This window comes from Oncorhynchus gorbuscha, linkage group LG02, assembly GCF_021184085.1.
Source record: "Oncorhynchus gorbuscha isolate QuinsamMale2020 ecotype Even-year linkage group LG02, OgorEven_v1.0, whole genome shotgun sequence".
In the NCBI taxonomy this organism is placed as follows: domain Eukaryota; kingdom Metazoa; phylum Chordata; class Actinopteri; order Salmoniformes; family Salmonidae; genus Oncorhynchus; species Oncorhynchus gorbuscha.
In genome coordinates this window covers 91,107,030-91,170,621 of record NC_060174.1, presented here as the reverse complement: position 1 = coordinate 91,170,621, position 63,592 = coordinate 91,107,030, and the positions used below count along the sequence as shown (strand labels likewise).

Genomic DNA, 63,592 nt, shown 5'->3' with positions numbered 1-63,592 from the left:
AATCCTTGAAACAAATTACAATCTAATTCCCCTTCATCTCAACACTATTCTCATCAAACATAAATTCCCCACAAATGACAGATTCAGATTCGTCCACTTCCTCTGTAGACATGCCTTCAGTCCTCCACGGGTCAGAACCTGGAATCGGCCCATAACGCCCCATCTGTAGTGTCATTGATCTCTCCAGAGTCCTGGAAACAAGGCCTCGCACACAGGGAATTAGACAACAGCCGTATAAAATTAAAACAGTCATGCAGGTGGATGCCGCCCATAACACAGTGATTATAACATTTTTCCATTTTCCAAACGTACTATCAAACCAATTAGTCAGGGAAGTATTCACCCCAGAGTTTTCTGCCAACCCGTGAGCCAGGGTGGTCAGACCAGCTGAGGCTTCGGGCACTGATTCGTCCGGAGCTGTGTTACCCCGGGATGTAAGACATGGTCCTGATTATCACGCCCACTTCCCCCTTTTATCTAATGCAATTCTATTCTGTCAGGTCTTCCAGCTGGTTGCTTCAGTCTGTTCTACAAAACCTTTAATAACACCTTTGGTATTCCTGCTAAAGCGCTGTTGATTATCATAACTATAATTAATCCAGTCCACGCTCTTGTGAGAGTAGAACCCCGGAAATGCTTAACTCTAATCCTGCTAGGATCTGATTTCTTGCTTTGACTCATCTGGCACCTCTCCTGGAACCCCAATGTTATCAATGTATACCTTGTCATCAAATGACCCAGATGGAGTGCTTCTCTTTTCCCTTTTAGATAACTTCATGTCCTGTTGTCTGTGCACATGACCCACACAACCACTAGGTGTCAACACTGGCCCATTTTATTTTATTGAAATCCCCAGAGTTCAACCAGCCTGTCAATTCAGACATGGTCTCGTCAGTGATCATATTCTCTGTCCTATTGCAAGTACTAACTTGGTTCCTGGGGATATAAATAGTGCAAATCAATACAACTGTCATTATCTGGCATTCCTGCTTTCATGAACAGCTTTACCATATCGACCCACACTCCTCTACCCAGAACCGTACTAGGGTGTCGACCAAGACCTGGTCATCTCCCTACCACAACCCTTGACCCTCCTTCATTTCTATTTAAAGAGTTAAGCATTTCCTTATGCCACTCCACTCTACCTTTTTCCATACTGCTTTTCTGCATTTAATTGTTAAAAAAATTAGGAATAATATTAGGAATAATATTAAGAACATTCCACCCATGAGGCCACTAGGTCATTTGACTGCAGGAAAGTGCATCGGACCTATGTATTTAATGTTTTTGTTAATCTACAATCTAACTACAAAGCTGGCCATCTTTTATCTTCTCTTTCTGGCTGCCCTCCCCTTCCCTTGTAAATTTAAGTTTGTTTATTTGTCATATACACATAATATACATGGAGTACACAGTGCAATGACATGCTCACTTGCAGGTGAACCACTCAACAATGCAACAACAATAGAAAAAGTAAGTAGCTGAGTGAATAAAAAGACTAACAAAGCAAACGCGCAATCAAATTATTTCACCAATTTAAAAATGGGCAGTTACATTTATATATATATATATTTCTACAAATAGTTACATAGCCTAAATGAAAATATCAGACATGAGCCAAACATGTTTACCTGTACAATGGAATAGGTAAGACCTCTATGATTAATTTAATTTAGTCAGTTCTACCACCTCATCATTGCTAATTTTAAACAGGGTTAAATATAATGGTGTAGTAAAGTTCAGCTTCTGTCCACAGGGGGGCACTGTGTCACTGTCAGAAGATGTGCTTCAGTCAGAAAAACGTTCTCATCTCTTCGGTCTCAGCGAGCTAGCCTGCCAGTAGATACCAAAGTGGCTAGCCAGCCAAGCTAGCTACAGAAATGAACCCCATCAAATACACTCGCTGGAAACACTTTTCCTAATATCATGACTTATATCAACATCTTTAGCTTGCCCATTCTCTCAATATACAGTTAAGTAACGCTCACTGACACCAAATAGATTAAGGGTGCTGATCGCTAACGCTCACTTATTAGAATTAGCCAACCCTTATGCTGAGGGAGGCTAACTACCACCAACCTTCCACAAACCTGCTGTTGCTGCACTTTGAGTTTCTGGCTGTTCTGCCCTCTCCACCTCATTCACTGCTTCCTCAACCTCCTTGCTTTTTTTGCCACTCTTTCGGAAGAAGTTCAAAATATTCATATTTTCTCTGTGCAGGCTCTGACTGAGGGGAAAGGCATTTTGCTGAGTGATGACGTTGACATCTAACCAGTACCGGAGGGATCAAGAAAAATGAGTGGTCCACTGCATTGTGAAATCTCGACCAATCACAGCAAGCCCTGCGTCTCTCCAGGAGCTTCTTGCAGTGCCTGCTGCTGCCTAGTGCAGTATAGTGTATAGTTGATTTTTGTCATAAAATTTTGTCTGTATCTGTTTAATACTGCATGATGTGTGGTTATGGAAGAAAACATTTACACCGAAAGATTCGGGGCTGGATCAGAAACATCTGGGGCTGCCCAGGTCTAACAACGCCACTGGGTTTTCAAATTAAAAGATACATTTCTGTTCTATTGTCATTGAGGACATTCATCTGTGGCATATAAAGGATAGGATAAGTAATCCCTCTCACCCCCCCCCCCCTTTAAGATTTAGATGCACTATTGTAAAGTGACTGTTCCACTGGATGTCATAAGGTGAATGCATCAATTTGTAAGTCGCTCTGGATAAGAGCGTCTGCTAAATGACTTAAATGTAAATGTAAACTTCATAATGATTTGAATTAATCCATGTTTCGATTGGCCAAGATCACATTTTTCCATTATACAAAAGGAACAAACTGCAGCATCTTATCGCTGTAACGGATCCTTTATGGTGACTATACTCTCACCAGAAGCTCTGCTGACATCAGGGTTTTTCATTCGTGCTCAGTGATCTCATCTTTCTACTTCGTGTCGCAGACTCGGAGGAGTCTATACAAATATACTTTTCCTCAGAGGAGACGAACAAGCATAGCAGGGGAGGGTTAGTCTGTCTACTCCCTGCCTCCCTCCCTCAGTTGCCCCCTCACCCCACACTCTTCAGAAGACAAGGCCTGAACCCAAGACCAGAAAGGTCTTGGAATGTGAATAGGCATGCATGTGCATACACACACACACACACGTTTTGTTTCTCCATCCTCAGATTACTGCCAGCTCACATTGGATCCCAACACAGCTTATAAATATCTGTTTCTGTCAGAGGGGAATAGGAAGTTGAGTAATAAGGCCCAGCCCTTTCTTGACCATCCAGACAGATTGACCTCATATTTGTTATTTAAAAAAATATATTGTTTAACACTTGTTTTACCAAGTTGACTGAGAACACATTCTCATTTACAGCAACGACCTGGGCAATAGTTACAGGGGAGAGAAGGGGGGATGAATGAGCCAATTGTAAGCTGCTACCAACATGCTTGAATTACTGAGAGGTAGAGTGGAGCCTGTTCAAGGCTTATAATACTGTGTCATATAAAGGGATCGGCAGGAGTGGACATGGTGATGAGTGTTGGTTTGGAGGTAATGATCAGTCCGGGAGTTTGGTTTGTTGTTCTATCTTTGTCTGTTCTTTCTACCACAATAACAAACCGACTGCTGTACAGAGTACTAGGAGTGTACCTCTACCACAGACCAGGAACTCTGTCATTCTACAACCTCTCTGGCACAATATCCCTCCTCCATGAGTCCAGACCACATTCACTCAGCCCTTCTATTCTGATTTCTGGATTGATGCTGGATTATCTGTGAAAATACTGAAACAATGATGAACATTGTTGAGAATACAGTCATGTTCACGTATCTATGTTGTTGTCACGCCCTGGTCAAAGTATTTTGTGTTTATCTTCATGTTTGGGTCAGGCCAGGATGTGGCATGGGGTTTTTGTATTGTGGTGTGTTTTGTCTTGGGGTTTTGGTATGTATTGGGATTGTAGCTAGTGGGGTGATCTAGCAAAGTCTATGGCTGTCTGGAGTGGTTCTCAATCAGAGGCAGGTGTTTATCGTTGTCTCTGATTGGGAACCATATTTAGGTAGCCATATTCTTTGGTTGGTTTGTGGATGATTGTCCTTAGTGTCCTTGTAACTGTCTAGTGTTAGTTTGCACCAGTTTAGGCTGTTTTGGTTTTCATTACGTTTATTGTTTTTTGTATTGATTCATGTTTACTTTGTTTGTTTGATTAAACATGGATCGCAATCTACACGCTGCGTTTTGGTCCGACTCTCCTTCACCACACCTAGAAAACCGTTACAGAATCACCCACCACAAACGAACCAAGCAGCGTGTTTACAGGCAGGAGCCACAGGAGAGGCAACAGAGGCAGCAGCAAAGAGTCAGCTGCAGTGGGAGAGGCTGCACCACCTGGAGAAATGGACATGGGAGGCAGAACTGGACGGTAAAGGACCCTGGGCTCAGCCTGGAGAATATCGCCGCCCCAAGGAAGAACTGGAGGTGGTGAGAGCGGAGAGGCGCTGGTATGAGGAGGCAGCACGGCAATGCGGATGGAAGCCTGAGAGTCAGCCCCAAAAATGTATAACACGGTGCCTGCCCGGTCTCTCTAGCCCACTGGTACGCACAGGGAGTTTGCGCAGGTCTCCTACCTGGCATAGCCATACTCCCTTTAAGCCCCCCCCCCCAATCATTTTTTGGGGCTGCTTTTCGGGCTTCCATCCGTGTCGCCGTGCTGCCTCCTCATACCAGCGCCTCTCTGCTTTAGCCGCCTCTAGTTCCTCCTTGGGGCGGCGATATTCTCCAGGCTGAGCCCAGGGTCCTTTTCCGTCTAATATCTCCTCCCAAGACCAGAAGTCCTTATATCGCTGCTCCTCACAATTAACAGGGAGAGTAGGCTCAGGTCTGACTCCTGACTCTGCTACTCTCTCCCTGAGACCTCCCCCAATAAATATTTGGGGGTGACTTTCGGGTTTCGCTCTGCGCCGCAGTGTCTTTCTTTTCGACTCCATTCGCCTATAGCCCTCTTCGCACTGCTCCAGCGAATCCGAGGCGGGCTCCGGCATTCTCTCTGGGTCGGCCGCCCACCTGTCTATTTCTTCCCACGACGTATACTCCAAGGCTCTGCTGTCCATAATGTCCTCCCTTCACGCTGCTCAGTCCGAGTGTGGTGGGTGATTCTGTAACATCGCTCTTTGTTTGTAGAAAGAGAGTCGGACCGAAATGCAGCGTGGTGGTTACTCATGACTTTAATGAAAAAGTGACACATGAAATAACTATACAAAATACAAAACAACAAACGGAACGTGAAACCTATTACAGCCTATCTGGTGAAACTACACAGAGACAGGAACAATCACCCACGAAATACACAGTGAAACCCAGGCTACCTAAATACGGTTCTCTATCAGAGACAACAAGAATCACCTGACTCTGATTGAGAACCGCCTCAGGCAGCCAAGCCTATACTAGACACACCCCTAATCAACCACAATCCCAATGCCTACAAAAAACCCAATAAGACAATACAATAACCCCATGTCACACCCTGGCCTGAACAAATAATTAAAGAAAACACAAAATACTAAGACCAAGGCATGACAGAAGTCCCACAGTTGACAGTACACGTCAGAGCAAAAACCAAGCCATGAGCTCGAAGGAATTGTCCGTAGATCTCCGAGACAGGATTCTGTCAAAGCACAGAAGGATACCAAAACATCTCACCACATTAAAGCTCCCCAAGAACACAGTGGCCTCCATCATTCTTAAATGAAAGAAGTTTGAAACCACGAAGACTCTTCCTAGAACTGGCCGCCCACCCAAACTGAGCAATTGGGGGAGAAGGGCTTTGGTCAGGGATGTGACCAAGAACCCAATGGTATGACAGAGCTCCAGAGTTCCTCTGGAGATGAGAGAACCTTCCAGAAAGACAACCATCTCTGCAGCACTCCACCAACCAGAACGTTATGGTAGAGTGGCCAGACAAAATCCACTCCTCAGTAAAAGGCACATGACAGCCCACTAGGAGTTTGCCAAAAGGTACCGAAGACTCTCAGACCATGAGAAACAAGATTCTCTGGTCTGATGAAACCAAGATTGAACTCCTTGGCATGAATTCCAAGCGTCACGTCTGGAGGATACCTGGCATCATCCCTACAGTGAAGCATGTTGGTGGCAGCATCAAACATGGGGATGATATTCAGCGGCAGGTACTAGGAGACTAGTCAGGATCGAGGGAAAGATGAACGGAGCAAAGTATAGAGAGTCCCTTGATGAAAACCTGCTCCAGAGCGGTCAGGACCTCAGACTGGGTGAAGGATCGCCTTTCAACAGGACAACGACCCTAAGCACAAAACTAAGACAATGCAGGAGTGGCTTCGGGACAAGTCTCTGAATGTCCTTGAGGGGCCCAGCCAGAGCCCGGACTTGAACCCGATCTAACATCTCTGGAGAGACCTGAAAATAGTGGCGCAGCGATGCTCCCCATCCAACCTGACAGAGCTTGAGAGAATCTGCAGAGAAGAATGGGAGAAACTCCCCAAATACAGGTGTGCCATGCTTGCAGCGTCATACCCAAGAAGACTGAAATGTTGTAATTGCTGCCAAATGGTGTTTAAACAAAGTACTGAGTAAAGGGTCTGAATACTTATGTAAATGTGATATTTCAGATTTTTTTTTAAATAAAATTGCCCCAAAAATTCAAAATGCCTGTTTTTGCTTTGTCATTATGGGGTATTGTGTGTAGATTGAAGAGGATTAAAAAAAAGATTTTAGAATAAGGCTGTAACGTAACAAAATGGGGGGGGGTCAAGGGGTATAAATACTTTCCATATGCACTACATATGCATAATGCTCTTCATCTTTTGTATTTATTTATTTATCCTTTCATTATTTTCAAAAATGAAAATAGGAAACCATTTATGCATGGCATATCTCAGTTGACCAGCATCACATTCTGTTCTATAGGTAGCGTTTCAGTATTTCCTGTGTTTCTTTTTAAACAGAAGAAAAACACAGAATTGTTTGTTTCCCTTCTAATGGGAGAAATTGCACTTTTTATATTTGGAAACAGAAGAAAACTTTGGGACATAAGAAATCAGGGCAAGCTGCAGGCAGTGATAAAGACTCACGTTTGACAGAGAGGAACGTTTTTATGGAATTCATGTGAGAGAAGATGGATTCACAGGTGTATGTTGATCCAAACATAGTTAGAAAAAAAACAGGCAATGCTCTTATGTTTGGGAATTTATCAGCGATAATATGCTCAGCGGAGAAGCATATCCCCACATCAATAGAGAACGAGTCCCTAACAAACTGCATCACCTCTGTCAAAATGAGCTTTCAGTTTATATAAAAACTCAGACATTTACATTTTTTATTTCACCTTAATTTAACCAGGTAGGCCAGTTGAGAACAAGTTCTCATTTACAACAGAGACCTGGCCAAGATAAAGCAAAGCAGTGCGACAAAAACAACAGAAAAATTGGTATACAGTGTGTGCAAATGAAGTAAGGAGGTAAGGCAATAAATAGGCCATAGTGGCGAAGTAATTATAATTTAGCACTGGAGTGATAGATGTGCAGATGAGCATGTGCAAGTAGAAATACTGGTTTGCAAAAGAGCAAAAAAACAAAAACAAATATGGGATGAGGTAGGTAGTTGATTGGATGGGCTATATACAGAGCAGTGATCGGTAAGCTGCTCTGACAGCTAATGCTTAAAGTTAGTGAGGGAGATATAAGTCTCCAACTTCAGAGATTTTTGCAATTCGTTTCAGTCATTGGCAGCAGAGAACTGTAAGGAAAGGCAGCTAAAGTAGGTGTTGGCTTTGGGAATGACCAGTGAAATAAACCTGCTGGAGCGTGTGCTACGGGTGGGTGTTGCTATGGTGACAAGTGAGCTGAGATAAGGCGGAGCTTTACCTAGCAAAGACTTATAGTTGACATGGAACCAGTGGGTTTGGCGATGAATATGTTGCAAGGACCAGCCAACGAGAGCATACAGGTTGCAGTGGTGGGTAGTATATGGGGCTTTGCTGACAAAACGGATGGCACTGTGATAGACTGCATCCAATTTGATAAGTAGAATGTTGGAGGTTACTTTGTAAACGACATCGCCGAAGTCAAGGATCGGTAGGATAGTCAGTTTAACAAGGGTATGTTTGGCAGCATGAGGGAAGGAGGCTTTGTTGCGAAATAGGAAGCCAAGTCTTCATTTAATTTTGGATTGGAGATGCTTAATATGATTCTGGAAGGAGAGTTTACAGTCTAGCCAGACACCTAGGTATATATAGTTGTCCACATATTCTGATGCTAGTCGGGCGGGCAGGTGCGGACAGCGATCAGTTGAAGAGCATGCATTTAGTTTTACTAGCATTTAAGAGCAGTTGGAGGCCACGGAAGGAGTGTTGTATGGCAATGAAGCTCGTTTGGAGGTTTGTTAACACAGTGTCCAAAGAAAGGCCAGATGTATACAGAATAGTGTCGTATGCGTAGAGATTGATCAAAGAATCACATGAGAAAGAGCGACATCGTTGATATATTACAGAGAAAAGAGTCGGCCCGAGAATTTAACCCTGCGACACCCCAATAGAAACTGCCAGAGGTCCGGACAACAGGCCCTCCGATTTGACTCACTGAACTCCATATGAGAAGTAGTTAGTGAACCAGGCGAGGCAGTCATTAGAGAAACCAAGGCTGTGGAGTCTGCCGATAAGAATGTGGTGATTGACAGAGTCGAAAGCCTTGGCCAGGTCGATGAAGACGGCTGCACAGTACTGTCTTTTATTGATGCCGGTTATGTTATCGTTTAGGACCTTAAGCATGGCTGAGGTGCACCCGTGACCAGCTCGGAAACCGGATTGCATAGCGGAGAAGGTATGGTGGGATTCAAAATGTTCGGTGATCTGTTTGTTCACTTGGCTTTCGGAGACTTTAGAAAGGCAGGGCAGGATGGATATAGGTCTGTACCAGTTTGGGACTAGAGTGTTGTCATAGTCATTTGTGCTGCTGATGATGACTGAATATAGTTGCACAGTGTATGTAGGGAAATAGAACATTTTGTTTGTGCTCAAATCAGAGGTTAAATAATCATTCATTTTTTCAGTCATGTCAATAACTGTTTTGTCCATTCCCAAGTCCATTTAAGTCACTCAAAAAAATTGACCTCTGCTCCGAACTCCTCATCAATAATTTTAGCTAGATAGGCCTGTGTTGGCTTTATTGTGGCAGTAATCATGGAGAAACTATAACTATATCCTCATTGTTTCGCCCACCAAACAACGAGTTTTCGTATGGAGGCAGTGGCGACCCGTCATTCAGGGCAGGTAGGGATGAGCCCCACATTTTACAAGCAACCTCCCAAAAAATTGGGGAAAAAATAAATATATTTTTTTTGTGGGGCTTGCCTGTTTTGCATGTGATTTTGGCATTCATGTGTGCCACATATCAGAATAATGTAAAATAATGTCAAAAATATATATATCATTGAGTTAATAAAGCCACATATACACATGGTCTCTTTATTGTTTTCTTGAGTAAGGCAGATCCAAAATGCAGGTGTTTCAGCCTAGCTCAGTGTTTTCTGTGGTGGTGGGGCATGCCAGCAGAAAATAGGAGCATTGCGCCGTGATTGGCTCAGTGTTCTGTCTGCCAAGTCCAAGTCCTTAGTATGGGTAGATATAGAAAATGTAAGCCCTTTGGGTCCTGCCAGAGAGTTACATTACAAGTTCCCTTCCATGAAGGCTCAAGGTATGTACAGTAGCTTTGATTGGATTGATCATGTCAACATCTTACTTTCAAAATCTAGGCCATATTAGTCATCATCATGAATCAAGTCGACAATCTACTGGCAAATCCTTTTTAATCCTTGTCATATGAAGATAAATAATGAAGGCAAATTATAGATGTGTCGGTGCTCATCTATAAAAACTTCATGGCTACAGTTGTGAGTGCTACGGGTCGGACATAAACATTACACAACAAGTTGGAAGTCGCAAATTCAACAATGAGTGGTTTGGAAGGAATTGGTGACAGTGGCTAACTGCAAGCATTGCAACTCGGAGTTGGGAAAATACGTTTTGAACGGTCATTCAACTCGATTGTAAATCCGGCCTCTCTTTTTTTTCCTTGTTCTTTTCTTTTTTTGAATTTTACCCCTTTTTCTCCCCATTTTCGTGGTGTCCAATTGTTTTAGTAGCTACTATCTTGTCTCATTGCTACAACTCCCGTACGGGTTCGGGAGAGACGAAGGCTGAAAGTCATGCGTCCTCCGATACACAACCCAACCGAGCCGCATTGCTTCTTAACACAGTGCCATCCAACATGGAAGCCAGCCGCAACATGTTGGAGGAAACACTGTGCACCTGGCAATCTTGGTTAGCGCGCACTGTGCCCGGCCCGCCATAGGAGTCTCTGGTGCGCGATGAGACAAGGATTGCCCTACCGGCCAAACCCTCCCTAACCCGGATGACGCTAGGCCAATTGTGCGTCACCCCACGGATCTCCTGGTCGCGGCCGGATATGACAGAGCGGCCTCTCTATTTCTTTGATGAGAAAATCTGCTCACAAAGGACCGCCATGCCACCTTCCTGTTCAAGTGAGCACATCACAACAAGGTGAGCCCAAAAATGTATTGTATGCTACTGCATAAATTATGTAATATGCCAGGGGGATATGTAACTTATACTGTAGCTAAGAAAGTAATACTAAGTGTATATTGTGTAGTAAACTGTTAGTAGCCCATGTGCCTCACCCTAATTATTTGGTCTATTTTGATCTCTTAATTTCACCTACTGTTCTGACTTGGTGGTGCACATGTAGCATATAACCTGTTTTTGAGAAATGTGATCATTGAATATTTTAACAGCTTTCATTGTATGCTTGTATTCCCCCTTTATTTATCCTATGGTTCTGATTTGGTGTACAGAGAGAATACTGTAAGAACGTCTGGAATTCTGTCGCTGTACATTTCAAAAGTGCTGAACAAATAGTTATATTGACTACGTCCATCCTAGTTTGCTCATTAATGTCTTAATCAAAATGTACAGATTGCTTCTTATAGGCAGTGATGGTGCAGCTGTAGAACCTTTTGAGGGTCTGAGGACTCATGCCAAATATTTTCAGTCTCCTGATGGCGAATAGGGTTTGTCGTGCCTGCTTCACGACTGTCATGGTGTGCTTGGATCATTCTAGTTTGTTGTTGATGTGGACACCAAGGAACTTGAGGCTCTCAACCTGCTCCACTGCAGCACCGTAGATGAGAATGGGGGCATGCTCTGTCCTCCTTTTCCTGTAGTCCACAATCATCTCCTTTGACTTGATCACGTTGGAGGGAGAGGTTGTTGCCCTGGCACCACACGGCCAGGTATCTGATCTCCTCCCTATAGGCTGTCTCGTTGTTGTCGGTGATCTGCCACTGTTGTGTCATCTGCTAATTTAATGATGGTGTTGGGGTAATGCCTGGCCGTGCAGTCATGAGTGAACAAGGAGTACAGGAGGGGGCTGAGCAATCACCCCTGAGGGGCCTCTGTGTTTAGGATCAGCGTGGCGGATGTGTTGTTACCTACCCTTACACAGGAAGTCCAGGATCCAGTTGCAGAGGGAGGTGTTTTGTCCCAGGGTCCTTAGCTTATTGATGAGCTCTGAGGGCACTATGGTGTTGAACGCTGAGCTGTAGTCAATGAATAGCATTCTCACATAGGTGTTCCTTTTGTCCAGGTGGGGAAGGGCAGTGTGGAGTGCAATAGAGACTGCATCATCTGTGGATCTGTTGGGGCGATATGCAAATTGGAGTGGGTCTAGGGTTTCTGGGATGATGGTGTTGATGTGAGCCATGACCAGCCTTTCAAAGCACTTCATGGCTACAGTTGTGAGTGCTACGGGTCGGTAGTCATTTAGGCAGGTTACCTCAGTGTTCTTAGGCACAGGAACTATGGTGGTCTGCTTAAAACATGTTAGTATTACACACTCGGACAGGGAGAGGTTGAAAATGTCAATGAAGACACTTGTTAGTTGGTCAGCGCATGCTCGCAGTACATGTCCTGGTAATCCGTCTGGCCCTGCGTCCTTGTGAATGTTGACCTGTCTAAAGGTCTTACTCACATTGGCTGCGAAGAGCGTGATAACAGAGTCTTCTGGTACATGTATGTTTCAGTGTTATTTGCCTCGAAGCAAGCATAAAGGTAGTCTAGCTCATCTGGTAGGCTCGTGTCACTGGGCAGCTCTTGGCTGTGCTTCCCTTTGTAGTTGGTTTGCAGGCCCTGACACATCCGACGAACGTCAAAGCCGGTGTAGTACAACTCGATCTTAGTCCTGTATTGACACTTTGCCTGTTTGATAGTTCGTCGGAGGGCATAGCAGGATTTCTTATAAGCTTCCGGGTTAGAGTCCTGCTCCTTGAAAGTGGCAGCTCTAGCCTTTAGCTCAGTGCAGATGCTGCCTGTAATCCATGGCTTCTGGTTGGGGTATGCACGTACAGTCACTGTGGGGACGACATCATCGATGCACTTATTGATGAAGACAATAACAGATGTCCTTTACTCCTCAATTCCATTGGAGGAGTCCCGGAACATTTTCCAGTCTGTGCTAGCATAACAGTCCTGTAGCTTAGCATCTGCTGATGTAAAAAGGGCGTTTACAAATACATTAGATTAATTGATTGAGAATGACTGCGGTGAGGAACAGGATGACATGCTTTGCCAGCAACTGAGATGAGACTCCTCTGCTTTTTCCACAGTCTGCTTTGCACCTTTCATTTCAAAATGGTGACAATGTTGGTATCCTTCCACTCCTGAGGTATAGCTTAATAAGACCAGATGGTGTTTGTAGAGTACGGGCTCTCTAGGTCTCTCCTCTGATGAAGGCTAGGCAAGCCTTGAGTGCAGTAGACTGCAAATTCGCTAGGTTAGCAGTGAGGGCCTTGAATTGGAAGAGGTTGTTTTTTCCCGGTGTGTTCTCAATAAACCAGTCTTTAAAGAAATATATTGTATCGGGGTAACTGACCAGTGATAATTTTGCTACCTATTTTTGATTTAGTCTTGGCACCTGGGTGACGCAAAGCAACTATTTGGTTCCAGTACGTTCACCATACATCAGCTATCTACTGCAGCAGATGTGAAGAGTGATTGTTAGTCTTTCATTTTTAAAAATATTTTTATTGCATCACAACATTTTCCACAATGAGTTTAAAATGCAATAATCTTTCAAACTTTGTAAGTACATTGGTAAATGTAAATTTGTTTGATTATTCTACAATGAAGGTATTATCTTGTCATTATTTTTCTCTCTGCATTGTTTGGAAGGGCCAGTAAGTAAGCATTTCACTCTTAGTCTGCATGTGTTGTTTACGAAGCATGTGACAAATAATATTGATTTGATTATACTATCTATTACCTTTTTGAAATCTTTCAAAACTTCCAATCAAATGGGCACACACACACTTCATTGGGGCAACACCATTCCCAAATAAGGGAACAACAAGAATGTGTCACCTGATCTGAACATCGGTCATCAATATTTGGCTGAGTGTAACGGAGACACGGCTACTCAAATTCCCTGAACTCATTGGAGAGTTCAAGCATTTTGAATGTGACAGTTGCAGTTTAAATACATTTAATTTCAGGCAGGGTGGTATTTCAGGGGAGCTGAGCAGAAGGATTGAGGAGTGATTTGTCACTGCTTTGTTGACCAAACAGATTAGCTATCCAGGGGTTTTTGCTGAAAGTAACCTGATACTCTATGAGTTTGCAGTAGGTTACTTAATTTCCTCAATCTTCTTTGAGACTCAGCTTTAACGGAGGACATTTTGCTGTAGACATTTTACCTTCCGTATGTGTAATGCTGAACTAAGTGGCATTTGTGTCGTAAATCAGGTCAGAGAGTTGAGACATCCAAACCCCCATCATGGGTCAGTCAAGCGACTGCTTGGCGTCTCTCTTGTCAAGCAGGGAGGAAATGTGCAAAAGTTCAATACCAAAATAAAAAGCCTCTTATGCAATATAGTCAAAATTGAAATATGAAAACCATAGAAAGAAGGTTGAGAAATCTCTTATGAAAGGGATTCCCAGGAGGATGAATATGGATCAGAATGGCTTTTAGCAATTTTAAACTTCTGGCCTCCTCTTTCTTTTTCTCTTTCTCTTTCATAGCCTGCTTATTACCAGGTAGTTACTATGGTTTCTTATGGATTCTTTAACATGGACTTTTTTCCTGCAACCTTTAGGCCTTTATACAATTGAAGTAGCATAACTTTTATAATGAATAATTAAGGAAACGATGATGTTTATGCTGACGATAAATTACATTGATGATAAAATCCAATAATCATGTACAGTACCTGCACACTTGACAAAATCTAATAATTAAAAATTGGTCACATAAAAAACAAGCTTTATTTAGAGTTAGAATTTAGAATTAATGGATTACACAAATTGAAAACAAAAATGAATACGATAACATGAGTTTTCCATTCATAAAATGTGCAGTGTAAATTTCCACAGTACAATTCTAGTTTTAATGTCACATGCACAAGTAGAGTGAAATGCCTTTCTTGCAAGCTCTAACTACAACAATGCAGTAATCAATAACAATGTAATACTAAAAATAACAAGGTAGAACCAAAAACACACAAGATATAAAAATAAGAACACCATCAAGTAAACAAGCATACTGTATACAGGGTCAGTTCCAGTACCATATTTACAATGTGCTGGGTTACTGGAACGATAAAGGTAGATATACTACATTACCAAAAGTATACAGACACCTGATCGCCGGACATCTCATTCCAAAATCATGGGCATTAATACGGAGTTGGTCCCCCTTCGCTGCTATATCAGCCTCCACTCTTCTGGGAAGGCTTTCCACTAGATGTTGGAACATTTCTGCGGGGACTTTCTTCTATTCAGCCACAAGAGCATTACATGAGGTTGGGCACTGATGTTGGGAGATTAGGCCAGATTAGGCCTGTGACTTTGTGTGGCTCGAAGTCGGTGTTCCAATTAATCCCAAAAGGTTTTGATGGGGTTGAGGTCAGGGCACTGTGCAGGCCAATCAAGTTCTTCCACACCAATCTCAACAAACCATTGTTGTATGTACCTCACTTTGTGCACAGGGGCATTGTCATGCTGAAGCAGGAAAAAGCCTTCCTGAACTGTTGCCACAAAGTTGGAAGCACAGAATCGTCTAGAATGTGATTGTATGCTGTAGCGTTAATATTTCCCTTCACTGGAACTAAGGGGCCTATCCCGAACCATGAAAACAGCCCCAGACCATGATTTTTCCTCTACAAAACTTCACAGTTGGCACAATGCGGGCAAGTAGCATTCTCCTGGCATCCGCAAACGCAGATTTGTCCGTCGGACTGCTAGATGGTGAAACATGATTCATCACTACAGAGAATGCGTTTTCACTGCTCCAGAGTCCAATGGCGGCAAACTTTACACCATTCCAGCCGACGCTGGCATTGCGCATTGTGATCTTAGGCTTGTGTGCGACTGCTTGGCCATGGGAACCCATTACATGAAGCCCTCGAGGAACAGTTATTGAGCTGACATTGCTTCCAGAGGCAGTTTGGAACTCAGTAGTGATTGTTGCAACCAAGGACAGACAACATTCTGTGACTTTGTGTGGCCTACTACTTTGCAGCTGAGCCGTTGATGCTCCTAGGTATTTTCACTTCACAATAACATCACTTACAGTTGACCGGGGAAGCTCTAGCAGGGCAAAAATTTGACAAAATCTGGCATCCTATGACGTTGAAAGTCACTGAGCTCTTCAGTAAGGACATTCTACCGCCCTTTGTTTTTCTATGGAGATTGCAATAGTCAATTGGAGGTATACCTGTGGATGTATTTCAAGGCCTACCTACAAACTCAGTGCCTCTTTGCTTGACATCATGGGGAAATCAAAAGAAATCAGCCAAGACCTCAGAAAAACAATTGTAGACCTCCACAAGCCTGGTTCATTATCGGGAGCAATTTCCAAATGCCTGAAGGTACCACGTTCTTCTGTACAAACAATAGTACGTAAGTATAAACACCATGGGACCACGCAGCCGTCATACCTCTCAGGAAGGAGACGCATTCTGTCTCCTAGAGATGAACGTACTTTGGTGCGAAAAGTGCGAATCAATCCCAGAACAGCAGCAAAATACCTTTTGAAGATGCTGGAGGAAACAGTAAAAACGAGTCCTATATCGACATAACCTAAAAGTCCACTCAGCAAGGAAGAAGCCACTGCGCCATAAAAAGCCAGATTACGGTTTGCAACTGCACATGGGGACAAAGATTATACTTTTTGGAGAAATGTCTTCTGGTCTGATGAAACAAAAATAGAACTGTTTGGCCATAATGACCATCGTTATTTTTGGAGGAAAAAGGGGAAGGCTTGCAAGCCGAAGAACACCATCCCGACTGTGAAGCACGAGGGTGGCAGCATCATGTTGTGGGGGTGCTTTGCTGCAGGTGGAACTGGTGCACTTCACAAAATAGATGGCATCATGAGGCAGGAAAATTATGTGGATATATTGAAGCAACATGTCAAGACATCAGTCAGGATGTTAAAACTTGGTCGCAAATGGGTCTTCCAAATGGCCAATGCATACTTCCAAAGTTGTGGCAAAATGACTAAAGGACAACAAAGTCAAGTTATTGGAGTGGCCATCACAAAGCCCTGACCTCAATCTCATCGAAAATTTGTGTGCAGAACTGAAAAGGTTTGTGCGAGCAAAGAGGCCTACAAACCTGACTCAGTTACACCAGCTCTTTCAGGAGGAATGGGCCACAATTCACCCAACTTATTGTGGGAAGCTTGTGGAAGGCTACCCAAAATGTTTTACCCAAGTTAAACAATTTAAAGGCAATGCTACCAAATACTAATTTAGTGTATGTAAACTTCTGACCCACTGGGAATGTGATGAAAGAAATAAAGCTGAAATAAATCACTCTACTATTATTCTGACATTTCACATTCTTCAAATAAAGGGGTTGATCGTAACTGATCTAAGACAGGAAATGTTTACTAGGATTACATGTCAGGAGTTGTGAAAAACTGAGTTTAAATGTATTTGGCTAAGGTGCATGTTAACTTCCGACTTCAACTGTATGTGAGTGGGTATGTGTAGAGTCAGTATATATGTATATATGTATGTGCATATTATGTGTGGGAGAGCAAATGACTGAGTGAGTGATTGTATGTGTGTTGGAGTGTCAGTGTGTGTAAGTGTGTAGGGCCCTGTGAATGTGCATAGAGACTGCAAAATTAGGGTAAACTCGGTCCGTGTAGCCATTCTGTAAGCTATTCAGCAGTCTTTTGGCTTAGGGATATAAACTGTTCAGGAGCCTGTTGGTGTCAGACTGTATGTGCCGTTTGTGCAGAAGCAGAGAGAAGTCTATGGCTTGGGTGGTTGCAGTGGTGAACAAGGAATTACTTTATTTTCACAAAGACCATCTGAGAAAGGCTAAAACAAAAACAGAGAAAATCTGACAATCCCATTTAAAAGTTCTAAAACTGAGATTTTCTCAGTTTAGAAAGATTGAACATGTGGATTGATCAGTTTTGGATTTTGTCTGATTTTCTATGTGAACAGGTTCCAGTGTTCCAAAATCTAAACCAGCTAGTTGAGATTGGTCTAGATTTACTCAGAAGGTCTCTGTGAACTCAGCTTTAGGTGTATGGAATGATGGTCAAATAGAGTAGCCTTATCTGCCCGTTTCTGCTTTTTCCATAGATAATGTGCGAGCGTTGATCCTTGCTGGGGCTTCTGCTGGCCTTCTGATGACCTTACTGGCAGCGAGATGACTTACTCAGGGAGATGGAGTGTGACAAAGGTGTTTCCCCAGCCAGCGCTCTGAGGAGTACAATCCACCTGGGGAGGCACCTCCAGACGGCCCAGCCCTCAGAGCCGGTCATCTTGATGCTGACAGCAAGGCGAAGAAGACATTGCACTGCCAGGCCCAGCGCCTGGCCTCCGCCTTCTCCTCCGCCCTCAATGGCTAGGTCTTCCACATCGACGAGGTCAGCAAGACCGACCAGGACGGCAACAGAACTACCAGTCATTTTAATTTTGGAAATGTTTTACAAAGTATTCCTACACATAATAAAGAGATATAGTGAGTGTATAGCGACGTTATCATTACTCATAGCATATTATTAAGTGTTGTTACTTTTCTATTATTTCTTTGGCCTGGTATTGTATCATTAATACAAGGTTGGTATCGTGAAAACACTACAGTGTTAAGCCAAGTTATCATTACTCATTGTATATTATTATAACTTTGACTATTTAGTGTCATTTTTTTATTCTATTGTTTCTCTATTTTTCTTTCTTTCTGCATTGTTAGTCTACAACTGTTGTTTACGAAGCATGTGACAAATACCATTTAATTGGATTTTGATTGGATTTATGTGATGGTATACACATTTAAGCAAGGTTTGAAATTATGTTTTAGTCTAATGTTATATTTTTTGGGCTTCTTGAGGTCAATTTTCAGTCTGCATAATTATTTGTATTTATGTTCTGGCCCCCTGAACATCTCTCAAGAAAAAAAACATCCCACGGCTTAATCTAGTTGCTGATCCCTGATATATAAAGTTGTGATGTTATATCACTCCGCATTGTGAATGTTTTGCAGCTGGCTATTGCTTCTGGGTGTTTGTGTGTATAGAATGTATGAGACCAGGTTGATAATGATGGATAACTACTTTTCAAGAGGAAAACTAGTGTGATAAAAGGTCTTAGTTAGGCCTCAGAACGAAAAAGGTGTCCCAAATAACCAGCAGGTGGAGAAATAAAATGTAGTGTAGTAGTTGTCACACACTGACCTCTACAGTTTCTCAGGAGACGCAAGTTTAAAATAAAGACATCTTCGAGATGATCGGCCAATAAGTATTGCAATTTTATTTGATATGCAAAGTCATACACACACGTGTCAAAATATACACTGGTAGAAATGTATTTGTCCCTTCACTGTAAATCATGTAGTGGTTTCTACAAAACTGGCTCAGTTAAAATACTTCTGACCTGCTATATGTCCCTAATCTCCAAATTTGTCTTTAAAATTCCCATAAGGTGGCTGAGGTACAGTACACGTTAGGCCCATACAATGAAAAGCCCTTTGTAAATACTATCCATATTATAAATACTATTATTTAACCTACCTCGCATACTAATTTAGAAGACACAATCTCTTCATATTTGTCCCTAAATGTTTCATCCTTCTCTACCAAAAGAAAACCTTGTGCAAAAGTAACAAGACGAAACAAAACCAGCCCCAGTGTTGCCACCCCTAAGGTCAAACAATATCACTGCCGTCTTCTCTCCTCTTCTCACTTTATGTTGGGAGGGGCTAAGGAGAGAGGGAAGGTGCTGATTGGTTAATTTGAATTTTTCTCCACCCTACTTGCCTGAGCTGGCTACATAACTATATAACTACAGGAAGTTGTGGTATTAGGGGAGGAGTCTCCCTTTCTATGGCCAAAACCAAGCCAAGACGGTTGCTCAGGCTCAGGCAGACGCCTTGCTTCCCCCTCGGAATGGAAACACCATCCTAGGTCTCTAAAGCCAGAAAACAGAGGTGGGCATAACCAGTTAATTGGGAATGAGGGTTATTGTGTGATAAGACTATCATTATGAACAACAGAAGATCTACATTGTAAAGTGAGGCATTTTCGACATAGCCATCCATCAATGGGATCTTATTCAAAGGCCGATTAATATACAGATAATACATTTAACAGTGGAGGTTGGTAAAGGGAAGACGGCTCATAGCAATGGCTTGAATGGAATGTTAGCCGTTACAATGAACATATCCTTCGATTTAAAGTGACACCAGCCACCGCTGACATATCAACACATGCAATTCAAGGGGGAGGAAAGTACATGATTAGGACAACAGATCTCAGCCCCCAGAGTTGTGATCCTGGATTATTTCTACTTCAGGTCAAGGGTCAAATGAGGAGAACAGGATAAGAGGAAAAGATTGCATAATATGCATCTGCTGGAGATGGTACCAAAGGTCACACAGAACTAGGTGTCAAAAGAGAGGGGTGGGGTGAGGTAGATAGGTAGGTATTACACACACACACACACACACACACACACACACACACACACACACACACACACACACACACACACACACACACACACACACACACACACACACACACACACACACACACACACACACACTTCTCTACAATAGAACAGCCATGTCAATATGCCTTCTAAAATAGTTAGTATAAAAGCTTTACCTTTTATAGAATGTCATAACAATATCAATCATATATTAAATCAGCAATACTGCTATGTAACATGAGATGATTTAAAGGCCCAGTGCAGTCACAATTACATTTGTTGTGTATCATATTGTACAAGAGCTGATTAAACAAACATTGGTTTCCTCATTGGAAAAACATACATCAGTGTTATTTCCTGATAGTTTCTGGTTGAAAATATAATCTACACAAGACCATCTAATCACCAGGTTTGCATGAGCAGGGGTTTTGGCTTTCCGTGGTGACACAAAAATACATTTTAATGTACCGAATACAAATCTGAAGTTCAATGTGTTTCCATTGCATTTTGAAACTCTACTGATAGTTTTGTCAAAATAAAAGTTCCGTTAAATAGCAAATGTGCCTACTCTGGTCTAGGCACCTGCGTTTACCTGACAAGATTATTATGGATAAGAGCGAGAATGTTTATTTGTCAAATGGATGTCAAGCATCGATCATCATATCAGTAAAATAAGACCCTCAATATTTATTATAAAGCAGTAACAAAATCCCTGTGCACTTTCACAAGCCTGTGAAATTCATACATTTATTTAATCTGAAGCCTAATAAACCATATGGTAACACTGGTATGACCACTAGATGGCACATGACACTTACTATTGAAACCAGTCTAGGGCCTACCAATGCTGTATGGGCTGCATGTCTCAGAGTAGAAGTGTTCATTTAGGATCAGGTCCCCCTCTAAATATCCTGTTCATGTTGGGATAAACGTAAACTACATCATTAGTGGGATAAAGTTTGGTCAGAGAGTGAAAGAGGAGAGCACGTCACATCTATCTAACGTTTAAACTTACAAGGTACCAATGAGTTTGCAGGAAAAGTTTATTTCTTCTTTCCTCCTAATGACTTGCTCTCAGTTTTTTTCTTCTGTGCCTTGTAGAACAAAAGACACCTTTATGTTAACACAAGATGGCGGTGGAGGGATTTTATAGAGTAATAAAGCTGGTAGATAGTCTAAGGACTAAGGCCACAGTTATTGGGTGAAGTTGCCCCTAGCCGCTGATCTTGGGTCAGTTTAAAAGTTTCCCCACTAGTGCTAAGGTTAGGATTGAGAAAGCTGAGTCTCGATCTGCACATAGGGGAAACTTCACCCCTGAGCCAGTTATTATCATCACTACGCTGCTGTAGTAGTGCCTTATAACAGGACATACCGCATCTGCACACAATAAAAGGAAAGCAATGATGAGGCAGAGGTGTCATGCACTTAATTTTTTCAAGGGGGAACTGATGGCCAAATTTGATATCTTTGAGTTAATTATGCATTGAAGAAACATTTGTTTTGTATTTTCAGCAAACAAATGTATAAAAGGACCCCCATTTTCAATGGGCATGACACATTCAGCTTAACTTCAGTCAATTCAGGAAAATAATGAAACAATTTTAACTACAAATGACCATGTTCTCTATTGTTTTTTTTCTCAAGAGTCTGTATAATGAGTCAGCCATAATGTATTCCATGTTTGTTCCATTTATTTTTAACATACAATGTAAATGAGATTGACCTCGATTCTTGAGGTCAACGAGGTGTGAGGAGAAGGGTTTTACCTCAGTCATGGCATCGTCAATCTGTTTAAGTTCTTCATAGTGGTCTCGAGAATCCCGCAAAGGCTGCACCATAATCTCCTCAATCTGGGGAAAAAGCTAGGACACACATTTAGATGTAGTCATTTAAGAGTGGCTCAGAACCTAAAGTGTGTCATCCCATTAGCTTTTTGTCCCAAAATACTTTTCATCCATTATCCTACAAACATTTTTTTATGTCACCTGCCACCACTGATTTACATCCATAGATTAACCTCTACCGGGAAGGTTGAGCTAATGTGATTAGCATGTTGTTGTAAGTAACAAGAACATTTCCCAGGACATAGACATGTGTTACATGGGCAGAAAGCTTAAATTCTTCTTTATCTAACGGCACTGTCCAATTTACAGTTGCTATTACAGTGAAAAAATACAATGCTATTGTTTGAGGAGAGTGCACAACAACAAAACACTAGTATCACGGCAACTGGTTTGATACATTCACCTCTGAAGGTAAATAATGTACTGACATTCAGTTATCTTGCTCTGATTTGCCACCCTGAGGGTCCCAGAGATAAAATGTATCATAGTTTTGTTTGATAAAATATATTTTTATATTAAAATGTAGGAACTGGGTTCTAAAGTTTGAACACCTGTCCAGGAAACTGCCCCACAGTGTTATAACATACATTTTTGTTGGCAAACATTTTGGATTGTTGAATCTCACTCGGGATCTCAGTCACAGGCTCACTCGGAAACAGAAACACACCTTCATAACAGTCTCAAACATGGGAATGAGGACGAATTTGATGAAGCCAATCTGAGCGGTGGGTTTGGTCACTTTGTCCCGATCCATGAACGGAGCAACTGGGAGACCCTCAGATTTCTCTCTGTCACTCTGAACACAAAAACAGATCATGAAAACCTATACAGAACATTTGCTTCTTTCCTCATTGGAAAGAAAGAGGCACACCTCCCCACACCCATTGGCAAATGCATATATAGTTTGCCTTAAACCAAGGATTTGTGTGATTTCATGAGAAGAAATGTAAATATCTTTAAGGTGAAAATACTTCCTTGCAACATTAAAGATTGGTCAATCTATCGTTGACAAATACACGTACCATAAATAGTAGTAACATCTGTCGACAGACTGTGGGATTCAACGACTAATGAGAACTTTGTTCCAGTACACAACTGTTTTGTCACTAATAGTTTGGACAAATCTGAATTTCACAAGCTCTCACATTTTGGAAGGGGAAGGGACATTTGTCCCATAGACATGCCCGAAACTGGCTGAGAGTTTTCATTTGGAGGGGTGGAGACTTTGCTACTCTTGTCTCCCCCCAGAACTTAATTTGCACGATTTTTGTTCTGTGACCGAGATTAGTCAAGACTATACTTTTTCTTCACAATTATGGTTATTATTTAAAATAATGGTGAGTTAATTGACAATCATTTTCAAAAAAGCAGTACCTCACCTGCATAAAGTATTCCTCCAGCAGGCAGTCTAGCCAGGGCTCGGCCACCTCCGTGGGTCTCACCTCATTGGAGATGTCGCAGCACTTGATCAACACCAGCTTTAGCTGCACAGACACGCAACAACAATCCTCACGGATGTAACACCTAACAACCTTGTAAAGAGGTTCAGACGTCTTGGCATTAAGGTTAAGGTGCTGGGTTGTCCATTGCTAGACCCGGGTTTGGGCATCCCCCAAAGTCTCTGCAATACATTTGACACATGCTGTATATCAACCTTGACTTGAGGATATACGTAATTGCATACATACACATGTCACATGCTTGTGGTTGGTGAAGTCAAAGTTGTCCACGTTCTGCTTGAAGGAGTCCAGTATCTCACCGTGTCTGGCCATATCTGTGGCTAAGATGAGAGTGATGATAGCCTGCCAAGGTCGCAAATAATATCATTATACTATACTAGAAACCAATCCTGGCCAAAATCACAAACAAAAGCCATCCTCTGTGCGAAACTATCCCTATGTTTAGGTGGTGATGTGTAATACCATTTATTTTACAATAGTGTTGGTTTCTATTCATGGTAGGCTATACACAGTGTACAAAACATGAGGAACACCTGCTCTTTCCATGACCTAGACTGACCAGGTGAATCCAGATGAGCTATGATCCCTTATTAAAGTCACTTGTTAAATCCACTTCAAATCAGTATAGAGGAAGGGGAGGAGACAAGTTAAAGAAGGATTTTTAAGCCTTGAGACAATTGAGACAAGGATTGTGTGTGTGCGCCATTCATAGGGTGAATGACAAAAATATTTAAGTGCCTTTGAACGGGGTATGGTAGTAGATGCCAGGCGCACCGGTTTGAATGTGTCAAGAAGTGCAACGCGGCTGGGATTTTCATGCTCAACAGTTTCCTGTGTGTATCAAGAATGATCCACCACCCAAAAGACATCCAGCCAACATGACACAACTGTGGAAAGCATTGGAGTCAACATGGGCCAGCATCCCTGTGGAATGCTTTCGACAACTTGAACAGTCCATGCCTGATGAATTGAGGCTGTTCTGAGGACAAAAGGGGGTACAACTCAATAATAGGAAGGTGATCCTAATGTTTTGTACACTCAGTGTATAGTTATCCTAACTTAGCTAAACCCCATTTTTAGCTTCTGAACTATAATACATGCTACTTCACAAATGCTTTGTTATTCAAATTGCAGTGAGGTCCTTGCTGTGAGAAACCTGGTGCCTCACCTGTCTGAGGTGTTTGAAGGCTTCCGTTTCTATGTTGGCGAAGATGTTACACTCTGGCATGGAGATGATCTGGAAGGCCACGGCACAGTGATGGTTCTCCAGGGGCGAGATGTCGTTGTAGCGCACCGCCAGCTCTGTGTGAGCGTTTATCTGGTACCTGCCACAGGACATAGCATTAGCACACAAGTATATTCAGGTCTCCAAGTCCGGGCTCTAGCTGGGCCACTCAAGGACATTCAGAGACTTGTCCCAAAGCCACTCCTGCATTGTCTTGGCAGTGTGCTGAGGATTGTTGTCCTGTTGGAAGGTGAATCTTTGCTCCAGTTTGAGGTCTCCCTCCTCCCCTTTTTTATTTAGTAAGTTTAATTGTTATCATTGCTGTTCTTATTATAAGTAAGTTTTCATACAGGATTTTCTGTACTTTGCTCCGTTCATCTTTTCCTCCATCCTGACAGGTCTCCCAGTCCCTGCCGCTGAAAAACATCCCCACAGCATGGCGCTTGGCATTCAGGCCAAAGAATTCGTCAGACTCGAGAATCTTATTTCTCAAAGTCAGAGTCTTCAGGTGCCTTTAAACACACTTTAAGCGGGCTGTCATGTGCCTTTTTCTGAGGAGTGGCTTCCATCTGGCCACTCTACCATAAAGGCCTGCTTGGTGGAGAGCTGCAGAGATAGTTGTCCTCCTGGAAGGTTCTTCCATTTCCACAGATGAACTCTAGAGCTCTGTCAGAGTGACCATCCAGTTCTTGGTCACCTCCCTGAAGGCCCTTCTCCCCTGATTTCTCAGTTTGACTGGGCTGACAGCTTTCGGAAGAGTCTTGGTGGTTCCAAACTTCTTCCATTTAAGAATGATGGAGCACACTGCATTGTTGGGGACCTTAATGTTGCAGACATGTTCTGGCACCCTTCTCCAGATCTGAGCCTCAACATAATTTAATAATTTTTTAAATAATAGATGTGCAAATATTGTACAATCTACATGTGCAAAGCTCTTAGAGACAGATTTTCAGCTGTAATTGCTGCCAAAGGTGATTCTAACATGTATTGACTCAGATTTGTGAATACTTATGTAAATTAGATATTTCTGTATGGATTTTTTATACATTTGCAAAAATGAAGAACTTATCAAAGAACTTATCCTCTGCAGCAGAGGTAACTCTGGGTCTTCCTTTCCTTTGGCGGTCCTCATGAGAGCCAGTTTCGTCATAGCACTTGATGGTTTTTGCGACTGCACATTTTACGTATTGACTGACCTTCATGTCTTCAATCAATGATGGACTGACGTTTCTCTTTGCTTATCTGAGCTGTTCTTGCCATAATATGGACTTGGTCATTGACCAAATAGGGCTATCTTCTGTATACCACAGCTACCTTCTCACAACACAACTGATTGGCTCAAACTCATAAAGATGGAAAGAAATTCCAAAAATTAACTTTTAACAAGGCATAACTGTTAATTGAAATGCATTCCAGGTGACAACCTCATGAAGCTGGTTGAGAGAATGCCAAGAGTATTCAAAGCTGGCATCAAGGCAAAGGGTGGCGACTTTGAAGGATCTCAAATCTAAAATATACTTTTTGTTTAACATTTTTTTGGCTTCTACATGATTCCATATGTGTTATTTCTTCACTATTATGCTACAATGTAGAAAATAGTAAAAATAAAGAAAAACCAATGAATGAGTAGGTGTGTCCAAACTTTTGACTGGTACTATATATAGACATAAACAGTGGGGAGAACAAGTATTTGATACACTGACGATTTTCCTACTTACAAAGCATGTAGAGGTCTGTAATTTTTATCATAGGTACACTTCAACTGAGACGGAATCTAAAACAAAAATAATAATGTGATTTTCTAAGTAATTTATTGCATTGGTTGGTAGGTGATTTTCTGGATTTTTGTTTTAGATTCCGTCTCTCACAGTTGAAGTGTACCTATGATAAAAATGACAGACCTCTACATGCTTTGTAAGTAGGAAAACCTGCAAAATTGGCAGTGTATCAAATACTTGTTCTCCCCACTGTGTGTGTGTGTGTGTGTGTGTGTGTGTGTGTGTGTGTGTGTGTGTGTGTGTGTGTGTGTGTGTGTGTGTGTGTGTGTGTGTGTGTGTGTGTGTGTGTGTGTGTGTGTGTGTGTGTGTGTGTGTGTGTGTGTGTGTATGTATGTATGTGTCTATACATACATACATACATACATACATACATACATACATACATACATACATACATACATACATACATACATACATACATACATACATACATACATACATACATACATACATACATACATACATACATACATACATACATACATACATACATACATACATACATACATACATACATACATACATATACACACATACATATACACACATACATATACACACATACATATACACACATACATATACATATACATATATACATAGATATATAGATATATACATATATACATATATATACACAGTTGAAGACAGAAGTTAACATACACCTTAGCCAAATACATTTAAACACAGTTTTTCACAACTCCTGACATGTAATCCTAGTAAAGATTTCCTGTCTTAGATCAGTTACGATCACCACTTTATTTGAAGAATGTGAAATGTCAGAATAATAGTAGAGAGAATGATTTATTTCAGCTTTATTTATTTCATCACATTCCTAGTGGGTCAGAAGTTTACATGCACTCAATTAGTATTTGGGAGCATTGCCTTTAAATTGTTTAACTTGGGTAAAACATTTTGGGAAGCCTTCCACAAGCTTCCCACAATAAGTTGGGTGAATTTTGGCCCATTCCTCCTGACAGAGCTGGTGTAACTGAGTCAGATTTGTAGGCCTCCTTGCTCTCACACACTTTTTCAGTTCTGCCCACAAATGTTCTATAGGTTTGAGGTCAGGGCTTGTGATGGCCTCTCCAATAACTTGACTTTGTTGTCCTTTAGCCATAACTTTGGAAGTATGCTTGGGGTCATTGTCCATTTGGAAGACCCATTTGCGACCAAGCTTTAACTTCCTGACTGATAATTGTCCTTCCTCATGGAGCCATCTGTTTTGTGAAGTGCACCAGTCTCTCCTGCAGCAAAGCACCCCCACAACATGATGCTGCCACCCTAGTGCTTCACAGTTGGGATGGTGTTATTCGGCTTGCAAGCCTCCCCCTTTTTCCTCCAAACATAACGATGGTCATTATGGCCAAACAGTTATATTTTTGTTTCATCAGACCAGAGGACATTTCTCCAAAAAGTACAATATTTGTCCCCATGTGCAGTTGCAAACCGTAGTCTGGCTTTTTATGGCGGTTTTGGAGCAGTGGCTTGTCCTCTTGTTGAGAGGACTTTCAGGTTATGTCGATATAGGACTCGTTTTACTGTTGATATAGATACTTTTGTATCTGTTTCCTCCAGCATCTTCACGTCCTTTGCTGTTGTTCTGGGATTGATTTGCGCTTTTCATAACCAAAGTACGTTCATCTCCAGGAGACAGAACGTATCTCCTTCCTGAGTGCTATGACGGCTGCGTGGTACCATGGTGTTTCTACTTGCGTACTATTGTTTGTACAGATGACCGTGGTACCTCAGGCATTTGGAAATTGCTCCCAAGGATGAACCAGACTTGCGGAGGTCAATAATGTTTTTTCCTGAGGTCTTGGCTGATTTTCCCATGATGTCAAGCAAAGAGGCCCTGAGTTGGAAGGTAGGCTTTGAAATACATCCACAGATACACTTCCAATTTAATCAAATTATGTCAATTAGCATATCAGAAGCTTCTAAAGCAATGACATCATTTTCTGGAATTTCCAAGCTGTTTAAAGGCACAGTCAACTTAGTGTATGTAAACTCCTGACCCAGTGCAATTGTGATACAGTGAATTATAAGTGAAATAATCTGCCTGTAAACAATTGCTGGAAAAAATACTTGTTTCATGCACGAAGTAGATGTCCTAACTGACTTGCCAAAACTATAGTTTGTTAGAAATTTGTGGAGTGGTTTAAAAACAAGTTTTAATGACTCCAACGTAAGTGTATGTAAACCTTCAACTGTATATATATATAAAGGTATATGTAATGTGACCTACGTGTTGTTGTAGCCTGGGTGATCTAGGTCGTGACACACGGCAGCTGTCATGAGGATGCACATGTCAGTCATGGTGAGCCTCTCCTGAGAAACACAGCTAGAGTCAGAGTGACACACACACCCACACCCACCCACACCCACACACACACACACACACACACACACACACACACACACACACACACACACACACACACACACACACACACACACATTATGAGGTGTGTTCTCACTTGTAAGTTGCACAAGTGAATCATTCCATACATCATCTGACTGACACAGAAGCAGTGGCGGAAGTTATGGAACGGGTTGTTGCGGTAATTCTCCTGGATTCCCAGCTGAAACACAAAGCAACAAATATCTTACAAACAAGAAATCAAGCCTTTTTTAAAATAGTGTGCATATTTTGAATCAGCTCATAAGTGCATATTTTTACTTTCATGAGATAAAGAATGGAAATCGATGCTAATGACTACTTGGGTAAAGATAGGGGTTTCACAAGTGTGGATCTAACTCACCAGCCATCGTTTCAGTGTGATGGGGTTCATATTAAATTCCTTCACCAGGCCCAGATCATGATACATGTACTCCAGACAGCTTAACATCTCCACATTGGAAACACAATACAGTAATGAGTACCATCAGAATATGTTTAATGCTACACATAGCAATTGGGACTAAGACACTGATTAGCTATCTTTATAGATTGCCTTGGAAAAAGTACCAAAGCAAGAATAATAATTTGTCAGATAAAAATACATTTATACATACATGCAATGCATATTTGCCCAAATTAGGCTACACGAAATATCCCCAACCTCATTGTGCTCCCAATGCCAAACATCAAATGTAGGTTTCTTCAGAGCTTCTATGGTCTCCTGGGATAGAGTATACTGTAGACAATAGTGCAAAGAGTAATGTAAGTCATTTATTCACCATTAACAAAAGGTGTACTGGTTATTATGCTTTAACGGTTTACCTTTGGGTAATTTGGAACGTCTCGTCTTGGGGAGAGTTTCTTGCCGTCCTCTGTGAAGCTATATTTGCAACCACAAGTCACTCTAATAATAAGAAGCAATATTGGGGAAAACAGAAGGGTGGTAGCTTACAAGTTAAGAATATATAAGAACATATTCAAGGGTCTTTCATGTAATGGGCCTTCAATCAACACTGATTTAAGGGCAACATATGGCTTATTTGAATCGTAATAGACCACGCATGCAGTATTAATTAGACAATCTGCAGTTTAAAGAATAACAAAAGCGGCTACCCTGCCTCTGTTTTGGAAAGAGCTGAGGATTGAGCTGGAGAATGGTAACCACTCAAATTCATAGACAAATCTGACTATCCAAGAGGAAACAATTATGGTTTGAACCATGTTTTGAGGGTATACAGTGTTTGTTTACAATTACATTGTTTACAAAAAAGGTATTAAAACATGCTTATATTTGGGGATCTGATGGGGTAGGACAGTTGAACTTAAGCATTTATAAGTTATATTCTTTAAGAATCAATGGATATCATTAATTTAACAATCCAAAAATGGATGTAGCAATTGCAGATTGCCCCTTAAAGGGAAATGTACTGAACAATATGTTACTTTGGGCCCTTAAAAGGCCTTTTGAATGAATCAACACAGATTTGAGTGTCTTCTATATAATCTTTTCAACATTGACCTCACCAACATTGACCTTTTAAACTTAAATGTTGTAAATGTAGACATATACATCTGGATTCTGTTTAATTCATTATTATTATTATTACTACTATCTGATATGATCATTTGGTTTATTGCAGTTGTCTGACCTTCCTCCTCCCTTTGAGGTCATCTCATCCCGTAATTTCCTCAGGTCATTCTTGCACTTCTCAATCTCCACCATTTTAAGCCCCTCTACTGCAACAGAGAGTCAATGTATACAGTATTAAATATTTCACAACAAAACCAATATTATTTTTTATATATTCAATTTTTATATTGCATATAATAGTATATACAGTGTAGGTGTGAATATTCCCACAAACTAAAGCCAGTGGTGCCAACGTTAATACAGTAACGCCATCACTCACACTCCACTCTCTTCTCCAACATGGCAAGCCTATTGGTCACCTCTGTCTTCAACTCATTGATTCTAAAAGCCCTGAAACAGAAATAGAGGAAAACATAGCTCCTTGAATTGAGCAGAAATCTGTGTGAGCCTAGGCAACAGTGGACACGTATGCATTCTTAAAATCAATCAAATCAACACATTAGACTGAACAGATGAATGAAAAGAGAGACAAAACCAGAAATTGGTGCAATGGCCACAGATATTTTCTCAGATATCATTTCTAACTTGATCAAATAAACTATATTAAACACTCTGGATAAGAGTTTCTGCTAAATGACTCAAATATGAAAAATGTAATACTTGTACATCACCTGCTAAATTGCTCTGCCACCTGAGACAAAACATTCTGGAACATGTCTTCTTTGTCTGAAAGGAGGAAAAATATGTATCGGTGGTTCTGACTTTGTTTCTGTATTATCTGTTTACCATTACTGTATGTGTGACTGAAAATTATAGAATTCGCAAATGCTTCGTATTGTAGCGTACCTCCCACCTGACCAGTCGACTGAGGCATTACCTTGTACTGGGAGCTGCGATGAGACAAAACAACAGATTTCAGTAACCACAGTAATTGCAGCTAGTATCCCACCCTCCAATTTAAGTGATTTAGCTTGAACCATCTGGAAAAACGTTTACCTACAGTGTCACAATATTACTTTAAAGTATTGTTCCAGTTCATTTTTTGTTGTTTACATTTGAAAATATATACACTACCGTTCAAAAGTTTGGGGTCACTTAGAAATGTCCTTGTTTGTGAAAGAAAATAAAAAAAATTGTCCATTAAAATAACATCAAACTGATCAGAAATACAGTGTAGACATTGTTAATGTTGCAAATGACTATTGTAGCTGGAAACACCTGTTTCTTTTAACGGAATATCTACATTAGGCGTACAGAGGCCCATTATCAGCAACCATCACTCCTGTGTTCCAATGGCACATTGTGTTAGCTAATCTTAAATGTATAATTTTAAAAGGCTAATTTATCATTAGAAAACCCTTTTGCAGTTATGTTAGCAATAAAACTGGCCTTCTTTAGACTAGTTGAGTATCTGGAGCATCAGCATTTGTGGGTTTGATTACAGGCTCAAAATAGCCAGAAACAAAGAACTTTCTTCTGAAACTCGTCAGTCTATTCTTGTTCTGAGAAATTAAGACTATTCCATGTGAGAAATTGCCAAGAAACTGAAGATCTCGTACAACGCTGTGTACTATTCCCTTCACAGTACAGAGCAAATTGGCTCTAACCAGAATAGAAAGAGGAGTGGGATGCCCCGGTGCACAACTGAGCAAGAGGACAAGTACATTAAAGTGTCTAGTTTGAGAGGCCTCACTAGTCATCAACTGGCAGCTTCATTAAATAGTATCCGCAAAACACCAGTCTCAACATCAACATTGAAGAGGCGACTCCGGTATGCTGGCCTTCTAGGCAGAGTTGCAAGGAAGACGCCATATCTCAGACTGGCCAATAAAAAGAAAAGATTAAGATGGACAAAAGAACACAGACAAAGGACAGAGGAACACTGTCTAGAAGGCCTGCATCCCAAAGTCACCTCTTCACTGTTTTGCAGGTACTATTTAATGAATCTGCCAGTTGAGGACTTGTGAGGCGTCTGTTTCTCAAACTTTTCTTTAAAAACAAAAGGACATTTCTAAGTGACCCCAAACTTTTGCACTGTAGTGTATATATTGTAGGAAATGATATGGTAATAATGCATACTTTCTGCTACCATGTCTACACCAAACCAATGACTAATATAAGCTTATTACCTATTCACAATGTATTGTCTGAATAAATACCAGGTCAAACAACGGACTGTAAAAAATAGTGTTTCCAAAAACACGTGTCATTACTTTGGGGTGTTGGTAGGCATTGTGGGATCGATGGAGACCAGCGCTCCCTCCGAGTCCACCAGCCTTATAGCAGTATTTCTGAGGACAAATCAAAGTATCACACAAAGTATTAAAAAAATCAAAGTATTGTAGGCTGCATCATGTTAAGTGGGGAAAAGGGAAATGGTAAGTAAAAAAAACACTTTGAAGCTGAGGACAGACAATGCAAACTTCAAAGCTGAGGAGATCCATAATGCAAACTCAAGAGTTTTAGCATAATAAGTAATGTTAGACAGTTGGCATATTGATTTAACTTTGTTGATAAGTGCAGGACATAAGGGTGTACAGATGTATGATCTTAATTTGACCACCCTGCTGCAGGAGAGTTTTCCTACAATAGACAAAATGTAAAACTGGTGTATTTGAGGATTAAAAACGCTTCTGACGTTTGTAATTTCCACTTTGATATTTTAGACTTGATTTCACCTTACAAAAAATGTATCAACCCCAACCAAAATGTCCATGAATTATAATCCACATTTTCTGATGCTGCAGGTTTATTTTCCTGCTGTAGCAAACTGGCTCAAATTAAGATGCGTTTGTGTTTGAGTGAAAAGGGGCAGTGAGGTGCCACTGACCTGGCTATGTTAGAGGAAGAACACAGCAGTTCTCGGATGTCACAGGGGCTGCAGTATCGACTGAAAATCACCTAAAAACAGAGGCAAGAACATTTAAAGATACAAATAGTACTGATGTTGATCAAACTGCATATCTTCATACTTAATAGTGCCTTGGTACTGTATTTTAGGGATACTGAAGATATATAATACTTCTCAAGTAATGGTTTTCTTTATAACCGTAAACTCCTAACAACTGAAATCAATAGAATGAATATCAATAATGATGACAGCATGTTCACTCCAGGTGTTAGACCTGCCTTTGTGTCACAACCACCTGTGAATCACCTGTGTCTTATCTCGGCATCTCTTGACCTGACCAAAGCCCCCATACTTTCACAGGAGATGAACACAAAGTGGTCACATGTAAGGCAGAGAGAGTTCAAGTGGTTTGAGTTGTAAGCTCTATCCTTCAAACTACTTCACATTTACTACATCTAAAAATCCGCTAATGCAATCAACGTCAAACATAAAACACATTTTCCTTCAACTTTCTTTCCATCCTCATTCATGACAATTACAAATGAATATAATTGATGTACCTCAAGCATCCATCCCTTCAATACCTATGATTCAGTTACACTACTTAAAGCTCCTCCTTATAACGTGTTATATAATTCCTTAAAAACATGCATGTCACTGTTGTTGTAATGCTGTAATGAACTGATAATGGCAGCTGGTGTACCAGGATCATAAGTTGTGTCACTCAGTCTCACCAAAGAGGAAGAGGCAAGAGGTTTCACTCTTGCCAAAATCTGTCAAAAATAAGCCCAATGTGTTTTCATGAGCTTATTTGGGACCTAAGCTTGTCGCCTGCCTCCCCGCCTTTGGAACATGAGCATCTTGTCATTATATACAGATCGTTGGTCTCACTCACCTTCTGCATTTTCCCATCCACATCTAGGTAGACTGTCTTGGGGGCGTATGATGAGGAGCTGGTACCCATAGTGACCTTGTACCTCACTCCGTGAAAAAATGAAACGGGAACTGAGAAAGGCACAAATAACAGTTGTACTTTACTCATGTGGATCGTTGGTACCACGCTCACCGGTCTACAATTCCTTTCATATCATTGTGGTGTACCGTGGGGTTGAGAATAAGTATGCAGGTACAGAAGGAAATACAAATGTTGATGTCTAGGATGAAATTAATTCAGAGCAGCTATTTATCCATTCCATGTATTACATTCATGCTGGATCATTACCATGAAAGGCAAGTAAAAGTAACTTTATTTATCATAATTCTTTAAATATTAAATTGCATATACTTTCAATAAATTAGTTAATATATGAATATAGATAAATACTATAATTTTCCTGTCAACCAGTTGCTACATAACACATTGAAATATAAATGCACTCCTGTAGCAAAAAAAGAATATCAAGATCAAAAGGATCTCAATGCTAATTCATCTTGCAAAGACTCTAACGAAACTAGACTTACATACTTCCGTCAGTCACTGTCAGAAGCAAACCTCTACTGCCTGTTGATATGCTGCAGATCCAGAGAGTGAGTGAATACAACCTGTATGAAACCTGGGGGAGGGATCCACGACCAGCCCTTTAAATATCACCCATTAACTCTGCAGTTGCCAAGGTACCGTTACTACCGCGAAGTAGGCTATCCCCTGACCCTCTCACATCATCCACTCTTTTCAGGAAACTCTGAATTGAGATCATGGAGGTAAAATCTCAATAGTATTTAATTGATTCCTTGCGTCCTCGCCTCCAACACAGTTCAAGGAGGCGGCTAAGAAAGAGGAATCAAGGAAACACATGAGATGCACCCATGGTGGTGGAATAGAATCAAATATTGACATCATGTGCATGTGTTTAGCTTTGATGGTCTCATTAGGTAATGCCTATTCAAGGGGTTACCTCAGATTTGAATGGTGAACATCATACATCATTAATAAAGTGGGCTTGTTCTGATTAATTATTAGTTCACTAAGGGTCATGGAAATGAAAGGTCCAGATGGTGTTAGAAGTATGTGTGCATCCCAAATGGTACCCTTTTACCTATATTGTACACTACTATTGACAAGTCTCACGGACCCTGGTCAAAAGTACTCCACTATAAAGGGAATAGGGTGCCTTTTGGAATGCAATGCAGACATGGGTGATGTGGTAGCATAAAATGTTTTTGAGGGATATGGGATTTAGATAAGCGAGTATGAGCCATTTCTGTGCCGTTAACAATGAAATATGACAAGATAAAAACATCCTGGAGCATGTTTACACCAGTCAACGGTTTTTATAGTGAGGAGTTGCATTTTACCTTTCAGATTTTAGGTAGACTTCCAAATTAATGTTCATATATATATATATATATATGGTAAAACATGCCCTTTTCTGGAAATGAAATACAGTTGGTCATGCTCAGATTTATTCAGCTTAAATCAGACATCTGATGTACATACACTACACTTCATTATTTACATTTTTTCTAAATGTATTTGGAATATTAGTCGTGTAACATAATACAGCCTGCCCTCTGCATAGCTTATGCATGGTATAACATCTGACTTTATTTGGGGCACTGCAACTATCTGCATCCCTCCTCAATTATATTTAAAAATATTACGCCCCCTCTAACTACAACAAAGCAACAGAGGGTCCCTGAAGTACAATTATCACCTTAATAACATGGGCCACAGGCGAGGATGCTCAGTTGGTAGAGGATGATGCTTGTAATGCCAGGGTTGTTGGTTCGATTCCCATGGGGGACCAGTACAAAAGAAATAATGAAAATGAATGCACTCACTACTGTAAGTCACTCTGGGTAAGAGTGTCTTCGAAACAACTAAAATGTCAACAAAAAATAAATATCTACAAAGAATGAAACACCAATTCATTGAAAAAAAGAAAAAGAATACCATTTGTGGACACTGGTCCCCTAGGTATTTACTTGGCCAGTGAAGAGAAAACTTTTAAATTCAGCTCAAAACTCCAGCATTTTGGATTTGATATTAAATGTCTTATATGAACCTACAAGATAGAATGTCACCTGTTATTTGAGGGTGAATAAGGATGAGCGAGAAAGTTAGATGCACTAAGATCATGCCCCTAAAACATTCTAACCGCTCACCATTATCAATAACAGGGGAGGTTAGGGTATAATATTTATGCCTCTAACTTCCTCACTCCTCATTATTCACAAATCATTCATGATTATCTGGAATCATGGAAGCATCCACATTAATGTAGAAGTGTTGAGAAACATATCATATTCTTATTTACAATAGGACTTAAATGTAAATGTAAGTGACTCCAAAATGACAAAATACATTATATACCATTACATTTCTATTGGGCACAGAGTAATCTGAAACACAACCTAAAAAAGAAAATGCATCCAACAAATTTGTAGTCACAAGCTTGATGTAGCCATTGTGTGCTAGGAATATGGGACCAAATACTAAACTTGAATAAATGTAATACACTAAGTGAATTTCTCTAAAAACGTGTGACACCTTCAAAAATGGGGGGACTAGATACATAAAATGCTTTCATTTCTAGATAGTGTTAAGGGATTTATTAAATCAATGACTAATTATGTATATATTTCAATCAGAACTGACTAATCAGAATACTATTATGTTACTGTATAGATGTATGAATTTTATTTTAATCCTAGTACTGAATGTGTGTGTAATTATAATCAAGAATTAGAACAAGGACTGTCTGTTCCTTGGTAGAAACTAATGAACTTATCGTCAGACTGGCTAGAATGCTTATCTACACAGGAAGACCTTGGCTTGGTCAGAAATTGTCTAAATTGGTGGGAGACGATGTAGGAAGGCATGAGAACTATACTGCCATTGTACCGGAGTGGAGGAGAGACGGGACAGTTCAAAACCTAATGACGTCATTTTCCGTTTATAACCCGTTGTATCATGTTCAGTACTCTCGAGAATAAACGCTAGTGCTTGATTTTTAGACTGGTGTCCGCCCATTTTATGCAAATAAGTTTCTTACAAATCCTTAGAAATGGGCTGAGTGTATTAATTTAATTGGGTATTAAACATATAGAAATTTAATTCCACTAACAAAACACCAAAATAAAAAATGATGTATTTTCGGCTCATTTGATTTCAAATCCAAAAAGCTGGAGTATAGAGCCAAATTACATTTTAGCTTCTCTGCCAAATAAATATGTAGGAGAGTAGGTAGCGTGCCACTAAAAGGGATACATTTACAATCAAAGTCACACGTGAAAACATTGGGTGAGCTCGTTTTGCATGGCTCGGTCCCCTGGCTGTTTGTCAACTTGCAGTTTCGGAGCCCGACGACAAAAGTCAAAGCCTATGTTATGATACCGATGGTTTGTCGGGATAGATGGTTCCTACGATTGTGACTAGATGGAGTACAGCTCCATCTAGATGTCACGTCGAGGAAAACAGTTGTTGATAAACGTTGCATTTTAGCTAAGCCCAACCCTTTTCCTAACCGTAACTTCATTCTCGTAAGCTGCTAAATTATTTCTCTCAACATCCCATGTACAGAAACTTCTCTCCATAGCTGAACTCCATCTAGCCCACCGTTTTCCAATGGGGGTCGCAAGAGAAAGTCTGAAATCTTGCTTAGTTCATAGAAGCTGCAGGTTTTAGTTGTAATAAACAGAGTGGTTTATGTTTTCTTCCTACAAATGTGGCTCTAACCTTTGAACGGTTTAAGCTACAAAATATGACCCCATGACTGTAAGATAAGACTCTCAGGAACACATATGTTTTCCTCTACAATGCCCACAAGCCACGCAGGACTCATTAGAACAGAGTGCAAAAGACTAGGCGCTAACTAAATCAAACTGGGGGGAGGTCATCAATGATGGTATTCTTTTCTACACAGAATTATTGACTGATGATCTTCTGAACTTCCCAATACCGCTGATGCATTTCAGTCATTTCAAACCATACTTCCTTCAGATTGAAATACTGTCAAAAGTGCTGTCAGACTGATTTGTAATAGACTGTTATAGACAATTTAAAAAAGTAAATGTTGGCCGTTTGGCAAAACTTTAAAAACATTTTTTTTACATGGTGGGCAGGGGGGGCGTCACAAACAAAATTGAAAGGGGTCGTGGGACAAAAAAAGTTTGTTAACTCGTTATCTAGCCACAACCGTAAAAACGTTTAGTCCAGACAAACCATCAGTATCATCACATACCCTGCTCAAAATTGACGACGAGGACGGCTAGGAGTGGTGGAGTCAAAAACAAAACAACGAAGTGCACATGGAGGATAAAAACTTCTAATCATTGATCAATAAACATTTCAACAAACATTTGCATCAGAGACAAATGGAATAATGTGATGGTGCAGTCAGATTTTTTTTTGATCAGTCAGCAAACTTTTCCTTATCCGTTGAGTTTTTGTTGGTGATGACATTCACCTCCACAGCCCTTGATTACCTTGAAAATCCTCCTTTACTGCTTATGTAGTTTGGCATCCCTCGGCTGTGCAAAATGAGCTCCCCCTGAATTCAACTTGCCCAATACTGGTATGTGATGTCAACTGGAGGGGAGATTGGGGAAAGACACAGTGTGCACAGAATTGTAATGATAAAACATGAAAGATGCACACAGCACTGAGAGAGACAGTATATAAAAAAAATGTTTTAAAGTGTATTTTTGGGGGTTTAAAAAGAGAAAGAGCTTTGCGGTCACTTGAGGAAGGAACATGTTCTCTCTGTCAGACGGTCCCAGAATATCAATGGCCCCTTCCTCCTTTTTCAGCTCCTTTCATCTCCTGGTGACGAGGTATGGATCCATTAAGGCTGAAGGATGAAAGGACCAGTACTGTATGAATCACGGTGTGCCTCAGGGATTATTTCTGGGTAATTTTTCCTGCGCCCTTCCTCGCAGGTGTGATACGGTCTCTTGTCCCAGGCAGCCACTCAGATTTCTTTGAACCTGCAAACACAAGGTTAGATTAGCCTATTTCAGAATGGACCGAATGCAAACCTATTCCGGTTATTAACATAGGCACCAGATCATTGGATCTGATTAATTCAATGTCATTTCATATTTGAGGACTGGCAGTGTAGGAACAACCACAGAATCTTCAACTGAGTATATCTGGCTACCCGGATAAAGCACTAAATATACTTCAGTTAGTGCTAAATACGGCTGCTAGAATCTTGAACCAAAAAATTTGATCAGTTCTAGCCTCTCTACACTGGCTTCCTGTTAAGGCAATGGCTGATTTCAAGGTTTTACTGCTAACCTACAAAGCATTACATGGGCTTCCACCTACCCATCTTTTCGATTTGGTCCTGCCGTACATACCTACACGTACGCTACAGTCACAAGACTTAGGCCTCCTTACTGTCCCTAGAATTTCTAAGCAAACAGCTGGAGGCAGGGCTTTCTCCTACAGAGCTCAATTTTTATGGAATGGTATGCCTACCCATGAGAGAGACGCAGGCTCGGTCTCAAATTTCAAGTCTTTATTGAAGACTCATCTCAAGTAGGTCTTATGATTGAGTGTAGTCTGGCCCAGGAGTGTGAAGATGAATGGAAAGGCACTGGAGCCATGAACAGACCTTGCTGTCTCTGCCTGGCTGGTTCCCCTCTCTCCATTGAGATTCTCTGCCTCAAACCCTATTACAGGGGCTGAGTGACTGGCTTACTGGTGCTCTTCCATGCCATCCCTAGGAGGGGTGCATCACTGACGTGGTCTTCCTGTCCGGGTTGGCGTCCCCCTTTGAGTTATGCCGTGGGGGAGATCTTCTTGGTCTATACTCGGCCTTGTCTCAGGATGGTAAGTTGGTGGTTGAAGATATCCCTCTAGTGCTGTGGGGGCTGAGCTTTGGCAAAGTGGGTGGGGTTATATCCTGCCTGTTTGGCCCTGTCCGGGGGTATCGTCGGACGGGGCCACAGTGTCTCCTGACCCCTTCGGTCTCAGTCTCCAGTATTTATGCTGCAGTAGTTTGTGTCGGGGGGCTAGGGTCAGTCTGTTATATCTGGAGTATTTCTCCTGTCTTATCCGGTGTCCTGTGTGAATTTAAGTATGCTCTCTCTAATTCTCTCTCTCTCGGAGGACCTGAGCCCTAGGACCATGCCTCATGACTACCTGGCTTGATGACTCCTTGCTGTCCCCAGTCCACCTGGCCGTGCTGCTGCTCCAGTTTCAACTGTTCTGCCTGCGGCTATGGAACCCTGACCATGTTCTGTTATAATCTCCACCCGGCACAGCCAGAAGTGGACTAGTCACTCCCCATAGCCTGCTTCCTCTCCAGGTTTCTTCCTAGGTTCTGGCCTTTCTAGGGAGTTTTTCCTAGCCACCGTGCTTCTACGCCTGCATTGCTTGCTGTTTGGAGTTTTAGGCTGGGTTTCTGTACAGCACTTTGTGACATCAGCTGATGTAAGAAGGGCTTTATAAATACATTTGATTGATTGATAAAATTAACAAGTCAACAATGGCACCTAGCCTACTCACAATTTTGCTGGAGAGAGGCTAATGCTATTGAGTTAGTTTGGGAGGTGGAATAAATGGGGGGCAGCATAGAGCCATGAGGCACACAATTGTTGTTGGGGATGGAGTCTTGCTTTATTTGAAAGCAACATTATTTCACAGGATGTGAGGGTTAGTTTGGAACTTGGAATAAACGGGACAGCGTGCATATCATTTTTTTTAAAAGCCTACAAGCCCCAGTGCAGCAAAAAACTAGATTTTCTGTGTTTTATTTATTTAGTGTAGGAGTTGGTCAAAAACACTGCCTGAAATGTCAGCCTGTTTTGGTGTGATGGAGTTTTGGTCTGCCTGGTGACGTCATCAGGTGGTAAATTAGTTAATAAAACAATAAGGAAGAGCATTCTAAAATTTCATTAGCTAGTTTTCAGTGTTCCCCTCACCACTCAGACCACACCCAGACAACCCTAGCAAAATTAGTGCCTGAGAAATTGAAGCTGTGTGTCTTTTTGACCATTTGAAAACATAGTCAGGAACTTAAAACCTCTATAGGATCGGTGTTAAGCTAACGTAGGCTAATGTGATTAGCATGAGGTTGTAAGTAACATGAACATTTTCCAGGATACAGACATATCTGATATGGGCAGAAAGCTTACATTCTTGTTAATCTAACTGCACTGTCCAAGTTACAGTAGCTATTACATTGAAAGACTACTGTGCTATTGTTTGAGGACCGTGCACAATTATTAACTTAAATGTATTAGTAAACCAATTAGGCACATTTGGGCAGACTTGATACAACATTTTGAACAGATTGGATCAGGCTAAAACTTTGCAAATACATTTGTTAAATCTAAATTGCAACTGGGCTAGAATAATATACTATGGCCTTTCTCTTGCATTTCAAAGATGGTAAAACATTTTTTTAAATATATGTACACTGCTCAAAAAAATAAAGGGAACACTCAAACAACACAATGTAACTTCCAAGTCAATCACACTTCTGTGAAATCGAACTGTCCACTTAGGAAGCAACACTGATTGACAATAAATGTCACATGCTGTTGTGCAAATGGAATAGACAACAGGTGGAAATTATAGGCAATTAGCAAGACACCCCCAATAAAGGAGTTGTTCTGCAGGTGGGGACCACAGACCACTTCTCAGTTCCTATGCTTCCTGGCTGATGTTTTGGTCACTTTTGAATGCTGGCGGTGCTTTCACGCGAGTGGTAGCATGAGACGGAGTCTACAACCCACACAAGTGGCTCAGGTAGTGCAGCTCATCCAGGATGGCACATCAATGCGAGATGTGGCAAGAAGGTTTGCTGTGTCTGTCAGCGTAGTGTCCAGAGCATGGAGGCGCTACCAGGAGATAGGCCAGTACATCAGGAGACGTGGAGGAGGCCGTAGGAGGGCAACAACCCAGCTGTCTGCTGCCTGCAACATCCTCCAGCATGACCGGTTTGGCAGTGGGTCAGTCATGGTGTGGGGTGGCATTTCTATGGGGGGCCGCACAGCCCTCCATGTCCCCGCCAGAGGTAGCCTGACTGCCAGTAGGTACCGAGATGAGATCCTCACGCCCCTTGTGAGACCATATGCTGGTGCGGTTGGCCCTGGGTTCCTCCTAATGCAAGACAATGCTAGACCTCATGTGGCTGTAGTGTGTCAGCAGTTCCTGTTTTAAGGACATTACATCAAAGTTGGATCCGCCAGTAGAGTGGTTTTCCACTTTAATTTTGAGTGTGACTCCAAATCCAGACCTCCATGAGTTGATAAATTTGATTTCCATTGATCATTTTGGTATCAAGAACATGCATATCCTTGCGTCAGGTCCTGAGCTACAGGCAGCAGGATTTAGGCATGTCATTTTAGGTGAAAATTGAAAAAAGGGTGGAATCCTTAAGAGGTTTAATGCAATAGCTTCCCGGACTATCTACATTGAGCCGGACTGAGGGCTGGACTGAGGGCTTGTAGGCCTGTTGTAAGGCAGGTCCTCACCAGACATCACCGGCAACAGCGTCGCCTATGGGCACAAACCCACTGTCGCTGAACCAGACAGGACTGGCAAAAAGTGCTCTTCACTGATGAGTCGCGGTGTTGTCTCACCAGGGGTGATGGTCGGATTTGCGTTTATCGTCAAAGGAATGAGCGTTACACTGAAGCCTGTGCTCTGGAGTGAGATCGATTTGGAGGTGGAGGGTCCGTCGTGGTCTGGGGCGGTGTGTCACAGCATCCTCTGACTGAGCTTGTCATTGCAGGCAATCTCAACGCTGTGCATTACAGGGAAGACATCCTCCTCCCCCATGTGGTACCCTTCCTGCAGGCTCATCCTGACATGAACCTCCAGCATGACAATGCCACCAGCCATACTGCTCGTTCTGTGCGTGATTTCCTGCAAGACAGGAATGTCAGCGTTCTGCCATGGCCAGCGAAGAGCCCGGATCTCAATCCCATTGAGCACGTCTGGGAACTGTTGGATCGGAGGGTGAGGGCTAGGACCATTCCCCCCAGAAATGTTCTGGAACTTGTAGGTGCCTTGGTGGAAGAGTGGGGTAACATCTGACAGCAAGAACTGGCAAATCTGGTGTAGTCCATGAGGAGGAGAAGCACTGCAGTACTTAATGCAGCTGATGGCCACGCCAGATACTGACCGTTACTTTTGATTTTGACCCCCCCCTCCTTTGTTCAGGGACACATTATTCCATTTCTGTTATTCACATGTCTGTGGAACTTGTTCAGTTTTTGTCTCATTTGTTGAGTCTTATGTTCATACAAATATTTACACGTGTTAAGTTTGCTGAAAATGAGAGGATGTTTCTTTTTTTGCCGAGTTTATACACACTACCGTTCATAAGTTTGGGATCACTTAGAAATGTCCTTGTTGAAAAGGCACATTTTTTGTCCATTAAAATAACATCAAATTGATCAGAAATACAACGTAGACATTTTTAATGTTGTAAATGACTATTGTAGCTGGAAACGGCTCATTTATGAAATATTTACATAGGCGTACAGAGGCCCATTCTCAGCAACCATCACTCCTGTGTTCCAACGGCACGTTGTGTTAGCTAATCCAAGTTAATCATTTTAAAAGGCTAATTGATCATTCGAAAACACTTTTGCAATTATGTTAGCACAGCTGAAAACTGATTAAAGGAGCAATAAAACTGGCCTAAATTAGACTAGTTGAGTGTCTAGAGAATAAGTATTTGTGGGTGTCTAGAGAATAAGTATTTGTGGGTTCGATTACAGGCTCAAAATGTCCAGAAACAAAGAACATTCTTACGAAACTCGTCAGTCTATTCTTGTTCTGAGAAATTAAGTCTATTCCATGCGAGAAATTGCTAAGAAACTGATGATCTCGTACAACGCTGTGTACTTCCCCCTTTACAGAACAGCACAAACTGTCCCTAACCAAAATAGAAAGAGTGAGAGGCCCCGGTGCACAACTGAGCAAGATGACAAGTACATTAGTGTCTAGTTTGAGAAACAGACACCTCACAAGTCCTCCACTGGCAGCTTCATCAAATAGTACCCGCAAAACCCCAGTCTCAACGTCAACAGTGAAGAGGCGACTCTGGGATGCTGGCCTTCTAGGCAGAGTTGCAAAGAAAAAAGCCATATCTCAGACTGGCCAATAAAAATTAAAGATTAGATGGGCAAAAGAACACAGACACTGGACAGAGGAACAATGTGTAAAAGGCCCGCATCCCGGAGTCGCCTCTTCACTGTTTGCGGGTACTATTTTATGAATCTGCCAGGTTGAGGACTTGTGAGGCAACTGTTTTGGACAGATGAAAGTTTTGGACAGTTATGGACAGACAAATCTAAATTTGAGGTGTTCGAATCACTAACAAAAACAATCGTGAGATGCAGAAAAAATAAAAAGATGATGGAAGAGTGCTTGACACCATCTATCAAGCATGGTGGAGGCAATGTGATGATCTGGGGGTGCTTAGGTGGTGGTAAAGTGGGAAATTTGTACAGGGTAGAATGGATCTTGAAGGAAGGCAGGCGATCACTCAATTTTACAACGTCATGCCATACCCTGTGGACAGCGCTTAACTTGAGCCAATTTCTTGCTACAACAGGACAATGACCCAAAGAACAGCTCCAAACTATGCAAGAAATATTTAGGGAAGAAGCAGTCAGCTGGTATTCTATCTATAATGAAGTGGCCAGCACAGTCACCAGATCTCAACTCTATTGAGCTTTTGTGGGAGCAGATTGACCCTATTGTACGTATGAAGTGCTCATCAAGCCAATCCAATTTGTGGGGGATGCTTCAGGAAGCATGGGGTGAAATCTCTTCAGATTACCTCAATAAATTGACAACTAGAATGCCAAAGGTCTGCAGGGCTGTAATTGCTGTAAATGGAGGATTCTTTGACGAAAGCAAAGTTTGAAGGACACAATTATTATTTAAATTAAAAATCATTATTTATAACCTCGTCAATGTCTTGACTATATTTCCATGGAAAACAAGGAAATTTCTAAGTGACCCCAAACCTTTGAACGGTAATGTATGTATGTATATAAATAATTATGATCCAGTGTCTAATAACACCAACTCTAGTCATCCATTCAAAGACAATCATGTCTCAAGTCCTATGGGAACCTGGTGGAACTATACTCTCAAGACGCAATCAAGGTCCCAGGTTAATCGTGAATGACAACTTCTGATTTTTTTAAATAGCCTGAGGTGCAATTGCGATTTTCCCCTTAAAGCTAGCCAATTAATCAGCAGCCTGGAGGCCACTTTGGAGTAGAATAATGAGCACCCTTAACCTCTAGGGAAAGGCTAATGTATAAAGCCCTGGGGAGTAGCTCTATTTGTGGCTTTGACCTGTATTTAAAGGAATAGTCATTTTTGTCCACACTCAAGTTCAATTGCATTTTGCCCCTTTTAAGTGGAGTAGCCAGTATTTGTCCACTTCTTGGATAAAATGGGTATGATTTTATGACTAACATGACTAATTGCACTTAGCAGCCACTTTATCATAATAAAAGGAAACCAGCTTTGGGTTTCCTGTTTGGTTATATGATTCCCAGCGGTGTAGTCGTGAGCGGCTTACCCTCTATGTCTGGGGCTGTGTCCACACCAGCCCCTCACCTCTTTATACACCAGCCTGGACAGCAGCTGTAAAACAGGGAGACAGCACACTTAACACAGATTACTAAAATAGATCTATGTTTTTACACATATAAATATAAAAAAAATATGTAACACAATTTAAAAACAGTCCCAGAACATTATTCCTCCACCAAACTTTACAGTTGGCACTACGCATTCGGGTAGTTAGCGTTCTCCTGGCATCTGTCAAACCCAGTTTCGTCCGTCGTACTGCCAGATGGTGAAACTTGATTCATCACTCTAGAGAACGTGTTTCCACTGCTCCACCCACCAATGGCACCCACCCCACTCCACACTACACTACGTTTGGCATTACACATGGTGATCTTAGGCTTGTATGAGGCTGCTCGGCCATGGAAACCCATCTCATGAAGCTCCCAATGAACAGTTCTTGTGCTGACGTTGCTTCCAGAGGCAGTTTGGAATTCAGTAGAAGTGTTGCAACTGAGGATATACGATTTTTAAACGCGACACGCTTCAGCACTCGGTGGTCCTGTTCTGAGCTTGTATGGTCTATCACTTTGTGGCTGAGCCATTGTTGCTCCTAGACATTTCCACTTCACAATAATTAGCTGTCAGTTGACCGGGACAGCTCTTGCAGGGCAGAAATTTGACGAACTGACTTGTTGGAAAGGTGGCATCCCATGACGGTGCCACGTTGAAAGTCACTGAGCTCTTCAGTACGAGCCATTCTACTGCAAATGTTGGTCTCTGGAGATTGCATGGCTGTGTGCTCGATTTTATACACGTGGCTGAAATAGACGAATCCATTCATTTGAAGGGGTGTCCACATACCAAATGATACTTTTGGCCATGTAGTGTATCAAGGGTATCATTCATTTTGTACACAATCCACAGGTGTAGCACCTTCTTTGAACATGTGGCAAAAATCTTGCAGTGGTTTATAAAACATGTTAATAAAAACAAAGATGAAAAACTAACCAAACAGGCGAGGATATCAGCAGTGATCAGCATGAAAAAGACATTGTTCCATCCCGTCGGAGAGATCAGCCCTGCTAACAGAGGACCTAGGGCGGCACCTAGAGGAGAGTCAGAAAATAAGAGTCATGGGAACCCTAGCACCTAAAACCAGGACTGGATATACAATCTGATTTGGGACAACAATCATAAAAAGTCTGCCTTTAGAACACTACATGACTTACAATAGAAAATAGTTTTGTATGAGCCATGGAACTTGTAAATAAACCGTATACAATTTGTAATTGTCACATAACACTGCAATGACTGAGCATTGAAGTTAATCTCTCAAAACATAGGCAACCTAAAAATAAAAACCTTCCTTCATGCATTGACACAGGCACACAAAGGCATCTTAGCACCACCAACCCATTACAAGCATCAAATCTAAAAACAACAATATCAAAGAGTACCAATCCCCCGTGTGTGTCCTAGAAATTCCCCACATACCTATTGACCCTGTGCCGTCAATAATTGCAGTAACCGTTGACAATGCTCTAGAATTTCCTCTCAGGCTCTCATGCGTCCCCTATGAAAGAAAAACCCTCATTTTGAATCAACATTCAGAATAATAGACTTGGGCTCTTTCCAAATGTTTCTCTCCTCAATTCCTTATGTTCTCTCTCCTCTGCCTCTTCTCAAAACGCATGGAAGGTGAAGGTCTGACGGGAGGGACCTTGGGATCTTCTTCTCCAATACGGTTTGAGAAAGAGGTGAGGGAGATAGAATGCAAGGAATCGAGGAAAGACACTTTAGAAAGTGTCTTGGACTAACAGAGAACCTGGGGAATTTGGGGTGAGAGGGGCAATGACGGGCTTATCTCCTGTGTGACTTCGGGAGAGATGAGGACTTCATGTGAGAAAGGCATGCAGCAGTGCAGTCTGGGGTGGATGTGCTTACCAGGTCAGCAGACACAGCGGTGGTGATGAGGGCGTAGGGTCCGTTCACCAGGGCTCCGCACACCAACAACATCCCTACAAGGCAGAGGAAAACAGCAACAAGTGGATCAGGCATGTACAGTACGCTAGCTAGCAGACAAAGGCTATTTTTAATAAGCTTTTCATAGTGATATTGTTTTGTTGGTTGCACCGATTGCAAGTCATAGATAAGAGTGTCTGCCAAATGACAAAGCGTAAATGTGAAATCCACAGGCTACAAACACACAACCGACACACAGTAAAGACAATGTGTTAAATTGGAGCATTTCTGTAGTTTTCAGTAAGAGGCGTTGAAACCAAAATAGCTCCATGGCTTCAAAGTCAAATTTCATACAGAATAACTTAACTCTTACCGATTGTGGTTGCTAGGCTATGCTGTCCAATGTGGTTGTACAGGAACAGCTAGGAAAGCAACAAAAAACAAACATTTAGACTGGATCGTGGGTCAAATGTGTCACTTTTGAAGGATTTACTAACCCACATGCAGACCCAAAGGAAAACATTGAGCTATGCTGAAAAATGGATTGACACGCTACTGTAAAGAAGCTCACGGACTAACATAAAATGTTTTCAGGCTTGGGCAGCGGGTGAAGTTCACTGCCAAATCCAGAGTTCCAAGCACAGCCAAATTCCTTTTTCTGTGTCCATAATGCAGTCATATTTACATTGCATATGTGATTGTGTGATCAGAACTTTGACATAGAGAATTGCCTCTTTTCATAAGTGAATATAAAGTGTCTAGTCCACATTTATAATTCAGGCATTTGTGCAGGACTTTCCTTATCTACAGTATATTTTGCCCAGCAGCGGTTTTCTAAAGTCTGGAATGTACAGATTTCCCTGTGGACGGCGCTTAGAGACACTATAAATGGCCATGGTGTTACACATGGTTAAAAGCCAGTGATATCTTATGTGTGAATGCACACTCACCATAGGGGCAGCCAGGATTAACATGACACAGCAGGTAGAGGCTCTGCCCCCAGTTTGGTCCGACACCAGTCCAGCCACGATGCCCCCTGCAGAAACACAGCACACACCCTTAACACACAGGGGATAGACAGCAGTCCTACATTAAAGATCAATATTATGGGAAGTGCTCTGACACCATACAGTAAGAGCCATTAATTGACCAATTCTAATGAGAACTCTTCTGGCAGACTACTACAGCAGTTACTTGTTATGACTATGGTCTGTATTGTGTTGCATAAGGATTGAGCTCCCTGAGTCAATACATGTTAGGAACACCTTTGTCTGCGATTACGGCTATGCGTCTTCTTGGGTAAATCTAAGAGCTTTACACACCTGGATTGTGCAATATCCAAGCTTTGTCAAGATGTTGGGGATCATGGCTAGACAGACATTAAGACTTTCCATAGATTTTCAAGCAGCTTTAAGTCAAAACTGTAACTAGGCCACTCAGGAATATTCACAGTCTTCTTGGTAAGCAACTCCAGTGTAGATTTGGCCTTGTGTGGTAGGTTATTGTCCTGCTGAAATGGGAATTCCTCTCCCAGTGTGTTGGAAAGCAGACTAACCAGGTTCTCCTCTAGGGTTTTGCCTGTGCTTAGATCCATCCCGTTTCTTTTTATCCTGAAAAATTACCCAGCATTTGCCGTTGTCAAGCGCACCTATACCATGATGCAGCCACCACCATGCTTGACAATAAGGAGGCAGTTCCTCAGTGAGGAGTTGTGTTGGATTTTCCCCAAACATAAGGCCTTGAATTGGGCTAAAAGTGTATTGCTTTGTGTCTTTTTTTAGCATTATTCATTTTGTGCCTTGTTGCATACAAGATGAATGTTTTGTAGTATTTTTTATTATGTCCGTTGTATTCTCCTTTTTAGGTCATTATTGTTGAGTCACTACAATATTGTTGATCCATCCTCAGTTCTCTCATCACAGCCACTGAACTCGAGCTCTTAACATACCCAATGACATGGTAATATCCCTGAGCTGTTTCATTCCTGTCCTGCAGCTCAGAAGGACGACTGCATCTTTGATGTGTCTGGGTAGTTTAATATATAATCCATAGCATATTTATTAACTTGACAATGCTTAAAGAGATATTGTAAGTCTGATGTGTTATTGTTACCCATCTACCAATCACTGCCCTTCTTTATGAGGCTTTCGAAAAGCTCCTTGGTCTTGGTTTTTGAATCTGTGCTTGAAATTCAATACTTGACTGAGGGACCTTACAGATGTAGTACAGTTGAAGTCAGAAGTTTACATACACCTTAGCCAAATACATTTAAAGTCAGTTTTTCACAATTCCTGACATTTAATCCATGTAAAAATTCCCTGTGTTAGGTCAGTTAGGATCACCACTTTATTTTAAGAATGTGAAATGTCAGAATAATAGTAGAGAGAATGATTTCAGCTTTTATTTATTTCATCACATTCCCAGTGGGTCAGAAGTTTACATACACTCAATTAGTATTTGGTAGCATTGCCTTTAAATTGTTTCACTTGGGTATAACGTTTTGGGTAGCCTTCCAGAACCTTCCCACAATAAGTTGGTTGAATGTTGGCCTATTCCCCCTGACAAAGCTGGTGTAACTGAGTCAGGTTTGTAGGCCTCCTTGCTCGCACACGCTTTTTCAGTTCTGCCCACAAATTTTCTATAGGATTGAGGTCAGGGCTTTGTGACGGCCACGCCAATACCTTGACTTTGTTGTCCTTAAGCCATGTTGCCACAACTTCGGAAGTGTGCTTGGGGTCATTTTCCATTTGGAAGACTCATTTGCAACCATGCTTTAACTCCCTGACTGATATCTTGACACGTGCATGTCAACATATGCACGTACTTTTCCTTCCCCATGATGCCATTTATTTTATGAAGTGCACCAGTCCCTCCTGCAGCAAAGCACCCACACAATATGATGCAGCCACCCACGTACTTCAGGTTTGGGATGGCAGTCTTCGACTTGCAAGCCTCCCCCTTTTTCCTCCAAACATAATGATGGTCATTATGGACAAACAGTTCTATTTTTGTTTCATCAGACCAGAGGACATTTCTCCAAAAAGTACGATCTTTGTCCCCATGTGCAGTTGCAAACCTTAATCTGGCTTTTTCACAGTGGTTTTGGAGCAGTGGCTTCTTCCTTGCTGAGTGGCCTTTCAGGTTATGTCGATATCGGACTCGTTTTACTGTGGATATAGATACCTTTGTACCCGTTTCCTCCAGCATCTTCACAAGGTCCTTTGCTGTTGTCCTGGGATTGATTTGCACTTTTCGCACCAATGTACACTCATCTCTAGGAGAGAGAATGCGTCTCCTTCCTGAGAGGTATGACGGCTGCGCAGTCCCATGGTGTTTATACTTGCAATCTATTGTTTGTACAGATGAACGTGGTACCTTCAGGCATTTGGAAATTGCTCCCAAGGATGAACCAGACTTGTGGAGGTCTATAAAAAAAATCTGAGGTCTTGGCTGATTTCTTTTGATTTTCCCATGATGTCAAGCAAAGAGGCAACGAGTTTGAAGGTAGGCCTTGAAATACATCCACAGGTACACCTCCAATTGACTCAAATAATGTCAATTAGCCTATCAGAAGCTTCTAAAGCCATGACATAATTTTCTGGAATTTTCCAAGCTGTTTAAAAAGGCACAGTCAACTTGCATGTAAACTTCTGACCCACTGGAATTCTGATACAGTGAATTATAATTGATATAATCTGTCTGTAAACAACTGTTGGAAAAATGACTTGTGTCATGCAAAGTAGATGTCCTAACCGACTTGCCAAAACTATAGTTTGGCAACAAGAAATTTGTGGAGTGGTTGAAAAACGAGATTTAATGACTCCAACCTAAATGTATGTAAACTTCCGACTTCAAATGTATGTATGGGGGGACAGAGGAAGGGTTAGTCATTCAAAAAGTATTTTGAGTAGATTGTTGACAGAAAAATGCAACTAAATCCATTTTTATCCCGCTTTGTAACACAATAAACTGAATAAATCCAAGGGATATGAATACTTTTCCAAGACACTGTATATGGCCTGTTTTGTTATGACTGCAGACATGACTTGTTAAGCCTGTTTTGTTATGACTGCAGACATGACTTGTTAAGCCTGTTTTGTTATGACTGCAGACATGACTTGTTAAGCCTGTTTTGTTATGACTGCAGACATGACTTGTTAAGCCTGTTTTGTTATGACTGCAGACATGAATTGTTAAGCCTGTTTTGTTATGACTGCAGACATGACTTGTTAAGCCTGTTTTGTTATGACTGCAGACATGACTTGTTAAGCCTGTTTTGTTATGACTGCAGACATTATTTGTTATGACTGCAGAAACCACTCATTATTTCTATGATTTGTTAAAACTACAGTGCAGACAAAACATCCAGGTAATCAGGGAAGAGCTTCCTGGTTCCTCATATGATCTTACAGATTATTGGGCTATAAGAAGGTTAGATAACGCCATATAAAATCCACCACAAAACTGTTAAGGCTTACCAACAATTCCTCCTACATCAAATAGTGTTGACATGTCCCCAGCTTCCTTGGGGTGAAAATGGGCTGAGGAAATAAACATTGGGAATTTTAAGTGACACAGTACGCAATTGACAGCGCATCTCACAATGCAAAGCAAATCATTATCAGCTTATAAACATTGTTAGCATTTGAACCCTCAGGTGAAATGACAACTGTAAACAAATAGACGCTAAACTGAGTACGTACCAACGTTAGCAATGTAGAGAGGAAGCCAGTAGAGGAAGGTGTAGCTAACGAGCTTAGCGAACAGAAGACAGAGGGAGAACTCCATCACGCCCTGTAAGATAACACACATATTACACAGTCATAGCAACTGTCATAACAACAGTCAACTGCATTCATGTGGTTGGAGAGTAATTACAAACAATGAGTTTGAATTCAATTCAAGGCTTAGGTGCAATGACATAAAATTACAACCCATTATTATGTTGATTGCCTGTGTCTGTTTTGCCAGAGGAATACTTGTGTAACATTTGATGAAATTCAGCAACTGAAAAGGCTTGAAATGAAAGTAGATTGTGATCCCCACTCACAGGTATCCTGAGGGCCCCACAGAAGCTGATGGCCTTGGTGTGCTCCTCTGCCGGCTCAGAGGAGATAGAGTTGGACTGGCCAGGACTGCTGAAGATCTCCTCATTACTGGATGAGTTCTGTAAGAGAGGCTCCTTCTCATTGTCCTCCTGCCAATACACAGCAATTAGCATGGTTCTAACCAGGGCTGCAACTATTGACTGATTATAAGGTTGAATAGATCTGTTTGACATTTATTTTATTACTCTGTAATGTCAAGTCTTACAAAGGAAAGTAATGTAATGACAAAACGTTGGTCATCACAAAACAAAAATAAGGTCAAAAACTGGGCATAGCTGGTAGCCTAGACGTTAGTGAAGCGGGCCAGGCATCATATCTCAGGTGCAACCTACACCTACTGCCCTTGTGGCCTTTAGCAAGGTAGCCCTTCTCTATACTACTAGGGCACCAATTACTTAATGTGTTCTTTGGTTGTACTTACATGGTGTTGTGGAGGGCTGCAACCGATATCTTCTGGTTCTGTGACAGAAAAAAGGTTTTGCTCACAAATACATTTTCATGTCAAAATAGTCTTGGGACAAGCCAACTCTCATTTTACATTTTGTCTTAATGTTAACAGTCTAAGTTTAAGATGAAATGCCTGCAGTGAAAACTGTGATAAATGTAGCATGATCCTGTATGTCTCCTCCATAATAACTGTATAGTGGCAATGAACATGACTATGATCTATCAAGCTTCAATAGGTTGTAATGGATTACAGTCAGCACTATTGGCATGTTTTGAACAAGGTCTGGGCATATCGATAAAGCGTCTCAAAGTAGGAACTCTGAACTAGGATAAGGCCCCATCTGTCCATTCATTAGAATCTCAAAGGCAAAACTTCTAGATCAGCAATCCTACTCTGAGACGCTTTAAGAATACGGGCCAAGAGGTCAGACTCACTCTCCACCAGGAAGAAGAAACAGAGAACGCCAGTGGAGGCGATGATGATGCCAGGCACGATGAAGGACATGCCCCAGGCCGAAGATACGAAGACGCCAGCGATGAGTGAGCCCAGTATGTTGCCTACCGAGGTGTGGGAGTTCCAGACGCCCATGATGAATCCTCGCCTGGAGGGAGAGGGACAGACACATACAGATAGGATGGAAATGAGAGGTGGATTTACCTTGAGAAACATTGTATATCTTGACGGTGAACAGTGAGACAGCTTACTAAATACTGAGGACAGCTTTTGGCATTGGACGCCTGTTGCTTTTACTTTCACATCATGTGACTGACTGTGAGCAACAGATAAAAACCCTGCACAAGATGGAAAAGAGGGTACTGATACTGCGTAGTCAGCATTGCTGAACCAGTCTACAGTAAGGATGTCTCACTCACTTCCCTTTTCCGAACCAGTTCCCAACGCAGGCCACCACTGCAGGCCAGCCTGTCGTCTGCACCAGTCCATTCATTGCCTACGAAAGTAAGAGATGAGGTGGATTGAGGTCTTTAAATTCTCTGTTATTTCAACATTAAATATGTCCCTACACCAGACCCAATGAGAGAAAAAGAGGGAGATAAGAGATACTTCTTGTATCCCAACAAGAAAGAGAGAAAGAAAGGGATACAAATAAAAATAAAGAAGGGGGGTGGGCTGGTTTATTATATTACATTCTCACAAACAGCCTTGAGGAAAGTACTGGCATTGAAACACTCTTTCAGCCTCCCTCACACTATCACGGTCATATGATACTGAAACAGAGAGGGGCTACCTGGACTTGTGCAATAAGAAATGCCTAGCCAGTTATAGCTCAATCTTGGGTGCAATGATCAGGTTCCCGCACTGACTGTGTGGAGGCTCATTGATTTAACGCTACGTTAGTCTACATGATACACTTGTAGAGTAATAAAATATATATTGCTGTCGGTTATATTAGCCACGACTTACCGTTCTTTGTGCAGCTTCAAATGTTGAACAAAGTTGGAAATTGTTGCACCTCCGTCTGTAATTTTATTCCCGCATGTTTTGCAAGTTGCAATCCGTTTTTTGTTGATACAGCATTGTCTTTATATCCGAAAATAATAATTTGGGGTATCATCTTTCCAAGGGCTCCATCTGAATTCACCCGCCGACGTTCCTCTGCACTGCCGCGCACAACTTTTTCTCAGCTGGCACAATTTGATTGGCTGCTGTCCGTTAAATGAAGAGTTGATGCGCTGCACACTTGATTTAATAGCATAATTTTTTATATATTTGGGCTTGGGAAGGGTATCAAGTCAGGTCGAGTCATAAGGCTAAAATTCAAGTCAAGTCACGAGTCATTGGTGTCAAAGACGATTTTCAAGTCATCATATTTGTGAATCGAATCTGACTCGAGTCCAAGTCATGTGACTCGAATCAACACCTCTGGCTGTAAGTAGCAGTAGAAGTATTGTTTCCCGTTAGTTTACTCCAGTCAGGGTAGGGATGGTAGTGTATGGTGGGAAAAAGTATATTTAATAAAAAAATAAAAAAGGTAACTATGCTGCAGAGTGTGAGCAATTGACTGAATGGTTTTGGAGGAGATTTAACCCGTACCTGGAAGAAGGCGTAGTACCATATTGAGTGGATGTTCAAGTAGAAGCCCAGGCCTAACAGACATGTGAAGAGACCACTGAGAAGCATACCGATGGTCAAGTAGTAGCGCAGGGGCACACGCTCTCCAAATATCCCACTGTCAAACCGCACAACATCATCTGGTCAACTGCTTGTAGTGAGTTAACACACATATACAAAACACAATCAAATACATCATTCAGCCTACCTGAAAAACATGCCAATGGCATAAGCAACCAGGAAGGAGTTGTCCACGGCTCCAAACAGTGTCTTGTAGTTGTCCTGGTCTGGACAGAACAAGAGGACACTGAAAATATCCAAATGAAATCTGCTGTCCCATTCTACTGACATTTTGTGCGTTCTAAATATTTGTTTTGTAAGCACTCAGAAAACTTTGGAAGAATTTATATTTCTTCTTAAAATTAACAAAGAACTTGAGTCAAGCAGAGGACTCACCAAAGGGCACCCAGTCACACCAGGTTTCATTGTCAGTTCCATTGAGGTTTGGAGGTCGAATGAGGGTGGAACAATTTCTGTGCAGCTGACTCTGTACATGCATGGGGCAATAAGCAGAGATTACACCCATGGACACAAAACACTCAGCCTTTAAGACAACCTGCATAAAAATGGTAAAGAACTAAACGTCTCGAAAGAAAAACAACTATGAAATCATTTTCTCACAAACTATACTGAACATAAACACAACAGGCAACAATTTCAAATATTTGACTGAGTTACAATTCATATAAGGAAATCAGTAAATTGAAATATAAGAATTAGACCCTAATCCATGGATTTCACATGACTTGGCAAAGGCACAGCCATGGATGGGCATAGGCCTACCCACTTGGGAGACTGCCCCCCCCCCCCCAATGGGCGTAAGGCCCAGCCAATCAGAGTTAGCTTTTCCCCACAAAAGGGCTTTATTAAAGACAGAAATACTCCTCAGTTTCATCAGCTGTCTGGGTGGCTGGTCTCACGATCCCACAGGTAAAGAGGCCGGATGCGGCAGTCCTGGACTGGCATGGTTAAACGTGGTCTGCGGTTGTGAGGCCGGTTGGAAGTAATGACAAATTCTCTAAAAAGACGTTGGAGGCGGCTTATGGTAGAGAAATTAACATTAAATTCCCTAGCAGCTCTGGTGGACATTCCCACAGTCAGCATGCCAATTGCATGCTCCCTCAAAACTTGAGACATCTGTGGCATAGTGTTGTGTGGCAAAACTGCACATTTTAAAGTGGTCTTGTATTGACCCGAGCACAAGATGCACATGTGTAATGATCATGCTGTTTAATCAGCTTCTTGATATGCCAGACCTGTCAGGTGGTTTGATTATCTTGGCAAAGGAGAAATGCTCACTAACAGGGATGTAAACAAATTTGTGCACAACAGAAATAAACTTTGTGTGTATGGAACATTTCTGGGATCTTTTATTTCAGGTCATGAAACATGATACCAACACTTTACATGTTGTTTTTATATTTTTGTTCAGTATATAGTGTTAACCATTGTAGTGTGGCTTGAGTGTTCTAGGGATTTTGTGGTCTAGAACACCTAGAGATGTTACAATATAAAGCTGAACAGTGTGGCCATACATCTCAATAACGTTTAATACAGGCTTGTGGAGTCAGTGTATCACCTTAATGATGCTGATGGGTTTCCGGGAGAGATGGTAGCTGGTATAGAAGAGGAAGGTGAGGAAGAGGGTGAAACCTCGGTACCTGGACAGAGAGAGTAGAAGAAGAGCTCATTCTAATGTTATCCAAAGCAAATACCATGCCATGAACTTCGTCCTCTTTGTAAGTCAAAGCACACCCTCTACAGTTTTTTAGGACAATCTCTTTCTTTCACATGGTCTAGACTAGAAGTCTCCAGGGATGTTAGCATTATAGGTTCTGGAAGGAGGGAGAGGGGAGAGAGGCCGAGAGGCAAGCTTCAAACTACCATCCTGGAGAAGGTTCTGGGGAGAACACAAAACCACTGTTCACATGGACTTGTCTGTACAGTAGAAAGTACACATCAGCACTTTTTCTTGTGGGATCCTGACATGGAAACAAAACAGGGTATTCAGAATAGTTCTTCAGTGCTGGGACCAGTACAGGGACCTGGCTGCCTCATGACACTAGGTGCACACTGCACAGGAAGGCAGCTAGTTACAACCCACAGACCTTGCATGCTCTGTACTGACCGTTTACTTTTCCTGGAGTGGAAAGGCAGATTTTACCACGAGTTAGATTCCGTTAACACCTCACTTACAACCTGGTGTAACCTCCTCATCCCCAGGCTAATCGCACACAACACATAGAATGCATCTCAAATTACACCATATTAGTGTCCTACTTTTGACCATGTGCTGTGGTCAAACGTGGTACACTACATAGGGAATTGGATGCCATTTCAGACTCAGCCATTCGGGAGGAAGTGTAGTGCCTGAGACTAAACCTGCTGTGACCTTTAACCCTTTACTGGATCAGTGACAGCAATAATGCAGAAGGTTTTGTTGATTGCAGAATAGTTACAGAAATCCAATAACCTTCACCTAGGATGATTGCATGTAACATTCTATGATTGTCAATGCTTCTTTTTGCAAATACATATTTGAATATGGGGTTTAACTATACCTAATGAAATACTCAAATGAAATCTAGACTGTTGACTAATTCCTAACATTCTAGAATGTCAGTAATGCATAGGTAGAATGACACCAAATCTCTCGCCAATCATTGACATCTAGCTGATTAAGGACAAAACCGCCGTTTCCCCTCCCCCATCATCAAAGTACATACTGTAAAATTCAATGCATTTAGTTTTGTTTACATAAAGGGTGTCACAATATAATTCAAAGACAGTGTAAACTTACCAGCTGTCTCTTGAGAAGGACGTGATCAGTCTAATCCCGGGAGCCAAAGAAGACCTCATCTTTGGTGTAGTAGCCTAAACAACTTCGTAAAACTTGTTAAAAACCGCTTACAATTTTCTCTCAGACATGGCTTCAAAAGTTATATCGGGTGCCTTATATACACCCAATTGATGATATATTATTTGTACAAAAACTAGGACTACAAAAAAATCTATATAAAACTAGCTAAAAACAAACTTAAACTATTACGTTTCGTTACATGGGACAGCTTCTTTTCCCACAGGCTCTCGCTTGAAATTTCTTTGATTAAAAACACACCGATTTTTATTTTCTTTAAAAATATATATTCATTTAAAATATAAAGAACAAAAACACTCCGAGCACTGATCAAAAAAGTTTCAGTCGCTTTGCTATTCCTGCTTCATGATGATGTGGGTGAATCTCCACAAACAATGAATTCCCATCGATTTCCATACTTGCTCGAGTCCGCTGATAGCGTTATAAAAGCCGGTTCCTATAAATACTCTATGCACTTCTCTGCCGTGTCACACGGAGATGTGTAAATATGTTAACATATTGTGTCCATAATAGTTTGAAGGCAGTCCTCCCCTAATGTTTTCCAAACTCAGGCAAAACGCCTCAACAAAATCTATATTCCGAAGTGTGTGGACACGTGTTTCCCGTGTCTGACGTCACTGAAATAAAGGAGCGATGATTGAATGGGAAAGTTCGTTTTACATGGCCCGTTGCCTTGGTTGGGCAGAGTTTGTAAAGTCAGTCCATTCTACTGTACATGAATGGAATTTCCACTCAACCGGGGCACCGGGCTATAAAAATAATCTCGGCCATGAACTCTTCAAGTAGCAGAGAAGTACGGTTTGTCTTCCTTGATGTGTTATAACCTACTTACAGCAGAAAATGAAAATATGCAAAAATGGCTGTATTTTTAAATGCAATCTCTAAAATTACAAATTTAAACGTTTCTTGGGTCATGTTGGGAGAGATTTTCGGCACAACACCGGCAAGGTGGAAAAATCAGCCGTTCTGCCCTTGAGCAAAGCAGTTAACCCCCCCAAACAACACCTGCTCCCGGCCACCGATGACATGCTTGGTGTTTTTAAATATCACTGATGAAGGATTTTGAGGCTGATTCCCTGACCTGTCAATGTTTTTAATTTGCTATTTTATACGCTTGTGAATTCAATGGTTTTTACTAGATTACTTGTAGTTTTTCATGTTGTCTGTCTGTATTTTTTTTTGTAATGACTTGGTGCTGCCCATCTTGGCCAGGGCACTCTTGAAAAATATATTTTAATCTCAATGAGCCCTTCCTGGTTAAATAAAGGTTAAATAAATAAAACAATGATGTCAATTAAGGCATCTCTGATTTCAGACGGGTTGGGTTAAATGCATAAAACACTTTTCAGGTTGAACGCCTTCAGTTGTACAACTAACTAGATATCCCCCTTCCCCAGAAGTGTGCTGAAAAGAACCGTGTGAAAATAAAATATTATTCATTACAGTTTGTGAAAAGGGTACTGATGCACAAACACCTTGAGGGTGGTCATGATGAGTGAGTCTCATGATTAGAGTTTATAAACTGTGTTACAGTTAGAGTGGAAAAACACACAGCAGAATTTCAAATAAAATGTTGAGAAAACATTTAACTATTAGCCATGTTAACCATCAAATTAGAACTACACACATTAGCAATTTGTGAAAAAGCAGAAGAATCTGTGCACTCTCTAATATCAATAGTTTATGGTAATGTGATCTCTTTTACCAGGCTTAGTTGGGGCATTGATGTTAGACTCGCTTTTATCTTCTGGTAAGAATATCTGTCGTCTCTGCCCCTGAACAAGGCAGTTAACCCACTGTTCCTAGGCTGTCATTGAAAATAAGACTTTGTTCTTAACTGACTTGCCCAGTCAAATAAAGGAAAACATTTTTTTAAAGAATGCTTTGGGAGTTTTTGGGAAGTATTCGGACCCCTGGACTTTTTCCTAATTTTGTTATATTACAGCCTCATTCTAAAATTGATTACATATATATTTTTCCCCTCACCAATCTCCAAACAATACCCCATTATGACCAAGAAAAAAGTGTTTTTGAAATTCTGGCAAATGTATTAAACAGAAATATTTACATAAGTATTCAGACCCTTTGCTATGAGACTCGAAATTGAGCTCAGGTGCATCCTGTTTCCATTGATCGTCCTTGAGATGTTTCTACAACTTGGAGTCCAACTGTGGTAAATTCAATTGATTGGACATGATTTGGAAAGGCACACACCTGTCTATATAAGGTCCCACAGTTGACAGTGCATGTCAGAGAGGTGACCAAGAACCCGATGGTCACTCTGACAGAGCTCCTCTGTGGAGATGGGAGAACCTTCCAGAAGGGCAACCATCTCTGCAGCACTCCACCAATCAGATCTTTATGGTAGAGTTGCCAGAATGAAGTCACTCCTCTGTAAAAGGCACAACAGCCTGCTTGGAGTTTGCTAAAAGGCACCTAAAGGACTCTAAGACTATGAGAAACAAGGTTGAAGTAAAGATGAATAGAGCAATGTACAGAGAGATCCTTGCTGAAAACCTGCTCCAGAGCCCTCGGGACCTCAGACTGTGGCAAAGGTTCACCTGCAAACAGGACAATGACCCTAAGCACACAGCCAAGACAATGCAGGAATGGATTCTGGAAAAGTCTCAGAATGTCCTTGAGTGGCCCAGACAGAACCCGGATTTGAACACGATCGAACATCTCTGGAGAGACCTGAAAATAGCTGCGCTGTGAAGCTCCCCATCCAACCTGACTGAGCCTGCTAGGATCTGCAGAGAAGAATAGGAGAAACTCCCCAAATACAGGTGTGTCAAGCTTGACGCGTCATAATCAAGAAGACTCGAGGCTGTAATCACTGCCAAACAAAGTGCTGAGTAAAGGGTCTGAATACTTATATAAATGTAATATTTCCATTAAAAAAATTGCAAAACAAATCTACCTGTTTTTGCTTTGTAACGTAACAAAATGTAAGGCCTTAATGTAACAACATTTGGGAAAAGTCAAGGGGTCTGAATACTTTAAATGCACTGTATCCTTCAAGTTTAGCTTCTCATTTTTTCATGACCCCTTGGCTCCAGGTCCCACTGGCTCCAAGTCATCTACAAGTCCATGCTAGGTAAAGCTCCGCCTTATCTCAGTTCACTGGTCACGATGGCAACACCCATCCGTAGCACGCGCTCCAGCAGGTGCATCTCACTGATCATCCCTAAAGCCAACACCTCATTTGGCCACCTTTCGTTCCAGTTCTCTGCTGCCTGTGACTGGAACGAATTGCAAAAATCGCTGAAGTTGGAGACTTTTATCTCCCCCACCAACTTCAAACATCTGCTATCTGAGCAGCTAACCAATCGCTGCAGCTGTACATAGTCTATCGGTAAATAGCCCACCCATTTCACCTACCTCATCCCCATACTGTTTTTATTTACTTTTCTGCTCTTTTGCACACCAATATCTCTACCTGTACATGACCATCTGATCATTTATCACTCCAGTGTTAATCTGCAAAATTGTATTTATTCGCCTACCTCCTCATGCCTTTTGCACACAATGTATATAGACTCCCCTTTTTTTCTACTGTGTTATTGACTTGTTAATTGTTTACTCCATGTGTAACTCTGTGTTGTCTGTTCACACTGCTATGCTTTATCTTGGCCAGGTCGCAGTTGCAAATGAGAACTTGTTCTCAACTAGCCTACCTGGTTAAATAAAGGTGAAATAAAAATATTTAAAAAAAAATAAACATGAGCATTTATCATATAGGAAGGCCTTTTACATTCATTCAGTTTTGGTGAACACTAAAAAATTTATTAAATCTTACCGTAATAGGAAACAGTAACAAATCACCCAAACAATGCAATGAGTAAGACATGAATAATACATTGATATAAAAAAAAGATTTAATCATCGGTCTGTTGCCTAGGACAAGTCACTCTTTCCCAATTTTATAGGAAATGAAACCAGCTGACATTTTCATCCCCCACTTTTCCATAGGAATGGAATAATATATAGTGTCATCGGAAGGATTAGGACACTACCAGTGATTATGCCCACTGCTGCATCCAAAATACATTATGGGACTAACAAACACCACTGACGCATCATCCCGAGTTCAAAAGATAAAATGTCAGGTTTTAAATCAGACATGTTTCAGCAATTAAGCACAGCGTAAAACCAAGTGTACATCTTTGACATAACTAAAGACGGATAATTAAAATAAAACCATACCAAATAAAGGACATCACGTTTCAAGGAAATACAACTGATAAGTATTCGAGAGTGAGAGACGGCAAGGTTTGATTCAAAATCAATAGCATGACAAAACGACATGTCCTTTCATGGTACCGTTTAAAGGTCATTATTGATTTTAAAAAACAAAGAGGGCTGAAATTCAAATGTCCTCTTTTTTTTTGTTCCTTTGCGAGGTGGCTAACTTCCTATGAGCTGTGGTTTCCTTCCTGGGTGAAAGGGCGTGCATGGAGGCAATCTGGCGAGCCGAGGCTCGCTGGTGAGTGGAGTGGCTCCTGTCCTTCAGATCACAGCTCAACAGCGCAGACCGCAGAGCCTGGACATAGGCTGGATGAAAGACAAACACAGTCATTAACACATCCACCCCATTCATAGCACATCATTCTGAACCTCTGGCTCATGTTCATCAGGAACCAAACGTAGGAGAACTGACTGAAAATACGACTTGCCCAATAAGAAAAAATAATTATAATTTTCGGTTTGGTATTTGGTATCTTATTAGGATCGCCATTAGCTGTTGCAAAAGAAGCAGTTAGTCTTCCTTGGGTCCACACAAAACATGAAACGTAACACTGTATTATGTTTCATGTTTTGTGTGGACCCAAGGAAGACTAACTGCATCATTAGACAAGAACAGCTCAAGAACAAAACTACATACATTTTTTAAAAGGTACACGTAGTCTACATATCAATGCATACACACAAACTATCTTGGTCAAATAGGGGAGAGGCGTTGTGCCACGAGATGTTGCTTTTTTGAGTTTTTTTAAAAACCAGGTTTGCTGTTTATTTGAGATGGAAGGAAGTTCCATGCAATAAGGGCTCTATATAATACTATGCATTTTCTTGAGTTTGTTATGGATTTGGGGACTATGAAAAGACCCCTGGTGGCATGTCTGGTGGGATAAGTGTGTGTGTCAGAGCTGTGTGTAAGTTGATTATGCAAACTACTTAGGATTTTCAACACATGAATGTTTTTTATAAAAAGAAGAAGTGATGCAGTCAGTCTCTCCTCAACTCTTAGCCAAGAGAGACTGGCATGTATAGTATTAATATCAGCTCTCTGATTATAATTAAAGAGCAAAATGTGCCGCTCTGTTCTGGGCCAGCTGCAGCTTAACTAGGTCTT

The 63,592-nt window shown here is 41.4% G+C and overlaps 3 protein-coding genes across 4 annotated transcripts in view; all 3 read right to left on the bottom strand.

Annotated features, from left to right (window-relative positions):
- Positions 1–20,086: 20,086 nt before the first annotated feature.
- On the bottom strand, positions 20,087–34,791 carry pde9ab (phosphodiesterase 9ab). Its single transcript, XM_046297952.1, has 18 exons — positions 34,677–34,791; positions 34,107–34,216; positions 33,191–33,261; positions 32,574–32,651; positions 31,207–31,250; positions 31,032–31,086; positions 30,680–30,750; positions 30,419–30,506; positions 29,592–29,673; positions 29,431–29,505; positions 29,131–29,217; positions 28,846–28,950; positions 28,614–28,696; positions 24,531–24,687; positions 23,591–23,704; positions 23,282–23,386; positions 22,570–22,698; positions 20,087–21,920 (listed from the first exon to the last, which is right to left on the bottom strand). The coding sequence occupies exons 2-18, from the start codon at positions 34,173–34,175 to the stop codon at positions 21,660–21,662; spliced, it is 1,674 nt and encodes a 557-aa protein (XP_046153908.1). The 5' UTR covers positions 34,176–34,216; positions 34,677–34,791; the 3' UTR covers positions 20,087–21,659.
- Positions 34,792–35,592: 801 nt separating this feature from the next.
- Positions 35,593–58,812, bottom strand: slc37a2 (solute carrier family 37 member 2). Of its 2 annotated transcripts, none has more exons than XM_046326892.1 (18): positions 58,159–58,812; positions 56,938–57,019; positions 55,755–55,845; positions 55,507–55,585; positions 55,281–55,416; positions 54,101–54,177; positions 53,663–53,829; positions 53,202–53,239; positions 52,723–52,869; positions 52,376–52,466; positions 52,151–52,213; positions 48,623–48,708; positions 48,046–48,094; positions 47,655–47,728; positions 47,205–47,283; positions 46,719–46,816; positions 45,718–45,782; positions 35,593–39,139 (listed from the first exon to the last, which is right to left on the bottom strand). In XM_046326892.1, exons 1-18 carry the CDS (start codon positions 58,215–58,217, stop codon positions 39,124–39,126), a joined length of 1,497 nt encoding a protein of 498 aa, XP_046182848.1. In that variant the 5' UTR covers positions 58,218–58,812; the 3' UTR covers positions 35,593–39,123. The 2 variants fall into 2 exon arrangements, with proteins under 2 accessions (XP_046182848.1, XP_046182856.1); XM_046326900.1 differs by having other exon boundaries at positions 52,723–52,839.
- A 3,162-nt stretch (positions 58,813–61,974) lies between these two features.
- Positions 61,975–63,592, bottom strand: part of ccdc15 (coiled-coil domain containing 15) — a 9,724-nt gene continuing 8,106 nt past the window's right edge. The window contains exon 10 of the mRNA XM_046297939.1: positions 61,975–62,790. Coding sequence (XP_046153895.1) covers positions 62,606–62,790 — 185 coding nt within the window. The 3' untranslated portion in view covers positions 61,975–62,605. The remainder of the gene's footprint in view (positions 62,791–63,592) is intronic.

Coding starts and splice junctions, on each gene's coding strand:
- pde9ab (XM_046297952.1), bottom strand. CDS start 34,175: ATGGGTACCAGCTCCTCATCATACGCCCCCAAGACAGTCTACCTAGAT. Junction 31,087..31,206: donor GTCGACTGGTCAGGTGGGAG/GTACGCTACAAT, acceptor TCCTCCTTTCAG/ACAAAGAAGACATGTTCCAG. Junction 23,705..24,530: donor CCTTCAAACACCTCAGACAG/GTGAGGCACCAG, acceptor CGACCTTGGCAG/GCTATCATCACTCTCATCTT.
- slc37a2 (XM_046326892.1), bottom strand. CDS start 58,217: ATGAGGTCTTCTTTGGCTCCCGGGATTAGACTGATCACGTCCTTCTCA. Junction 55,846..56,937: donor AACCCATCAGCATCATTAAG/GTGATACACTGA, acceptor ATGCATGTACAG/AGTCAGCTGCACAGAAATTG. Junction 53,240..53,662: donor TTTCTTCTTCCTGGTGGAGA/GTGAGTCTGACC, acceptor TTTCTGTCACAG/AACCAGAAGATATCGGTTGC.